The sequence below is a fragment of the Puma concolor genome, chromosome C2 (assembly GCF_028749965.1).
Source record: "Puma concolor isolate L17-30 chromosome C2, mPumCon1.1.hap2, whole genome shotgun sequence".
Taxonomy (NCBI): Eukaryota; Metazoa; Chordata; class Mammalia; order Carnivora; family Felidae; genus Puma; species Puma concolor.
In genome coordinates, this window is record NC_141675.1 from 30,586,118 (window position 1) to 30,643,138 (window position 57,021).

The 57,021-nt window shown below is 43.5% G+C and overlaps 1 long non-coding RNA gene and 1 pseudogene across 2 annotated transcripts; one reads left to right on the plus strand and one right to left on the minus strand.

Annotated features, from left to right (window-relative positions):
* Positions 1–287: 287 nt before the first annotated feature.
* On the plus strand, positions 288–30,886 carry LOC147577171 (uncharacterized). Of its 2 annotated transcripts, none has more exons than XR_015239987.1 (7): positions 288–434; positions 3,567–3,764; positions 13,383–13,552; positions 15,481–15,619; positions 16,594–16,766; positions 26,802–29,089; positions 29,322–30,886. It is a non-coding gene; the product is annotated as an uncharacterized LOC147577171 (long non-coding RNA). The 2 variants fall into 2 exon arrangements; XR_015239988.1 differs by lacking the exon at positions 288–434 and adding an exon at positions 1,230–2,355.
* Positions 30,887–39,285: 8,399 nt separating this feature from the next.
* LOC112849493 (large ribosomal subunit protein eL8 pseudogene) lies at positions 39,286–40,288 on the minus strand (annotated as a pseudogene).
* Positions 40,289–57,021: the final 16,733 nt, after the last annotated feature.

The following is a 57,021-nucleotide window of genomic DNA, read 5'->3' on the forward strand; positions in this document are numbered from 1 at the left end:
GAAACAGAAAAGCAAACATGGGCATTCTGGGTACAGGGTGGAAGGGAAATTTGTCTCTCACCAAATAACCATTTGTTCCTTTTGAATTCTATACCGTGTATTACCTACACACACACACACACACACACACACACACACACACTTGCACACATACATACACAGCCCAGGAATCATGAGTAATATTAACATACTTAAAGAATCCATCTATGAGTTGAAGGACTGGGAAAGGGATTTATAGAGGTACACTTTTTCTGTTTCTAGTTCTGTCCAAGGGAGGAAGCCTGCGGAGCAATATCCCAGCAAGGCTTCTCCATTCCTAGTTCCAATTTCTCCCCACCAGGACTTTGGATGGATGGAGACTCATGAGCTGGAAGCACTGAAAGTTCTAGAGGAGGAGAGCCTGCTCTGCATGGGATCCTGCCCTGCATTGTGTGGTGAGCATGCTTCCTGGGGGTCAGAAACCTCTGGGGTACCAGTGCCCCCTTTTCCTGGCAGCAAGGTCGAGAGACAGACAGCTACTGACATGTCAGCCGGGAGAAACCCCAAATCGAACCCCCTTGAGCTCTGACACCCCACCCCTCTTTGAATGCACACGCCTTCTAGTAATAGTAGTCCCATTCAAGTGTGGGTGCTTTTTGTTTTAAAAACAGAGAGATAGGGGCGCCTGGGTGGCGCAGTCGGTTAAGCGTCCGACTTCAGCCAGGTCACGATCTCGCGGTCCGTGAGTTCGAGCCCCGCGTCAGGCTCTGGGCTGATGGCTCAGAGCCTGGAGCCTGTTTCAGATTCTGTGTCTCCCTCTCTCTCTGCCCCTCCCCGGTTCATGCTCTGTCTCTCTCTGTCCCAAAAATAAATAAACGTTGAAAAAAAAATAAAAAATAAAAACAGAGAGATAAAGTCCACATCTGTCCACAGCCCCTGCAGTCTCTCCGCCTTTGATTTCCCATCTATAAAAAGAGGTGTTGTGTGGCGGGGTGGGGGTGGTGGGGTTGGGTGAGGAGAGGGTGAGCATCTCAGGCTGGGGCTGGGGAGGTACCTAGGAGGGAGGGAGGATTAGAATCTTGGGGGGACAAAAGCCGCCCTCTGAAAAGGCAAACTCACAATGACCACAATGAGCATAGCTTTGTTTTGTTTTGTTTGTTTTCCTTTTGGTCCGTACATATCAAAGCATTTGAAACTTCCAGTGACATTAAAGGAAGATAGATGTGAGATATTAAACAAATGCGGGTGAAGAAAAGACTGCCAGGACAGCAGGCTGGCAGGTGGGACTTGAAAAGGCTGCATTTGCAGTTGCAGAAAAGAGAAACTCTTCTTTCAATCCAGTATCCCAAGAGGCCTGGACAATTGGGGTAAACTCGGAGGATCAGACGTGCAGACAAAACCAGCATCTGCATTTGAAACGGGCTCCCGGGGGCTCTTCAGGGAAGCTAGCGGCGGGATCTGCCCGCTGACGGGTTGGTCCTGTCCAGATAACATTCCAGAAAGCCTACCGCTCTGATTGCCGACCCTGGGTGTTCGGGTCCAGGAACGGCCCCGAAAGAAACCCTGCGCCAAAAGCTGGAGGGCGGCAGAACGGGCGGATGCCCCCGGGGCTTGGCTCTTTTGCTGAAGGTCACCTCCAAACGGGACTGGGAATAAACTCTCCTTGTTTGCCTCTCGCCCGGCCTAAGCCTCGGGTCCTCTTGGGTGTCGTCCAGGACGCCCGGCACGGCTGCTTACAATGGCGCTCAGACGACAGATGGCGGGCGGGGAGGGGAGGGGCGGGGAGGGGAGGGGCGCCGGCAGGTGCGCGGGGGAGACGCGCCGCCGCAGCGCGAGACGCCGTCTGTCGGCTGAATGGATTGCCGCCCGTCGGCTGCAGCGGCGGCCGCCGGGCCCCGCGAACAATAACCGAATTCTCCGACCCCACCCCCACCCCCGCGCCGGGCTGGGCCACGCGCCAGCCGGGCGAGCGGACCATTGTGCTGCGCAGGCCGGGCTCGTCTATCCCGGTGCGCCGGAGCCTCGGGGCTGGGCCAGTGTGCGCCCGCGCACACGCACACGCAGGCTCACACGCTCCCGCGGGGCTCGGGGCCAGTGAGTCCCTGAAAAGGTCACAGGTGTGGCGAGCCCCGTGCCGAGGACGCAGTGGCTTTCTTTGCTGGCACACAAGCCGACTAGAGAAAGCAGGGGCGTTTGCTTCGGACTGACAGTATCAGAAGCCAAGGGGCCACAGTGTCAGCCAGGGCAGCCACATCGACAGCCCTGGATCGGAGTTGCAAGGGCTGCAACCTGGCCGTGGCACTGCCACGTGTTGGTGCCAAGTGGGTGCGCCCGCTGAGTACTTTTTCAAGAGCGCTCATTTTGCCTCGCTAGCCGGTAGGTCTTCGCAACTAGTGTTGTAGGCTAGGTCCCTTCCCCATGCTTTATACTCCTTAAAATGAATCTGAACCCGGCAAGGCAGGAGACAGGACAGCAGCCCTTTCTGCCCATCCCCTTAGGCCTGAAGCTTTCCTGAAGTCCGGCAGTACTTCTGTGAGTTTAGTGGACTGTTCAGTCCTGAGGGCAGTGGAACAATTGGGCGCATCCATTGCAAATGGAGGCAGTACCCCTTTGTTATTGAGGAGCTAATGGCAGCCGGGTGACCTGAGGCTGTGGATGTTTGCATGTTTAAGGTATGCGTGTGTGTGTGTGTGTGTGTGTGTGTGTGTGTGTGTGTGTGGCTTTGAGGGGGGTTTGTGTGCCCTCAGGGCTTCTAAGAAGTGCTTCAGTGACCTTCCCTCCCCCACTTCCCTACACTGTGTGGACAAGTGACAATGAACACTACACAACAAAGGAAACGTGAGGCTCTTGTTTTGAAAAAAATTATTCCCTGTAGTAAATGGAGGGGGTGCCCTGTGAGAGGAAGTCCCTTATAATGGCCACAATTCCTGTCCTGCCTTTCTCTAGTAGCGACAGCGTTCTGTGTCCTTGCTGCTATCACTCAACTGGATTATATGTAAAACATTATAATCCCTGCCTCCTTGCTTTCTTTAATTATTTGCTTCCATTTTGGGATCCGTGTATAATCCGTGTATAATCCGTCTATAATATGATACATATGTATCATGCATACATGGTATACACATTAAAATATATATGTATATGTTTGTGTGTGTGTATATATATATATATATATATATATATATATATATATATACACACACACACACACACACACACGTGTGTGTGTGTGTGTGTGTGTGTGTGTGTGTATACGGATATAGGGCTTGCGGGACCATGGAGAAGTCATTTTATTCAGTAATTCTGCTTTACAGAGTAATAACACACCAGAAGGGAAATTCAACATTTTTCTGGTGCAGTATTTCTCAGGTTTTATCATTCACATACCACCCTTGTGACTTTTGTCATATCATGTACCACCTATAACAGTATTTACTTAATATGTTTCTGTAAGTCCTCTTGCTTTTTCACTTAAATTTATTTTTAAAGGATGTTTTAGAGGTGACTCTGAGGACACGGTAACATGACTGTGGCTCCCTTTTCATCCGCTTCAAAATGAATCTCTCTCTCTTTCCTTCACTAAACAGTTGTAGGGACCGGTGAAAAGAATGAGGAATGGTTGTTCTCCCCATCAGTTCATGAAATACTTGAAACAAGGTTGGAGAAGAGGTGGAGCCTGTGGAATTTGGGCCTGATCTGTGGCCCCTCAAGGGAAGGCTGACACTGGGCCAGATGAAGACACCTGTGCCTCATCCCAGCAGCTAAGAAGTTGTTGAACCAGCGGGGTAAGTTCCCTTGTTCCTGGGGTTGGTGACTGCATGAAACCCAGACCGAGGAGGTATTTTCCAGATGCTTCTGCAGGAGATGGGCAGCATGACCACATCTAAGCTGCCTTGATTAGGATAGGGTCCTTTCCCCCTTTTTTCCACCAACAGAATGCCCATCCCTTAGGGTGCTCCAGCACTTGGACCTGAGCCTCAGTGAACTGGCAGAGAGAGGAAGGACAAACAGAGCATACATCCAGTGACCTAGAACTGCTGAAAGAGGCAGATGGCAACATGAATTTTAAAAAAATAAGCACTACAGATATTTAAATATAGTAAAAAGAGACTGTGGAGCTAAAAATATGATTTCCCAATTAAATGGTTCAGTTGATGAGTTGAAGGAGAAAATGATCACTACTGAGATTCAGATATGCAGCCTGGTAAATCAAGGTCAGCAAATAGCTTAAAGTTCAGAACAAAAAATATAGAGATGGAAATTAGAGGGAAAAATGCTTTGGCAGGGCAGATCTAATGACCTAACATATAAATAACAGGACTTCCAGAAGAAGAAAATGGAATAGATGAAAGAAATAATAAATGTGATTGAAAAATATTGCCCTGAGCTGAAGGAAAACTTCAATCTGTAAGATTGAAAAGATTTCCTGGGGGCTCTCTGCAGGCTCAGTCGGTTGAGCGGCCTAATTTGGCTCAGGTCGTGATCTCATAGCTCGAAGGCTCATGAGTTCAAGCCCCCAATTGGGCTCTGTGCTGACAGCTCAGAGCCTGGAGCCTGCTTCAGATTCTGTGTGTGTGTGTGTGTGTCTCTCTCTCTGCCCTCCCCTGCTCACACTCTGTCTCTGTCTCTCTCTCAAAAAATAATAAAATAAACAACAACAGCAACAAAAAAGATTTCCTGAATTTCAGACTGAACTGACAAGAAAGTACCTAGGTCTATTTCTGAACCCTGAGGATAAAAGAGGAAAATGTTGTAAGGTCCAGGCAATTACCTCAACTGACCTATAAAGAGAAAAGAACCAGATTGGCATTACACTTTTCATCTAGTACTAAAGCTAGAAGCTAATGAAATAGACTTTATAGGACTGTGCCTATTCAAGTTATCTACCTGTTAAGGAAAAAGAAATATATCGAGGCTAATCATAAATGAACCAGGAGAGAATGGAATGCAAAAGTAGAATAGAACATTCAAATTAACAAGGGGGAAAATGGAAACCAGCAAAAATAAGAAAAAGTAAAAGAGTGAGGAAAATACTTACAGTCTGTTCTCTTTATTCTAGGATTCCGTATCTGCAAATTTACCTACTTGCTAAACTTGCTTTGTAACCCCAAAATCAGTATTGCAAAATGCAATATGTACAGGGAATACAAGATATATGGCTACTTTGGAAAACAGTTTGGCAGTTTCTTACGAACTAAACTCTTACCATATGATCCTAATTGAACTCCTAAGTATTTAACCAAATGAGTTGAAAATTTATGTTCAAATAAAAGCTGCACATGGATGTTTATGACAGTCTTATTTATAATTACCAAAACTTGGAAGCAACCACAATGTCCTTCAGTAAATGAATGGATAAAATTAACTGAGGTACATGAAGACAGTGAATATTATTCAGTGCTAAGAAGAAATGAATCATCGAGCCATGAAAAGATATGGAGGGGCCTTAAAGCATATTACTAAGTGAAAGAAGTGATCTGAAAAGGCTATGTACTGTATGATTCCAACTATATGTCATTCTGGGAAAGGCAAAGTATGGAAGCAGTAAAAGATCAGTAGTTTCAATGTTAAAAAAAATTAAAAGAAAAAAAGATCAGTAGTTTCTAGGGGTTGAGAGGAGAGAGGGAGGAATGAATAGGTGGAGCTCAGAGTATTTTTAGGTCAGTGAAACTACTCTGTATGATACCATAATGGTGGATACATCTCATTATACATTTGTCCAAACCCATACAATGTATAACACCAAGAGTGAACACTAATGTCAAGCATGGATTTTGGGTGACAATGATGTGTCAATGTAGGTTTATGACTTGTAGCAAATATAGCACTCTGGTGTGGGATGTTGATAGTGGGGGAGGGAGTGGCCACGTGTGTAGGGACACAAAGGGTATGTAAAAACTTTTTGTATATTTTCCTTTGGTCTTTCTAATATCTGGAAAACTTAATCCTGACAGGTGTACTTAAAGTACCTCCCTACCTCAAGCCCTGCTTCCCCCAACTGTGTTAAAATGGGAAGCTGTTTTTCAAAAAGCAAGAAAATAAAAACAAAAAAGGAAGCCATATTTTCACCATAATAGAAAAATAAGATATACTTAAAATAAGTAGAAGGTAGCCGAAAAAGTGAATATAATAAAATCAAAACGAAGTTATTAAATTCTAGCTGCTATTGCCAGCAGATGGCTCAGAGCTAAGGCCTGCTCAATATGGTATAAAGGAAGATCACAGTCATTAGAGAAGTGTTAAAGGCCCGCCAGCACCAAATGGAGACCTTCTCTTCTACAGGATTAAGGAACTGAAAAGGGACTGCAAAGGACAGTGCTCCTTCAGTGCCTGCTTTGATATCGTTTGAGGCTCTGCTCCTGTGTCACCTAAAATCCCTGGTGTCTGAGCTCCAGTCCTTGGGAAATGCTGATTTAGTCTAAACCTATAGCCAGCCCCTGGAAAGATGGGCACCTCACACAAGGTCAAACAGCTGGGTGGTAGTGTGTCCTACCACACCAGGCTGGCTCCTCCTGAAGAAACAGAATTCTCTCTAGATGTTTTAAAGAAGCAGCAAAATCAGGAGATGACATTCAGTTCTATTCTTTGCTGGTCGTGGAAAATAACTCCTTGCTCTTTTCCTTTCAGTCACTTAGACAAATAATCTCATTTATATGAAAATTAAAGTAGATGTTCAAGGGGTGGCATGGAATATATAAAGCACGGAATATATCTAGGAGGAGAAAAATATTCATCAAGAAACCATTTAAAATGCTTTGTCTTGTTTCTCAGGGCGGGGAAGGAATTTAAGAATAGAACTCACGGAAGCAAGAGTTCCAAATGGAAGAGGGCAGTGGTGGGTAATTATAATGTGATGGGTAATTATGGTTTTCCAGGAAGTGCCTGAATTACAGGGCCGGTGTCATTTCCATGTCGCTTCCTTCTGAGAAAAATAATGCAAGCCAAAAAAAATTAACGTCTGGCCCGTAGGCATTTGAAACCTGTACACACCTTGTCCAAGGCAAGGCAGCTTTGTTTCAGGGGCTCACGACTGTCCCCGTCCTTCTTCCAGCTCGGGTCACCTGGCGTGAGGGGTAGCTCTCAGTGACTTCTCCACCTCCCCTGACCGCTCTCTATAGTGAAGGTGGCACTGTTCACCAGGCTCCTCCCTGGCTTCTCTGTGGCTCCAAGAGAGATGAAATGGCGAGAAAGTCAACACCGATGAGGTCATGGAGAATGGGCAGCCGTGAAATAGCAGATTCTGTTTCCCTTCTCCTCTGTACAAAGGCAACCTTTCATTCCCTTGGAAAAATCCACTGTGGGCCCTCGTGAAGAAGTGGTCTTCCCCAGGACTCCTGTTTACTTAGCTCTCGCCTAGGAGGCCAGGACTGGCTGACACAAATGCCACCCTTTTTAAGGCATACTGACCTCAAATTGGCAGCGTGGAGAAATGAGAGTTTGTGTGTGGGGCCCACAGGGAAGGTCCATGGAATTTTCCTGCACCATTTTGACTGCAACAGGAGCAGCTGTTTCATGCAGTTGTTTTGATGCGGGGACATTTTGACTCAGCCTAAAACCCAACCGTTAAACTTTAGGCTTAAAAAAAAAAAAAAAGGCCAAGTACACGCATTCCTATCGTATTCCTGAGCCTCACCTCCTTGGGTGGGGTAAGAATCAGAAATGGAATAGGGGTGATAAGATTCTTTTTGCAAATTGATGATTTTAAAACGTGTTTTACACTTTGACAAAACCGGTCAGAACATCAAGAAGGTGGCATCAGAGTGGTAACGTTCAAACATCCAGCTGCTCATCTAGCCCCACTCTTGCCCCCCAGTATGGCACCCTTTTTCTCATATTGTCTTCCGTGTTGATTCTTGTCACAGTCCCAACACACACTCTGTAGAGACAGGCACCCCTTCTTCTGAGCCTCTGACAGTAACAGCTGTTCAGTGCATGCTTACTTGACTAATAGAATAAAATGTGCTTATATTCAGCTGGGACTTTCCCACATCTCTGAAAAGCAAAGATGATAAATGAAGAAAGATCTCTAGACCAGTGGTTTGGTTTCTTCAAACTCTTTGACCACAATCTGTAAGAACAAAAAAAACTTTATATTGCAACCTACTGTAGTATAATCGCGCGCGCACACACACACACACACACACACACACACACACACACCTGATACAAAAGTTTTATGAAATAAAACTCCCATTCACTTTGTTGTTTTCTATTCTAGGCTATTTTGTTCTCTATTTCATTTTTTAAAATGCTTGAAAATTTTGCATTCGGTTGATTTGATGAACACCTAATGAATGGTGACCCACAATATGAAAAAAACACTCCTGACACTTGCTGGACTGTTTCTGACACTCCTCACAGGACACCATCCTCCTATGTCACCACTTCTTCCTAACTGGCCTCCCTGAAGGTACATGAGAAGGCATTGCACCACGGGGGGAGAGCTGCCTGCAGGGATGTGGAGAGAGCCTAAGAGAGGGCAGAAGGCCACTTTTGGCTACCCAGAGCCCTTCTGGCCAGCGCTCCGCTCTCCTGTCTGCAGCCCCTTCCTTCTTGTTATAATTCCTATGTGCTCTTGCCTCAGCACTCACCCTTGCCCCCTCTGTGGTCCCGCCTCTCAGTCCCTGATTTTCTTTGAAACACATGAGTGAGGTGTGATTGACATGTAAAAGGCTGTAGATATTTAATACGTACAAGTCAGTGAGTCTGGGGATCAAGTTTATGCCTGTGAAACATTCACCACCGAGGCCATAGCCATGTCCATCACCTTCCAAAGTTTCCTCTTGCCCCTTTGTTTTTTATTATTATTGTTGTTGTTGTTGTTACTATTATATGTGTGGTAAGAACACTTAACATAAAATCTGTCCACCTACAAAATTTTAAGCAATACAGTATTGTTAGCTATAGACACTATACAATAGAGCTCCCCAACTTACTTATCTTGCATACCTGAAACTTTGTACTCTTTGACCATCACCTCCCCATTACCTCTGCCCCCCAACCCCTGGCAAGCACCATTTTATTCTCTGCTTCTATGAGTTTGACTATTTTAGATTCTACCTAGAAGTGAGTTTATGCAGTATTTGTCTTTCTGTGTTTGGCTTATTTCAGTTGGAATAATGACCTCAAGTTCCATTGTATTAATCAGAGTTCTTCAGAGAAACAGAACCAACGTGATACATATATACATTTATTATGGGGTTCCTGGGTGGCTCAGTCTGTTAAGGGTCTGACTTCAACTCAGGTCATGATCTCATGGTTCGTGAGCCTTGCATTGGGCCCTCTGCAGTCAGCATAGAGCTCACTCCGGATCCTCTGTCCCCTTTTCCTCTGCTCCTCCCTCTCTCGTGCTCTCTCTCTCTCTCTCTCTCAAAAATAAATAAACATTAAAAAGAAAAAAACAAAAACAAACCTTGCCATTAAAAAAAGAGGACATTTATTATAGGAACTGACTCATGCTGTTATGGAGGCTGAGATGTCCCACAGTCTGCCATCTGCAAGGCAGAGAACCAGGGAAGCCAGTGGCTGAGAACCAGGAGAGCACTGGTGTAAGCCTGGAGACCCAGGAGCTCCAATATGTGAGGGCAGGAAAAGATGGATGTCTCAGCTCAAGAAGAGAGAGCATATTGGCCCTTCCTTCACCTTTTTGTTCCAACTGGGTCCTCAATGGATTGAATGATGCCTGCCCACATCGGTGAGGGTGGACCTCTTTACCCAGTTGACTGAATGAATCAAATGCTAATCTCTTCTGGAAACACCCTCACAGGCACATCCAGAGATAATGTGTTACCAGCCATCTGGGCATCCCTTAGCCCGGTCAAGTCGACACATAAAAGTAATCGTCACATCCATACATATTGTTGCAAATGACAGGATTTCCTTGTTTTTCTTTATTTTAAGGCTAAATAATATTCCATGGTATATGCCACAATTTCTTTGTGTATATGCCACATTTTCTTTATCCATTCATCTGTCAGTGGATATGAGGGTTGTTTCCATACCTCTACTATGGTGAGTCTCAGCCCCTGACTTAGCGTACCCAAGCACACCATGCCCCACTTGACAAAGGTCCTGATGAACTGATCTTTGGACCAGAAGATTCCTGCCACTGCATGCGGACAATGGGGGAAGATAGAATTTGGTGCCCAAGTCCTCCAGATAAGGTCTAAGCGTCACAAAGGAGACACTGTGTTAGCACCTCAGAACTAGAAGGGGTTTGAGCCATTACCTACACGAAGCCTTCCTTTTACAGACACGGTTGGGGCTCAGAGCCTCCCCCAGATCTTCACGCTCTATCAGAACATGCCCACCTAGCATGGCAGAGCTTCTCCCAGCCCCACGTGGGCTGGCCTGGCCACTAGCATTGAGTCCTGCCTGGGACACTCATACCACTGGTAGTGGTCTGATCTTGGGCAAGGCTCTTGCCTCTGTGACCTCAGCATACTGATCTATAAACATGGGGATAAAAGCCCCGTCAAAAACAGTTGTTACCGTGATCATTTTATTCATTGATTCATTGAACAAACATTTGTTAAATTAGGAACTACTATATGCCAAGCTCTGTTCTAGATCCTAGGAATACAGCAATGAATAAGATAAACAATCTGTCATCATGGAATTTATATTCTACTGGGGGAGACAGTTAATAAGCAAATCAATAGGTGCATATATAAGCTAATATTCAGAAGTGAAAAGGGCTATAAAAAATGAGAGAGAGAGGAGAGATTTATGGAGGGAAAGCAATGTGGGAAGGCCTACAAGTCAAAGGTAAGCGGTGCTGCATTGCACCCAGTCCGGGCCACCTGCCCTGGCTGGGACACAGGGCCCTGTGCTGCTGGGTTCCCTCAGGCAGCTTTTTGGGAAGAGCCAGCTGTGGGTTTCTGAAAGACTTTCCCAGTCAGAAAGGCCTGGGGTATGAGAATAGCATCTTGGGGGTGTGAGGGTCTGAACACCCTCTCTGGCCTGTGGCCTGTGGTTGCCTCCCAGCCCCACTGAGCTGCTCCAGTGGACTTCTTTGTAGGCTGGTGGTTAAGTGGGCAGACACGTCTGGGTGCACAGCCCTTGCTGGTCCAGCCGCAGCCGTGAGCAAGTGCGTGTTGCACTGCCTGCCTCCTCAGACAGAGTGCCACATCCTGGTCTTTCTCACACCCTCTCCCAGTTTTTCCAAAATTCCCTGGGGCAAATGAGACTCACTGTGAAGCTCAGACTATACTATGGAGGGGCTGGTGTGTCTCGTCTGGTGGGGTCCCCTGGCAGGGTCACTGGCAAGGACATCTCCTGGCTTCTAGCCCTGGAAGAGGGGCAGAACTGTCAGAGCAGGTAGAGTTAGTCTGCTTCCCTTCCTTCTTCTGCCTCCCCTCTAGTCTACAGTTGCCTCCTTCCCGAAAGAAGTGACAAATGAGCCATCCTTGGTGAAGGAGAGAAAGGACAGCACACCAAGCTCCCTGTGACTGAGACAGTGGTGGTGATGGCCAGTCAGGGAGGGGCAGTGACCTCAGCCTGAGCGTGTGCAGTGTCAGAGCCTGGGAGCCCAGCTGGCGTGGCCAGCAAGAGACGGCGGGAAGTCTGGCTGGAGTGTAGGCTGAGTCATCTCAACGCGGCAGAGTCCGGGGTAGTCACGCCTGTGAGTGATGAGCACCTTGAGGAAAGACAACGTCACTGAAGTGTCTGGAAGGTGAATCAGGGAGCCACAGAATAGAGGGCTCTGCATTCCTGGGGATGGCTTCCTCTTACTGCCTTGTTCTGATAGGTTTTCTTCCCTGAGTGACCTCAAAGGAATTTTGAGCTTTGCAGTTGATGTTTCTATAGCAAAATGAGCTGGGGTGTCTCAGAGCGTCACAGGGTGAAATCTGTGGGGTTTCAGAGGTTGATAGCCATTCTTGTCTTCCTTCTTTCCCTTTGGGTTCCTCCTTTTTTCCTTCCTTTCTTCTTTCCTTCCTCCCTCTCTCCCTCCCTCCTTCCCTTCCTTCCTCCCTAACTTCCTGCCTTTCTTCTTTCATTCCTTTCTTCCGTCCTCTCCTCCCTCTTTCCTTCCTCCCTTCCTCCCTCCCTCCCTCTCTCCCTCCCTCCCTCCGTCACTCCTTCCCTCCCTGCCTTCCTACCCTCCTTCCAGCATGTCCATATTCATCTTACCAATATTTATTAAACAACAACTGTGTGCCAAGCAGTATAGCCTGGGGACACAGAGGTGAATGAAATACAGATGGTCCCTGCTCTCACACATCCTGTAGTCTAGGGTGATAGAAATCATCACAAATAATTACCTGCAATTTGAACCTAGTCCAGGGGCTCTGAATGCACCTAACAGAGGTCTTGGCAGGACCTGGAGGGCCAGGGAGGGCTTCCTTGAGGACAGTACTGTTAGGATGAGACAGGGAGGATGGGAAGTTCACCAGGGAAGAGCATTCCAAGCAGAGGTGTTGGAGAAAGTGGAGAGCTTGATGACTTTGAGAACAGGGTAGTTATTGTGGCCTGAGTGGGGGAGGGGAGAAGAAATGAAGGGCCAAAGCAGGATTCAGGGCCAGCAGGGCCAGGGAGGCTGTGCTGAGGAGCCAGGGCTCTATCCTCAGAGCCCTTCGTCGTCAGGGGTGGGTGGAGGATGATCCACGTGAGCCCTGTAGGGACATGTGAGATTCTGCTCATGGAGTGTTCTGACCCTGCACCATCAGTCACACCACATACAGTCAGGGAGAGGCTCTGGACCACGTGTCCTGTTCTAGGAGGCTGGCTTTTAGGCATCATCCTGTCCAGATCCGCCGTGGGTGACTGTGGGCAGAGGCTTCTGTTCCCCTCACTGTCTCTAAGGACGAACAGTAGCAGTGGCTACAGGGAAGGCTTTTGCTTTTTTAAATGGACAGTCCAGGCCCAGAGGGAGGCTGCTGACTGTCTCCCTTCAAGCCAGAAAACCCTGGGGTCATAGTTACATAGCAGCCTGTTCATTGTGCCACAGTGCCTTACTCTAGGAACTGGGAAAGTCTCAAGGAAGAATCAAGTAGTTCACAGATACTTTGATATAGTAGAAGGAATACAGGCTTTGGAGCCAGAAAGATTTGGACTTGGATTCTGGATCTGCCACTAGCTGTGTGGCCTTGGACAGACCACTTAGCCCTCTGAGCCTCATGTGCTCATCTGTAGCTAGGGGACAATTGCAATAAGCTACCCTTATCCTGTCCTATCAAGGATTACTGATAGTGTTTGTAAGATGTTCAGCACAGTGGAGGGCAAAAGTAGCCCTTCAGTATTTGGTAGATGTAGGAAAAGTTTAAACCATCTTAGAGAGGTGGTTTTTCACTTGTGCTCTGGAAAAAGAGAAGCCTCATCTGCCATGAATGCCCTCTAATAGTCCTTTGTGAGTCAAACTGTCACTGCTAGGACATCCTGCCTTTTGTCTCTCTGCATGGCAGCTGGAGCCCACCTCCCTCGGTCTGCCCAACGTCGAGCCTGGCAGTATCAGGGCACCACCCCTGGAGAGAAGCACCCAGGCCCCTGGCTACCTACAGGACCTCTCCTCATCTAGTTCCTACTGAAGAGCTCACAGATCACAGAGAATACTCTGGTCCTGCTGAAGCAGCAGGTAAGCTGCCTGGGATAAATCACACACACACAAGCACAGGTGTCCCTCTCCCTGTCACTGTCCCTAGACCACACACCAAGACCTATCATTTCCGGCTCTAACCCTTCCCAGGACCAGGGCAGAAGAGACCAACCCTGAGGTGAGCAAGGGGACAGGACGAGGATACAGGGTTTCTGGGGCTACACACACACACACACGAACATGGATATAACACATAATTATGTAACACACACAGATGCATAGGGTGACCCCAAGACCAGAGACAGCCAGATACTTAAGCACGTGATAACATTGTTTAATTTTCCATTGGGTCTCTTATCTGTGAACAAGGATGATAGTAAAAGGGTAATGTTGTCAGGATTATACATAAGGTATGTGGAACACTGCCTGGCCCAGACTGAGCACTCAGCTTTTGCTTGCTATGATTTATTACAGCTAGAAACCCTCACAGGACACAGACAGATATGGGAATACAAAGATACCCAGGGCCAGCAGGATCAGATCACAAGCACACACATAGCCCATGTCTGCCCCTAGACAGAACATGCAAATGCCTACCTATCCAAGGAAAGCCCACTGGTGGCCAGTCTGGTAGGGCTCACATGGCTTGGTCTTGGCCAAGTAAGGCCTGGTCTATTTCAGCCACAGGGCAGCAAAGGAAATGAAATTGTTCTGCACATTCAAATGAGCAGAGTTTTGAGATGGAGAGTGGATGGAGGCCAGGGAGAGAGGGACCGTGTGAGGAGAGGCAGGAAGCTGGGCCTGAGAGGTCAAAAAGCCCGTTTTAAAGAGGGCGGTGGTGTATTTTAAGCTGTCTGATGGCTTGTCCTGCAGTGTAGACCCCACCCACCTCTGACTTGTCAGTGGAAGATGCTTTGTTAATAGCATCTGACGTGACAGGCATTTGGGGATGATCAAAGAAAGGGGGCCGTGTCCCATATCTGAGGTAATGCACCACTGGCCACAATCAAGGCAAGAGACAAAAGAGGTGCAATTGCATGGGAGCAGGAAATTAGAGTCAGCAGACCGGGAGAGAGGGGAGAGACCCAAGGCCAATGGAAGATATCATCATCAGATGGGTGTCAGAGCCATTACAATGGCTGAGAGTGCAGGACCCTCCAGGTGGCCAGCCTCTGGATTATAAGCTGCCAGAAATATGAGCACTTACGTCCAACTCTCTTTAAAACAATATCCCCACCTGCTAAGGGAGGCTGGAGGGAGGGGTGCGGGAATTGTGTGGGTTTAGTAAGAGAAAGCTCAGTGAGAGGTGGGGGTGGGGCAGAGGAAAAGGTGTGTTGTGGTCAACTTGAAAGCAGTGTGGGTTATATCTCGAGGCATGGCCTCTAGGAACTTTCTCTGCAATTTATCAAGAGATTTCCTGTGATCCCACACTGGTTATATTTAAGAGGAGTCTGTGAGTGGCCCTCAGATGATTAGTACCTATCATCTTTCTTTTGAGGAAGAAGCTACTCTTTAAACTCTGTGATTGACGCACATGGACTCTGGACGTCTGGGGAGTTTAAGGAGGAGATCAATTGCTTTTGAAGAAAAGGTGGCCATCTGGGTAGCACAGGTGCAAGGTAGCCGGAGCTGCAAGGTGGCAGATGGTTTGGTCCTCTGAAGACAAATTAGGGAACCCAGAAGATGACAGACGGGCAGATGTTGGGTGATTGTGAAAGGAGTTTGCCCAGGTAAAACAGATTTTTTTTTATTTGGGCTGAGCATAAGGATTTCACCACTATTTATTAACTGCCTTTCAAACTTTGCCCACAAACACAGTGGGAATCTCTTTGTGGCAGATTAGTTTGAAAAATATCTCCAGCAATAAAAAGAAGAGAAGGGAGAGGCCAGGCAGATCTATCATCCCTTACCTGCAATTCCAAAATGTAAAACAGCTCTGAAAACTTTTAAGTTTTTTTTTTTTTAAGATTTTATTTTTCAGTAATCTCTACACCCAACATGGGGCTCGAACTCACAACCCTGAGATCAAGAGTCACAGGCTCTACCGACTGAACCAGCCAGGAGCACCTGATAACTCATTTGGGGGCACTTGGGTGGCTCAGTAGGGTAAGCGTCCAACTTCAGCTCAGGTCATGATCTGGTGGTTCACAGGTTCAGGCCCCACATCGGGCTCTGTGCTGACACCTCGGAGCCTGGAGCCTGCTTCAGATTCTGTGTCTCGCCCTCTCTCTGCTCCTCCCCCACTCATACTCCCTCTGTCTCTCAAAAATAAAACATTACAAAAAATTTAAAAACTCATTTGGCAGCACAACCTGACCTGAGTTGATCTGAAGCTTTTTGTCATCTTTATCCCATGTAGTGGAACATTTGGTACAGAAATATTGATGCATTTGACTATTGAGTGCTGCCCCCAGACTCCACTGGGGTTTTACATAACACAGATAATATGCACTAGATTATCTATCTAAAGTCCAAAGACTTTTGGATTCTGAAATACATCGGGCCCCCAGGGTTTGTGGGTGGGTCCCACCCACCTCCAGGGACAACTGAGAATGAATGCTCTTGAAAGGCTGCCTGGTGGCAGGTCTCTGGGCAGTCTAGGCTTAAGTAAGAGACCAGAGATGCTCCAAGGGAAAGCTGCAGCTTTTTGTGTGGGTACACCTGGCAGGGAGGGAGCATGATGGTATACCTAGGTGGGGGGAGGGGGCAGGGGTACCCCTGTTGAGGGAGAGTGGGGGTATACCTGGGGAAGAGAGAGAGTGGGGATGCACCTGGGAGGGAGGGAACAGGGTACACCTGGGGAGGAGGGATCAGAGAGTATAAATCCAGGCTGGTTCCACTGGACTTAGGATGTAAAATTAACAAAGAGGGAGAGAAGCCCTTAGGAAAGCCATTCTTTTGAATTAAATGATATGTTGAAATAGAGCTAATAAGGAAAGCTATTTTTGATGGCAATTTTTTTAAAGGACCCATTCAAGTAGGCCCACCTGGAAAGCCACTCCCCCTCTTTTCAAAACACATTTCAGAAACCTGGGGTGTGACTTTGCTGTCACTTGACTCACTTTTCTTGTCTCCATCAGGTGAGTCCCAGTCCCATAGCCCCTGCAGTGTCCTTGCAGGGGGCTGGAGCTGGAGGATCGACATACATAGATTCATAGTCCCCATTCTCACGGAGGCGCTCCTGAGTTTCCCAGACAGCTGCAGGAGCCGCACAGCCTCGGAAGTATTGGTGTCACCCAGGACGCAGCACCAGGTAAGGAAAGGGGTGACTGCAAAGGAGGGGCCTTTGCAGTCAGAGGCCTTCGTTGGCTCAGACCCTCGGAGCAGCCTGATGGGCAAGGCTGCATAAGTAAATGAAGAAACACACACCCACAGAGTTCTCATAATAAAGGAAGAAACATTTGTGGGGAACTTTTTAAAGACAGAGTTTAATTCGAAAAGAAGTATCTTGTGTGGGGCTTAGGTAAAGAATCCTAAGTGACTTGCATCTTTAAAAAATGGTTTTTAAGTTTATTTATTTATTTTGAGAGAGAGAGAGAGAGAGAGCATCTGTACTCGAGAGCATGCACATGGGGAAGGGGCAGAGAGAGAGGGAGAGAGAGAATCCCATGCTGACAGTGCGAAGTCCTCCCCAGGGCTTAATCCCATGCATGAACTGAACCATTAGATTGTGACCTGAGCCAAAACCGAGGGTCTGACGCTTAACTGACTGAGCCAACCAAATGCCCCGACTTGCATCTTTAATAATGGTTTTGTCATGGGCACAGAGGATTTTAGGTAAGTTTTTTGTTGATGTCACCAGCAATAGAAGACCTTAATGAGGCTCCAGATAGTGATTCTGTGGGGGTGGGGCACTGTGAACATTCATTTGCAATACTTCCAATAACAAAGAATGCCAAAAGCAGGCCATGCTAGGGTCTCCCACATAGGGCAGTGCTTGTTAGGTAGGAGAGGCTGAGGATCTGGGTCGGGGGCTGGAGTCCTCTTCACAGATATGAAGAACTTCCCAAAGGAGAAGGAATCAAGGAGCCAGGAGGAATGGGCGGAGTCCCCACCTTCTCTCTGACTCCATTAAAGAAAGAATGGCACCTGATGATGGAATGGGCTTTGCTGGGGATTAGTGAGCTCCTCATCACTGAAGGTGCTTATGCAGAGGCTGGCTACTCCTGGACAGGCATGCTGCAGAGGGGGTTCACGCATCAGATGGGGTATCAAAATAGACAAGTTATTCCCATCAGAAAAGACAGGAGAGAGAGGGTTTCCAAATCCCAGGGTGGAGTGGGTAGCAAATGACTGTTGTCTTTTGGAGCCGCTGATCTACCCTCCTCCCCCAAATCTCAGATGAGTGCAGCTGAAGCCAGTGGGCAAGCATGTCCCTCCAGCTGTTGGGGAGGACAGGTTGAGGACATGATGCTCTCACCTGGGGTACTGGGAGCAACAACAAATATTTGGATGGTTGTAATGGACTAGAGAAATACTGGGCCAGAGCTTCCTGGGAGGATTTCAGCCCCGAAGGGCAAGCTGAGCTCAAGTGTGCAAAAAAGCAGACCTTCCAAGGTGGCTGTTCTTCTCTGTGCAAGCAGAACCCCAAACCCCCTGAAACCACCTCACGTGGTTATGGGGAAGCTTCTGGTTTGTAGGTGATAGAACACAAGACTGTGGGGTGAGCAAGTATTTAAAACCAGGAGATTGGGTGCCTAGGTGGCTCAGTTGGTGAGCAGCCGGCTCTTGATTTCGGCTCAAGTCATGATCTCACTGACAACACAGAGCCTGCTTGGGATCCTCTCTCTCCCTTTCTCTCTGCCCTTCCCTCGCTCATGTGTGCTCTCTCTCTCTATCAAAAATAAATAAACATTTGAAAAAAATAAATAAAATCAGGAGAAATGTGGAACTATCTAATTTATGTCTATCTCTCCTTGCCTGTCTCCATGCTCAGCACTACCCAACAGAACTTTCTGCAATGATGGAAATGTTCTTTGTTGTCCAATAAGATAGCCATGAGCCACAGGTGGCTATTAAACACTTGCAACATGGCTAGTGTGAATGAGGAACTGAATTCTTTCTTTTATTTAATTTTTAGTGATGTAATCTAAATAGCCACATGTAGCTAAAGTCCACTGTATTGTATAGAACGACAGTGGACTATTCTTTGAGAGCTGAAATTGAATTTTTAAAAATATTTGTATCTTCAGCCCCTTTTAGAATGCCCATAAGTAGATATTCAATAAACAGTGAATGACGATGAAGAAGTTCTGGAGTTTCTAGAGAGGGAATGGTTGAAATCCAAAGTCGAAAGGGCTATTTTTAGTAGATTAATGGAGACAGAAAAGCACAGAGAATTGTCTGGATCGTCCGCAGTTCTGTTCTTCTCAATGGCCTTGGGAATTTCTGCCATTTTTACCCCAGTTCAAACCATTTTGATGAATGCATACAAATGTGTAACCACCACCAAAATCGAGCTGTAGAACATTTTCATCACCACAAAAAGCCCCCTTGTACCTGGCGCTGGTCTTGTGGGTATACAGCCTTGCTCTCACATGGGGGTTTGTGCTTGGTGGGGCCCCACGCTCGCCTTATTGCTCTGCTGCTACTGCCTTGAAATTCTTAATTTTTGAATGAGAGGCACCCTGTTTTCATTTTGCAGTGGGCCCTGAAAATTCTGTAGCCTGTCCAGCTAGTACTTCTTTCAACCATCCTGACCCCAGGCAGCCATGGATCTGCTTAGTTGCTGTAGGTTAAATATGTCCTTTTTAGGGTTTCATATAAAATGGACTCGTAAGTATGCGCTTCTTCGAGTCTGTTCTTTTAGTTAGAACAATGCTCTTGAGATTCGGTGTGTGTGTGTGTGTGTGTGTGTGTGTGTGTGTGTGTGTGTGTGTGGTTTGCAGTAGTTTGTACCTTTTTTATTGTTGAGTAGTATTCTAGTGTGTATATACCACATAAGTTTATCACTCATTTGTTGATGGACATTTAGGTTGTTTACAGTATTTGTCTCTTATGAACAGAGGTGTTATAAACTCGTGTGCACAAGTATTTGTGTGGACATAGATTTTCATTTCTCTTGGGTGAATACCTGGGGATGGGACTTCTGAATCATAGGATAAGTGTATGACTAACTTTCAGAAACTCTCAAATTGTTTTCCAGAGTGTTTGTATCAGTGAACATTCCTACCAGCAATGTATGAGTTACAGACACTCTCTGTTTCTTTTAGCACCTTGTATTGTCCATTTCTTAATTTGAGCCACTCTAATTGGTAGGTTGTAGGTCTTATTATGGTTTTACTCTGCATTTCCCTGGTATAATGATGTTGAACATTATTTCATGTGTTTTTAACCATTTATATATCTTCTTTTGTGGTTTCTGTCCAAGCTTTTGCCCATATTTGTTTGTTTTTTTACTGCAGAGTTTTAAAATATATTCTGGATATAGGCATTTTGTCAGATGCACGTGTATGTGTGTGTGTGTGTGTGTGTGTAGTAATCAGATATATTTTCTCCTATTCTGTGGATTGCCTTGTTATTTTAATAGTGTCTTTTATTTTTTTATTATTTTAAAGTATGTATGTACGTATGTATGTATGTGTTTATTTATTTAGAGACAGTGGGAGAATCCCAGGCAGGCTCTGCGCAGAGCCTGATGTGGGACTCAAACCCACGAACCGTGAGGTTATGACCTGAGCTGAAACCATGAGTCAGATGCTTAATCGACTGAGTCCCCCATTGCCCCCTTAATAGTGTCTTTTAAAAATAGAAGTATTTTGGGGGCGCCTGGGTGGCGCAGTCGGTTAAGCGTCCGACTTCAGCCAGGTCACGATCTCGCGGTCCGTGAGTTCGAGCCCCGCGTCAGGCTCTGGGCTGATGGCTCAGAGCCTGGAGCCTGTTTCCGATTCTGTGTCTCCCTCTCTCTCTGCCCCTCCCCCGTTCATGCTCTGTCTCTCTCTGTCCCAAAAATAAATAAACGTTGAAAAAAAAAATTTTTAAATAGAAGTATTTTTAACTTTGATGAAGTCTAATTTAATATCTTTATCTTTCATGGTTTGTGCTTTTGGTATCCTGAGAAATTTTGCTTACCCCAAGATTATAAAAATTTGCTATTAAGTTTTCTTTTAGAAGTTTTATTCTTTACCTTTAGGTCTATGATACTTTTTGTGTCAATTTTTTGTGTATTGTATGAGATAAGAGTAAAGGTTCTTTGCTCTTCCACCTTCTCTCTATTTCTCTCTCTCTTTCCTTACCATACCTGGTTGTTCCAGCACCATTCTTCCAAAATTCCCTTGCACCATTGAATCGCCTTTTCACTTCTGTCAAAAAACAATGGCCACATATGTGTGGATCCATTTCTGGATTCTCTGTTTGGAACACACTGATTTATGTGTTCAATCCTGATGCTAATACCACCTTGTCTTGATAATTATAATATTTAGTAAGTCTTGAAATCAGGTAGGATAAATACCCCATATTTGTTGTTTATAAAAATTGTAACAATTTTAGGCCCTTAGCAGTCCCATATAAATTATAGAGTCTCACACTGACTATAGATCAATCTGGGGAGAATGGATTTCTTAACAGTACTGAGTCTTCCAATTCATATGCTCCCTCTCCATTTATTTGGATCTTCCTCCATTTTTGTCAGTAATGTTTTGTAGTTCTCAGTGCATGAGTCTTGCATATTTTTGTGGTTAAATTTATTTCTAAATATATAACACTTTTTTGATGGTATTGTAAATGGTATTATAACATTTCTAATTGTTCATTGCTGCTATATAGAAATAATAGAAATATTTGATTTTTGCATACCGACTTTGTATTGTGTGATCTAGAACTTATTTCTATTAGCATCTTTGTAGATTCACTGGGATTTTCTACACACACAATCCTGTTATCGGAGTATAAATACAGTTTTCTAAAATTTTTTGTTAATTTTGTATTGTGGCAAACTATACATAACATAAAATTTACCATTTTAATCATTATTGCGCATACAGTTTTGTGGCATTAAGTGCATTCACATTGTTGTACAACCATCACCACCCATCATCTCCAGAACTTTTTTTTTTTTTTTAATTTTTTTTTTTCAACGTTTATTTATTTTTGGGACAGAGAGAGACAGAGCATGAACGGGGGAGGGGCAGAGAGAGAGGGAGACACAGAATGTGAAACAGGCTCCAGGCTCTGAGCCATCAGCCCAGAGCCCGATGCGGGGCTCGAACTCATGGACCGCGAGATCGTGACCTGGCTGAAGTCGGACGCTTAACCGACTGCGCCACCCAGGCGCCCCTCTCCAGAACTTTTTAATCTTGCTCAACTGAAACTCTATACACATTAAGCAATATAGTTTTACTTCTTACTTTCCAATCTGTATGCCTTTTATTTCTTTTGTCACTGGCTAGGAGGTCCTGTACAATGCTGGACAGAAGTGGTGAGAGCTCACAAAAATGTGAGCTTGTCTCTGATCTTAGGTAGAAAGCAGTCCTTCTTTTACTGCAGGTTTTTCATTGATGCCAGTTGAGGCTTTCCTCTCTGTTCCTAGTTGGTTGAGTGCTTTCACCACAAATAGGTGTGGAATTCCATCAGATGTTTTTGTTTGTTTTTTTTTGTCCATTTGTTTTTCATTTCCTGAGATGATCATGTAGTTTTTCTCTTTTATGCCATTAATGTGGTGAATTGTATTGGTTGATTTTCAAATGTCAGCTTTCCATTCTTGAGAGAAACCCTACTTGTTCATAATTCATTATCCATTTTAAATATTGCTGAACTCTCTTTGCTAACATTTTGTTAGATTTTTGCGTCTGTAGTTTTCTTTTCTTATAATAGCTTTGCCTGGTTTGGGTAACAAGGTAACACTGCCCTCATAAAGCAAGTTGGGAAATGTTCCTTTTTCTCTTTTATGAAAGAATTTATGTAGTACTAGTATTATTTCTTTCTGAGATGTTCAAAAGAATTAGTGATGCCATTAAGGCCTGGTGTTTTCTTTATGGGAAGAAGTTTTTTTTTTACAAATTCCATCTCTTTAGTAAGCATATGGCTAGTCAGATGTTTTATTTCTTCTTTTTCAGTTTTGGTAAATTGTATTTTTCAAATAATTTGTCTATTCCATTGACGTTCTCAAATTTACTACCATTGGGTTGTTCATGATATTCCCTTTTATCTTTTAATATCTGTAACATCTGTAGTGATGTGCCCTGTTTCACTCCTGATAGTGGCCATTTGTGTCTTTTGTCTTTTCTTCTTGATCAATCTAGCTAACAATTCATTAATTTTATTCATCTTTTTTTTTTTTTAATTTTTTTTTCAATGTTTATTTATTTTTGGGACAGAGAGAGACAGAGCATGAATGGGGAAGGGGCAGAGAGAGAGGGAGACACAGAATCGGAAACAGGCTCCAGGCTCTGAGCCATCAGCCCAGAGCCTGACGCGGGGCTCGAACTCACAGACCGCGAGATCGTGACCTGGCTGAAGTCAGACGCTTAACCGACTGCGCCACCCAGGCGCCCCTTATTCATCTTTTAAAAAAACTAGAGGTTTTAAAAAATTATGTTCTTATTGTTAGTCCATTTTTATTTAATTTTATTCTTTGTGCTTTAGGTTTAATTTTATCTTCATTTTTTAGCTTTTTAAAGGGAAGCTTCGATAATTGATTTTAAACTTTTCTTATTTTCTAATGTAAGTATATAAAACTCCTAATTGTTCTCTAAGTACTGCTCTAGCTGCATTGCACAAATTTTGATATGTTTTCATCCACTTCAAAATATCCTCATGATTCCTTCTTTGACCCATAGATTACTAAGAAATTTTTTCTTTAATTTCCAAATATTTGGGGATTTTTTTTGGTGTCGATGTCTAATTTAATTTTGAGTGGGCAGAGCACATAGAATTCAATATTTGTATATGTTGATACTTGTTTATGGCCCAGAATATGGTCTATCTTGGTGAATGTGCCCTGTGCATTGGAAAAGAGTATGTGTTCTGTTGTTTTAGGTGGAGTGTTCCATAAATGTTAATGAGATCATGTTGGTTGATTATTGTTCAAATCTCATATATATTAGCTGGCTTTCTGTCTACTTGCTGTATAAATTAATGAGAGGAGTGTTGGGATATCCAGCTATAATTGTGGATGAAGTCTATTTCTCATTCCAGTTCTGTTGTTTCATGTTTCATGCATTTTGAAATTTTGTTGTTAGGTATACAAATGTCTAGGATTGTTATGTCCTCTTTGTGAATTGACTCTTTTGTCATTATGAAATGTTCATATTTATCTTTGGTAATATTTTTATAACTACAGTCTACTTCATCTAGTGTAGAACTGTGTTAGCCTTTTAATTAGTGTTTGCATGGTGTGTGCTTTTCTATAAAAGATCTTTTCACTTTCACCTTTTCTGTGTCTTTATCATTAAAGTGGGTTTCTTAAAAATAGCATATAGTTGAGTCTGTTTTTTTAATTGAATTGATACTTTGTTTTATCTCCACTTTAGTTCTTAGCTATATGTCTGTCTTATTTTTTAATGGTTACAATAGGATTTAGAATGTATATATATACATTTCAATAATATATATCATTTCAGGTACAATATAGAACTTTATGACGACATACCTGAAGCCTCTAATCCTTTGTTCTATTGTTATCATACAGCTTCTGTTATAAATCCCCTAATATATTGTTACTATTTTTTTCTTTCAACAGTTAACTTTTGAATAAATTTCTTAAAGGAAAAAAATCTTACATATGTATTCATTTATTTACTATTTCAGGTACATTTCATTCCCTTATGTAGGCACAAGATTCCGCAGAGACTTTTTCCTTTAGCCTGAAAAAGTTCTATTTATATTTCTAAAAATTTCCCATTTGTATTTTTAAGAAATATTATTTTGTACAATAGGTCTGTTTATAATAAATTATTTCAGCTTTTGTTGTCTGAAAACATCTTTACTACACTTTCAGTTTTGAAGCATATTTTCACTTCTTACAGAATTCTAGATTAATTTGTTTTTCCTTTCAACATTTTAAAGATGTCACTCCATTGTCTTCTTGGTTGCATTTTTTTTTTCTGATGATAAATCTATGATAATTCTCAGTTTGTTTCCTTTATGTTGTATGTCTCTTTTTTTTTCTCTATCTGCCTTTAAGTTTTTCTCCTTATCTTTGGTTTCAGCTATATGCCCTCATGTAGTTTTATTTGTGTACACCCTTCTTGGGATTAGTTGAGTTTCTAATTAGATATGTGGTTTGAAAATGTTATCAAATTCAGAAACTTTTCAGATATTACTTCTGCAAATAATTTTCTGCTCCCCTTATGCATATGTTCAATTACTTGACATGTTTCTGTGGTTCACTCATGGTGTCCATGGTTCCAGGTTGTATTCATTTTTGTTTCTCTATGTGTCAACTTAGAGAATTTCTTTTGTTATATCTTCAAATTCATTTGCCTTTTCTTCTGTGGTGTTTATTCTCCTGGTAATTCCATCCACTAAACTTTTCATTTCAGATATTGTTTATTTTTTTATCCCTAGAGTTTCTGTTTTCTTTTATATATTCTGTTTTTTTCTCTGTATTTCTATTTATATTAACGTATTTATAATACTGTTTTAAGACACCTGTTTGCTTATTTCAAAATCTTTGTCATTTCTGGGTATGTTTCTATTGACTGATTTTTTTTCCTAGTTATGGATCATGTTTGCCTGCATCTTTGTATGTCTAGAAATTTTTTGTTGGGTTCTAGGCATTGTGACAGTTACTTTTTTGAGGGGATGATTTTTGTTTTTCTCTTTAAAGAATATTGTACTTTGTTTTGGCATACACTTAAGGAATTTAAGTTCAATTTTTTGAAGGTTTGCTTTTAAGCTTTGTTAAAGCAGATCTAGAGTGGCTTTCACTTTGGGTATATTTTAGTGCTTCTACTAAGATGTAACACTTCTAGGTTACTGAGTGCTCCAGGTGTCCAATGAGATACTTCCTCTCTGGTTGGAGCTCTGCTATCTCACAGCTGTGTGTAAGCTTTAAAGGTTGTTCTGCAGATTCCTAGTGCTTCTTTGCATAGCCTCTTGGAGTTTTACCCTGAGCATCCACAGAAGTTTTCAACAATAGACTCAATGAGACCTCTGTGTGGATTTCTGGAATTCTTTCTCTGCATAGTTCTTTCCTCTCCAGTACTCTGCCCAATGGATTCCAGCTGCTTCTGCCTCTCTGAACTCTGATCTTGGCTTAACTTGGCAAACTTGTAATGCTATGCTTGTGTTTTTTCTTTTGCACCACTGTCTGGAAAAGTGGCTCCTGGCAGAAAGCCAGGGCAATTGTAAGCCCTGATCATAGTCCTGTTTTGCTTGTTGTCCAGTATTTGGAAACAGCTGTTTCATATATTTTGTCCAATTTTCTCATGTTTTATGGTGGGAAGACAAGTCTGGTACTGGTTACTTTATCATGACTAGAAGGGAAAGATGTTTTTTTTTTTTAAAGATTACATTCTCAGCAGTGATGACTCTAAATATTTTTCATAGAGTCACATACCAAGGGACTTTGGGAACTGGAAAGAATTTCATAGAATCTGAGGTGTAGAGATCTAACAGTGGTAGCAGAAGTGGAAACAAGACCCAGGAAAAGGATCTCAGCAGAAAATCTGACAGTTCAGGCTAGAACAATTATAATTTCTGGTGTGTGGGCTAAGAATAGGATGGGAAAATAACTTAAGCATTTTCTTTTTTTATGTTTATTTATTTTTGAGAGACAGAGACAGAGTGTGAGCAGAGGAGCAGAGTGTGAGAGAGAGGGAGACACAGAATCTGAAGCAGGCTCCAGGCCCCGAGCTGTCAGCATAGAGCCTGACACGGGACTTGAACTCCCAAACCATGAGATCATGACCTGAGCCGAAGTCAGACGCTCAACTGACTGAGCCACCAGGCGCCCCTAAGCATTTTCGATTTAAACATTATTTGCTTCTTTTTGAAGCAGGGAACCCAATATGAGATGGACCAGGGCCTTTTCTTCTAAGAACTGGAACTTAACCTTGGCTACCTGTTAGAATATCAAGAGAGCTTTTACAAATGCTGACACTTAGGCTGTACTGAAAAAATAAGTCAGTCTCTGGAGTGGGCCCAGACATCTGTATTTTTTAAAACTCCTTAGGTAATGGCAGTGTGTTGCCAAGGATGAAAATCACTGCTCCAAGGTTCTGCACAGCCAGCCTGGGGGCTGCAGATCTTTTTTCCTTGGGAAGTTGTATCAAGTGCTCTCACTGTATCACTGTATCAGATGTGTATCTCACCTACTCATCACCACCTTCCTTTATTTTCCCAGGCATCTTCTCACCTTGCCCTTGTTCTACTCAGAATCTCTGGCAACTGTTCAAGGTCTTCTGCTTATACTTCCAGATGACAATCCTCCTTTGGGGTGATGAAAGAGGCCTGGGAAGTCCCTTCCTATTTACCGAGGAAGCATGGTCTTGTCTCCTGGGAATAGAATCCATAGCCTTTCTGTGATGGAAAGTGCCATGGGTCAGAGGTCCCACCGTGCCACCAACTCTCAGAGTGACAGGGGTCAGTTGCTTCTTTTGTATGCACCCAATTTCCCCACCTGTAAAATTAAGGGACCGAGATGCATAGTCCTCTGTCTCTGATAGTCTGGACAAGTGAAGGCAGCCTTGTGTTCCTTTGAGAAGGCTCCAAAACTAAGCTCTAGACTTCTCCTCAAAGATGTGTAATGTCTGCTTGGTGTTGCCTCTAACCTCCCCCCACCTGAGTGTGCCCAACTATGAGGAACAAGTTGGAAATGGAGAACTTTGGTGCTGAGAAGATGTCAGGTAGATTGTTAGATGTATAACAAAGTATGCAGTGGAATTAGACATTAGCAGGGCTTTTTATTTTCCTTTAAAGCTGATAAAAATGACTACTTTGAAAGGGCCATGTTATGGGCAGACTAAATGTATATTTTGAAAGATACCACTCAGTACTTCCACTGGTCATATGGGAAGAGAAAGACCTTCTTTCTCTGGGCTGAGGGTGTTGTGTGTCATGAAAATTCCTGGGGATTGGGTCAGGTGAGGGTGGACAGCCAGATGAAGGATGCCCCAAGAGGACCCTATCTTTGGAAGATACCTGGGAACCAGGAGAAATGAGCATCACAAGGGATTCTGCAGAAAGGCTGAGCCTGGGAGCTCTCTGAGGAGATGTGTGGAGCAGCAGTGGAGGAGAGATTCCTGCTCGTGGAAAAAGGGGCTGATGGGAGAGCCAGGTCTTCAGGCAGAGGACCCCACAGCAGTGCTCTGGCAGGGCTCAGCCCAGCCACCAGTAGAGAGATGCCCTCACAAAGACATTGGGCAGAGCCAGCAGCACTGCTGTGGCCAAAGACGAGTGAGGAGCCTGTCTGGAAGCTTGTCTGAAGCCTGGCTCCAGAGCCCACGAAGGATGGCACTTGGGAACACCCTACAAACATCAGGGAGCAGACCTTCAGAGAGAGACCGGATTCCCTGCATTGAGAGGGCAAGGGCTGGGGTAGAACAGGAAGTGGTCCTTCCTTTACAACTAGAGGGCTGGCAAGACTGGAGTCGTGAGAGCTGCTCCTCATAGCATTTACTCTGCAGCACACAGAGATACTGCGCAGAACAGGGCAAAGAGCCGATTACAAGAGCAAAATGTACAGGATCAGTACTTCTGGTATATTTACGGAACTGCTGCTGTGGTTATCATCATTGCTAATGATCCATCATGGGAATGTTTTCATGACCTGTGGCCCAATTTACATGGATCCTTTTGTTGACTTCTGCTTCATAACTAGGATACCATTGTCCAGGCCTGTCTTTCACATTTGTTGGGCCCAGGCCAACAGTGCAAATGGAGGCCAACATACTTAAATATTATAAATTCAGCTAACAGCAGTGTGAATTATTTAGTATTGCAAAATGCTCCTTAGCCGCCATACATATGCAACTGGTATGAATGCAGCACTAATTAGTGACAGCACCTGGAACACACATGGGATCACAAAGAGAAGCAAAAAGTGGATGCTCAGCACTAGTGGGAAATTATATTCTGTTGTGCAAGAATCTATTGTGTTCATGCTCTCTGAGAGCAAGGATTGGGTAAATCCATTGTGTTTCTTTATCTCAGCACACTGCCCACCTCCCAAGCTGCCTGCCTTTAGCCATCAGCAATCACCTTTGTTTTCAGACTACAGAACAAAGGGTTTGGAATTGTTTGCGGGGGCAGGGGGCTCTCAGTGGTGCTCATCAAGAAGGTAGATGTTTACTTAGGTTTTGTGCTTGTAATGTGTAGGGTGCTCAAAAGCATGGAGTCACTTTGTTGGGTCAGCATTATTTTATTTCATTTTATTTCAGTTTTGACTTTAGATACAGAAATTTTAGTTCAACATACTCCTCGTTTCATGGTACAACGCAAACTTCAGTGTGTCCAAGGGCCTCTTAATACTGAATGTGAAATTCAGAGCTAGTTTTTCAGAGAACTATCAAATTAGCCTAAATGCACTGCTAAGATGATGGTTTGCATCTATTTAGAGAAATTCGACTTAAAATTAATTTAAGACAGATTCAGTTTAACTCTTAGATTTTTTTTTGTCGAAACAGGTTTCAGGTTTGTTTTTTTTTTAATTTTTTTTTTCAACGTTTATTTATTTTTGGGACAGAGAGAGACAGAGCATGAACGGGGTAGGGGCAGAGAGAGAGGGAGACACAGAATCGGAAACAGGCTCCAGGCTCTGAGCCATCAGCCCAGAGCCCGACGCGGGGCTCGAACTCACGGACCGCGAGATCGTGACCTGGCTGAAGTCGGACGCTTAACCGACTGCACCACCCAGGCGCCCCAGGTTTTTTCTTTAATATCAGATAATAAGTGATTGAGGATCAGAAGGATCAATACCACTGGATGTAGATAAGTGTGTATAGAGGCAGGTGTCTAGGTCCCCATGAGGAAAATACAGGGAACCAAGGAAAAGGTGCCAGACTTGTGGGCTGGGCTGCCTGTGTGTGCGGAGCATGTGGCACAGCTCATCCTTCATCTCCATCACTGGCTTGACCATTGTGGCTATCCTGGCAGTCAGCCACTTCTGGTCTCCCTGGCCAGCACGCATGGGCCTTCCAATCCCTGTGTTTCCTGCCCCCAGCTGTCCATTCAGCCATTGTAGCTAGGCACCATTTGAGCCTTGACAGGGTTTCTGGTATCCCCTCAAACCCCAGGGGCCTGCATGCCCTGTGTGCCCACCTCCCCAATCTTATCCCTACTGTCTTTCCTGGAGGCCAAGGCCCTGCTTGTGGAAGTTCTCCCTTGCCTGTCAACTGCAGCAGTGGAAAATGTCCCTACGAGTGAGAGCACTACCACAAGCTGGCCTTGGGTGGCAGCCATGGGAGTGTGCAGCTCACCTTCCCTTCAGGAGGGAGCCAGTCGATAGGAGCTTCCAGCTGTAGCGCCCTCAGGATCTGTGTCTGTGTTTGAACCATGGCCATACTTTCCCAGGCAGCAACAACCAATGACTATGTCCAGTGGAGGCACTAGGACCTGACAATATCTGTCCAGTGCAGGACTCCTCTAATGACCAATCTGTGTTCTAGAGCTCCCAATTAGGCTGGCCAAGATTATCCTGGGGCTGTACAGCTCTGAGGCTCTTCCTATTTAATTTTCCTTCCACTCATCTCCTTTCACAGTGATCAGAAATGCATTGTGGTCTGAAGGCTCTCGCTGCCAACTCCTGTTCATTCCTGCCTGTTCTCCTTCACAGTCATCTCCCCAAGTGAATCTCTTGCACTGCCAACTCTATCTCAACATCTGCTTCCTGGAGGATCTGAACAGACATAACTTGTGAGAAAGTCTGTGTTAGAGAAACCATATGTGGCTTTTCAGCTGTTGGCAGAGAAGGAGAAAAATGCTTTAAGGGAAGGGTGAGCCAACAGTGGCCTTCCCAGAACCACTTGCCTATAAGAACATGGCTTGAACAGAAAATAAAATGGAGAAAACGTGGGGGCCCCTTGATTTCTGTGCTTTCCTGGGTGTAGACTCTTTTTTGTACAAAGTATAGGAAGTTTGGGATCCAGGTCTCATACTCATCTCCTTCCTTTGCCATCATCCTCTTCCTCTCCATCCTCCCCACCACCTGCAAGGGCTTTCAACAGGTGGGGTGCAACAGGGAAGAAACTGGCACTGAGGCCCTCTTTTCATTTGGCCAACCTTCCTACATATAAATTTATATGTGTTGTTAATTTCTTGTGTAAATATCTCTTAATTGTCTGGCTTCCTCTATAGAATGTAAGCCCTATAAGCAAAGGGACCCTGTCTATCCCATTTTCAGCATTGATTCCCTAGAACCAAAAAATAGTGTCTGAAACATAACAGCTACTCAGTAATATTGGTTGATGAATAAATGAGTGAGTGAATGGAGGGTGGACCATATTTTTGTGCTTCCAGCAGCTAAAAAAGCAAACCAAGAAATTAAATGTGTCTCAATAGTTTAGTATGCTAGCCAAAAATTAGATCTCCCATGGCCACCTTTCTAATGCATATGGTCCCTGGGGTGTATCTATTCACGCCTTTACTCCATCACTGAGCAATCTCTCTCTCCCAAATAGTGGCCCCACTGCTGGAGATGCCATTCTTGTATTCAAGATGCTTTAAAAAAATTCCTTGTAAGAAGCCTGTTCCCCAACCCCCTGTACTCAGACTTCCCCAGAATGCTAAAGCCAGTTCTGTCTGTGTTGGCCAACATGTTTAGGGTGCCCTGCAATTGCTCCCAACTCAGGAAAGCATGTTAGATGACATTCCACAGGGTGCTCCTCCCATCTTCTTTCATTTAAATAATTACAAGTCTCTTCTCCTGAAAGAAGTTCCCCATGGGGCAAAGTCCTTTGGAAGGTGATCCAAGCCTGGCTTTGCTGATGTGCACTCAGACTTTAAAAACCATCCTCTATCAATTATCTCAGGCACTGGAGATGCCAATAAGTAATTATTTGTCTAAACGAAGAGGAAAAACAATAGACACACTCAAGAGTTGAGTTTCACTCAAGACTCACTGGGCTTTCAGAGTGGAGGAGGGAAGGCTCTGTGTATGCTTATCTTCACCAAGGACCAAAGGAGACAATGGGTTGAAAGGGCAGTGAGTCTCAATGACTGCTGAGCAGTAGCTCCTTTTTTATTTTTATTATTATTTTTTAATGTTTATTTACTTTTGAGAGAGAGAAAGAGAGACAGAGACAGAGACAGAGACAGAGACAGAGCGTGAGTGGTGGAGGGGCAGAGAGAGAGAGGGAGACAGAATCAGAAGCTGGCTCCAGGCCCTGAGCTGTCAGCACGGAGCCCATCGTGGGGCTTGAACTCACAAACTGCGAGATCATGACCTGAGCTGAAGTCAGACGCTTAACCGACTGAACCACCCAGGTGCCCCACTAGTAGCTCCTTTTTTAAAAAATAAGGTTAGCTCACTCTTTCGAGTTATTAGACGTGCTCACGGAAGAGGCTGGGCTCTGGATAAAGTCCTGTATTCCCTTCTGGTCACCACACTATAGTAAGCCAATTCAAGGGCAAGTTGCCATACCAGGGACAAGTCCTTTCAACAAGAGTCTCTGTCTACCCCAGTCATTCACTTACTCTGTCTTCCAGAAAACATTATATTATATAGAAGAAAATCTCTCCAAGATCAAGGTGACAATAAGTAGGTTTACTCAACTATTTTTTATTTATTCCAGAAACATTCATGACATGTGAACCGCATGCTAGGAATTGTTCTAGAAGCTGAGGATGTGTCAATGAACAAAACAGGCAAGGTCCCTGCTCTCACAGAGCTTATTCTTTTTTTTTTTTTTTTAATTTTTTTTTTTCAACGTTTATTTATTTTTGGGACAGAGAGAGACAGAGCATGAACGGGGGAGGAGCAGAGAGAGAGGGAGACACAGAATCGGAAACAGGCTCCAGGCTCTGAGCCATCAGCCCAGAGCCTGATGCGGGGCTCGAACTCACGGACCGCGAGATCGTGACCTGGCTGAAGTCGGACGCTTAACCGACTGCGCCACCCAGGCGCCCCGAGAGCTTATTCTTTAATGGAAAGGAAAGCTGCAAATAAATAAGAAGACAATTTCCAATAGTAATGAGTTCCAGGAAGACAATGAAAGAGATGATGTGATAGAGAGGATGGGTTCTCTCTGGGTGAGGACATGTGTTTGGGGACAGAGTTGCTAATTTGGACTAGTGGTCAGGAAAGAACTCACAGAGAGTTTAACATTTGAGCTAAGACTTGAACAACCCCAAAAGTCAGCCATATAGAGACCTAGAGGTAGAGCTTTCTGGGTATATAGAAGAATAAGAAAAAGCCAAGGTTCTAAGATGGGATGAGCTAGGTGTGTTTCAGGAATCAAATGAAAGTCCAGATGGCTGAAGTGTAATGTATGGTAGAGGTCAGAGAAGTAGGTTATGTGATGAAAATAACCAACCTGCCATACTAATGAAAACTTTAATGGTCTGTGCCCATCTCAATCTCTGGGCACCTAAGACTAGGTGTGTGTTGGTGCAGGGATCACAGACTGGTAATGGGATGTGGGACCTGAGCTGACTTTAGTCATTTCCACAGTAACACAAACATGCAGGTGTGTCTAGAATCCTTTGTTCCCACTAAACTTCTGGGCTGGCCTCTTCCATGTTTTACTCTCATCTTGGCCAAATCAACAGAAGTGGCTTTGCAAACTCAGCATTCCAAACCAACTACAGAATTCCTATTTAAACAACTCGTGGTTTATGAGAGGGAAGTGGTCAGTTTTCAGTGCTTTCCAGTGATTTCTCTGACTTCCACATTAATTCTGTCACTATGCAGCATCAGGCTACAGACCAAATCCAATTCAAAGAGCACCAGAGCTTCTCACTGGTCAAAACTTTGCAGAGGTTTACAGCACCTTCACTCACTTTCCCTGGTTTCTGTTGACTATTAGAGCCAATTTCTGTTGACTATCTCAGTCATTTGAGAGTCACACTTCCCACCCAGTGAAGGAATCTCAGTGCTAACATCCTTGTCATCCATCCTTGACTGGATTGTTCCTTTAGTGGAGGGTTCACCTCCATCTGAAGGAGTTGGTCCCTTTATTGGATAACTTTAGTAATTAGGAAGCTCATCTACTTATTGAGTGGACATTTAATCTTCTGGAACATTTATGTAGGGGGTATTTGAAGGGAGTTATCTTGTAGTCTGAGTCTTCTTGTCTCAGAATTATATATCCAATTCCTCACCTCTCTCCCTGATGAAGTTTCTAGATTATTTTAAGCCCTCTGATCTATGTGTATGAGTTAGGACTCCTTTGGTAACAAATGACTGCAAATTCACATCAAATTGATTTAAACCAAAAAGATAATTTGTTGGTTCATGTAACTGAAAAGTCCAAGAAAAGCACCAGGACTGTCTTCATTTGGTGTCTGTTTTCTCCCTGTCTAGACCACAGGCTCAGCCTTCTTTTGTGTTGGGTTCATTCTAGAGCTCCGTGGGGTAGTCCTTGGAACTCTAGGCTCACAGCAGTTTACAAGTGATGCCCTGACTGGCTGGTCCTGATTACATTCCCACTGGTAAAGCAATGAATAGGGATCAGCAGCACTAGAAACAAATGTACTGAGCATGAGGAGAGGTGTTCTCCCAGAAGGGAAGTGTGGTATAGCTACCTAGAGGGAAAAAAAAAATGCATAGATGCTTGGGAGCAGAGCAATAGGACTCCACCCGAATCACAGATTTGAAAGTAACCAATATGTCCCACTGCATCTGCTTGGGGTACAATTAAGGTCATATCTCTTTTTGCAGTATTCTAACTATAGACCTCAAGCCTCAAATCTGAACTTATTTTTCTCTCTTCCTGGGGTCTACCCTTCTGGGATAAATGGACAAGTAAGCATCCAAGTTGTTAATTTGTGTTTACTTGTATGTTATCCTGCCTCATGGTGGGAGTAGAACTCAGACCTATCCCAGAAGCCAGAAATCAGGCATCACAGTTGATGCCTCTGAGATCCCTTGAGACTTCTGTTCTGCTGCTGCTGTGGCCCTCACCACAAAAGGTGTCACCCTGCTGGTCACAGGTGAGAATCTGTGGCCAACTGGGACTGAGTCTCCTATTTAGGTACTGCTCTGGCAGAGGCAGGGGGTCCTCAGGTCCTGATGGAGGCCGACTTCCCATGCTTCTCCCTTCCTATGTCCTGAGCTGTAGGCTTAGCCAACAGGGTCCTCAACAAAGTATGGCCTGGCTTCTGAGCATGTACGTAAACAACTCTTTAATGTTTGAGGGCTTTTGAGGATGGAGAAGAATTAGTACTCCTGTACTTTGTTTAATGGTTCATTTGTCAATGTTCCAAATTTCTCAAATGATTAACATTCCATTAATTTTAAATGCACTGTATTTCTCTACATGTTCACACAACACTTACACAATTATAAATCAAAACTCATTGACTCACAAATTAAATTTCCCTAGTCATTTTCCCATTGATGGGAAATTATTTAATCTTCTAAACATTTATCATGTTTAGAAATCCCATTATTATAAATCCCATTCTAAAACAAATCCATTATATCAGACTTTCTTAAATGCTTCAAATACTTTAAGAAATAAAAATACTCCAAATATCACAGTCATTATAAAACTGATTATTGGACTTCTATTAAAACCATTTACAAATGTGCTAGTACCTGGGTTTTTTTATTATTTCTATTCTCATCCTCATTCTTACTTTTATTCTAATATTTCATGGAAGTTCTCTTCCTAAGGTTTATAAGGGAGAAAATAAAAGCCATCTCTGTTTTCTAGTTTTCTCTTTGTGGACTGCTTGAAACAAAGGATGCTTCAAGCAAATTTAGCTTTAAACACAGTGAAGTCTGACTTATTTCACAATGTTAATATAGGTTACACCTAGGGAGTGGCAGTGGGAGACAGAAAGGGAGAAACTTTAATTTTTCTTGTATATACTCGTGTATTATGGGAGTATTTTTTAATCAAGCATTTACTACCTTTCTGATGATGAATACAGTTTTCAGAGCTTTGAATGACAAAAACTAACCCACCTGTGGCCAACACTTCTAGTACTTTTTTATTCCCTTCGTTTTGTTTTTCCGCGGAGGCATCTCTATTTCTTTTTGCAAAATAAAAACCACAACCCATATTTATTTTTTCCCTCATGTCACAAGCACTTTCTCATGTTATCAGATTTTCTTGGGAAACATGGGGCCTGTAACAGCTGCATGATACTCTATCATGGGGACGAGCCACAATTCACTGAGTCATCTTTCTACCATTGGCAGAGAATTGCTTCAAATCTGGGAAGTACGTGAAAGATCATTTCGTTTGAGTTTCTTATTTTCCAGATGAGAAAGCTGCATCCCCTGAAGCTAGCAATTTGTCCAAGCATGGCCAGCTGGTCAGAGGCTCGGCTGGGACCGGGCACTCCCAGGGCCTGGTCTCTGCTCTTGCTGGCGTCACATGCTGCCTCCTGGGCCTCTGCAAGGCACTTTTTGGAACCTAACTGTAGGGCACTGCCTACATTCTTTCTAAATTACATTTTGTAATTTGGGGCCCATTATTCCTGACTGTCAAGATCATTTTTTATCTTCTGTCATATAACCATTAGCTAATGGGGGACACTGTAGCCAACACCAGAAATTGTGGTTTTCCTCTATCATGATGTGCTTCCTAAGTCATCTCTGTGCCAATGAAGGGGAAATACTGTCATAACTTTTGTCAGATAATTCCAATAGTCACCAGAAATTATAGGGAAGGGTGTTAATTAGCATACTTCGGTCCATGTTTCTCAGGGATCCCTTGGGTTCTGACATTCTGGGATCAGCATTCCAGCGGATGCCTGGGCGCTGCCCAAGGGCCAGTCCAGTGCTCACAAGATGGAAGAGGAATAATTATTGGGTGGGGAAAACAAGGAGAGAAGGGAGCTAACATTGGTCACCAACTCTGGACTCAGCTCTGAGTACTGGGGTGCAGAGGACAGAAAAACATTACAGGAGGGGGAGCCTAGAGGATGAGATTGCTAAGGTTTGGGGGAAAGTAGGTGGATTGGGGGTATTTCCCTTTTACTCAAAGTGTCTCATCCTGCGGTTGTGTCATTAAACTCTACATGAAGGAATTCACTATGGTAGAAGAGATCACTCTTGGAGGGCTGTGGCTTATTCTACTTTTTCCTTTACATTTTAAGAGGCACACTCTACCCAATCTGTACAACTGCTTCTTTAACATCAATGTCTTCCATCACTAGAGCCACTTTTTGAGTCATCTTATATAGATTTTTCCAGAATGCCATGTTCACTCTCACCTAAGTTATTTGAGATACAGCCCCTTCAACATCTTTCTTTGGAAATGTTGTGGCTTGGGTTAACATTTTTAGTGTATTGCTTTTGAGAAAATCCTTAATTCATATGAATGTCATTGGAAGGCACCACAGAATGTGATGGTTTCTATTTATGGTTAATGTTAATCCTTTGACCATATGGTAGTTTAAATTTCTGGTACAAATTCCTTTTGCATGGTGTTATAGCTCATTCCTGGGCTGCTATAGTTCTGTAATTTATTAATGTGAAAAATTGACTTTGAAATGTAATAGTCCAGAGCTAATATGGAGAGCAGCAAGGGAATTTAGTGTGCTTAGAGAAGAGCTGTTTCTATGGAAACTAATTCCTTTGAGTGAAGTCCTGGGGTCCCTGAGCTGCAGGGTGTTTCTGTGTCCAGGTGATGCAGCCTGGGTCCCAGGCTCAGCTCTGACATGAATCTCCAGGTTCCATGAGCAAGTCCCAAAATCTTTGGGACTTAACCTTCTCATCTGTGACTTGGAAGAGTCAGATGAGTTCAGTGTTTACTAGACTAGATTTTGGAGTATTAGCGACCAGTAATATATTTATTTAAAGTTCTAATTTTGGAATAATTTCAGATTCACAGAGAAGTTGTGAAAGATAGTACAGAGAGTTCCCATGTAACTTTTAACCAGTTTTCTCTAATGTTAACTCATTACATAGCCACAGCACATTTGTCAAAACTAAGAAATTAACGTAGGTGTAATACTATGCACTAAGCTACAGATTTTATTTGGATTTCCCTAATTTTTTCACCAATATCCTTTTGTCTGTTCCCAGTATCCAATCCAGGCCACTACATGCATTTAAGCATGTCTCCTTAAAATCCTCCAATCTGTGACTATGATCTTGTCAGCTTTAAAGAATGCTGGCCAGATATATTGTAGAATGTCTCAACTAGTAATATTTTTAAAAAGAAAAACAAAATTAGAGGATTAGTCTAGCTTTGGAAAAATTGCACAAGGTGTATGAATGAGGTCTCTGTGTTGTGAGTGACAGAAAATTCACCCTGAATTGTCCTCTCAAACAGGGAATTTATTGGCTCATGTAACTAAAAAGGCCAAGGGCATATGTGGCTTCAGAATGACATTCATCTCCAATTTTACCTGTTTCTTGGCTTGGTTCTTCTCTCTTCTGAATATTCAGGTCATTCTCAGCTATGTACTCACCACATAGTTACAAGATGGCTTCTAGCAGCCCACATGGTATATCCATCCAGTGTGTGTGTGTGTGTGTGTGTGTGTGTGTGTGGTAAGAGGTATTCACCTCTGCTCCATGTTCACAACTAAGAAGATAATCAGTTTTCTGCTTCTGATGTGAGGATGTGTTGCCCAGAGTTGTGGCCACTATATTGTGATCATGAAGGGAGCAGGCTGACAGCTGAGGAGGACACAAGAACCTTAAAGATAGATAAGAACCTGGGTTCTGGGTGATTTTATTTAGTTGTGGAATTAATCAGCCGTGGATCTGGATTGGTTATATGAAATAATAAATTCCCTTGCTGCTTAAACTTCTGTTAGTTGAGTTTCATTTTACTTGCAACTGAAAGCATTCCAAATGATACAATGATATTGCAGGTTTCCTTGTTGGATACAGGATATTACCTGGATACAGATTTGCTTGTTGGGCTTCTCTATTTGACAGCATAATACAAATTGGAGCCCAACGTTTTTTGGCTTGTAGTTTTCATTAGAATTATTGTTGAAAAGCCCAGCTTCACCTGGGCATTTTGACAAAAACAGAAGTGATACTCATCAGTTCACATATTATAGAGCATTTGAGTAATATTTCCAATATTTCTGGTTGCTTCTTCCCATGAAGGCTAGAAGCAAACCATAGGGACAGGGCAGGGAGGGGGCAGGAAGGGGTTTGCAGGGTGCACCTCACTCAGAGCATATCCAGTACAGAGGCTTCTGCTCATCCAGTGGGCACAGTCTGGAGTTGGTCAGAGAGGGACGCCTTGCCTGGAGAACATTTTCTCATGGCAAACATTTGGGCACCTGGGCTGAGATGATCTTGTCTAAGGCCTTTCAACTCAGGCTAGCACTGTGTGATGTAATGGTGTGGAGATCACCATGCCCACAGCGGGGGCCCTTTCTCTCAGTGTAATAATCACTGAAGTACTGAGCACCTGAGTAATGAAAGTTGTTTTTAACTTTTTTTAAATGTTTATTTATATTTGAGAGAGACAGAATATGAGTGGGGGAGGGGCAGAGGGAGATGGAGACAGCATCCAAAGGAGATGCCCGTCTCTGAGCTGTCAGCACAGATCTTGACACAGGGCTCGAACTCACAAGTCATGAGGTCATGACCTGAGCTGAATTTGGACATTCAACGGACTGAACCACCCAGGTGCCCCAATAAAGGTTTTTTAATAAAGATTTTTATAAAAGGATAAAAGGTTTTTTTTAACAAAAGGTTAAAAGTGATTTTTAAAAAGGTTTAAAGAGGTCTTTAAAAATCACTGAAATTAAAAAAAAAAAAGAAGAGTGTAATTATTACTGAAAACACCAGCCCATGGTTTCTCATTGAAGACTAATGTTTTCAAGGGCTAAAGGAATAACAATTTGGAAATTCATTGGCTTCTCCCATCGTTATGCCCTATACACTCACTTTTTTTTTTTTTTTGAAAGAGAACTTGTAATTACTTTAATGTACAGAAAACTCAACAGCATCCACTTACCCTAGTTTGGAAGCCAGTTCTTTGGCCTTTATCTTTTCCAACTTGGCAATGCAAGCCACCAACTTTGGACTCAGGGCATTGCCTCCCCAGTGACAATGGATCTCATCATATCTGTCATTGTCATGGGTCCTGATGGCTTCTACCAGCTTAGCTCCTTTGTCTTCCAAGGTAACTTGTGTGAAGGTGAGAGTGGTGCAGGTCTTCCTGTGGACCAGATGCCCCAGCCTGGCCTTCCTCTTGATGATGCAGGAGGGAACCCCATCTTACGACATAGGGCAGCCAGGAAGACAACCCCAGCTCAGTGGGATCCGCAGCACATGCAATCACTACCAGCTGAGCCTTCTTGTTTTCCACTAAGGTGGTGACAGTATTAACCCCAGCTTGAAGGACAGGTGGCCTCTTAATGGGGACCTCCCCTTTGCTGGCAGCTTTCTTCTCAGCCTGGGCCAATGATCTCTGCTTCTTCTCTTGCTTTGTCTTGCTGTCTGTGGGCCAGCTTCAGCAGTTGAGTAGCTGTTTCGTGATCCAAGGCCTGGGTGGACTGGTTAATCGCGGGAGGCACTTTTACACATTTATAGAGAACAGCCTTTCGCCACTACAGCCCAACATAATGGGGCCATTTGACCTAGTGGGTGAGGTCCCTTTTGGGCTGGATATCCTGTCCGATGCCAAAATTCTTGGGCTTTTTCTCAAATGGGATTGACAGCTTCTTGGCCTCCTGCTTCTTCACCACAGCAGGGGCCAGGGCCACCTTCTTCCCCTTAGCTTTTTTTCTTTTTGGCATCTTTGGTGGCTGGAGGAGAGAGCTATACTCACTTCTTTTAAAGAAGTACATGATGTATATGAATAGTTTTTGCTTGTCCCTCTAGCTTTTTAAAATGAAAACGATTTTAAAATGAAAACGGTTTGGAGGCACCTGGGTGGCTCAGTTGGTTAAGCGTCCGACTCTTGGTTTTGGCTCAGGTTAGGGTCTTGCTGTCCCTGGGATCAAGCCCACATTGGGCTCTACGCTGACAGTACGGAGCCTGCTCCGGATTCTCTATCTCCCTTTCTCTCTGTCCCTCCTGCATGCATTCTCTCTCTCTCTCTCTCTTTCTCTCTCTCTCTCAAAATAAATGAGTAAAAACAGATAAAAAATAAAATTTCTAAAAAATTTTTAAAAATATGGGTGCCTGGGTGGTTCAGTTGGTTAAGCGTCCGACTTTGGCTTAGGTCATGATCTCGCAGTTCCTGGGTTTGAGGCCTGCATCCGGCTCTGTGCTGACAGCTCAGAGTCTGGAGCCCGCTTCAGATTCTCTGTCTCCCTCTCTCTTTGCCCCTCCCCTGCTCACGCTCTATGTCTATCTCTTAAAAAATGAATAAAAGTTAAAAAAAAATTTTTAAATAAAATGAAAACAGTTTTACTCCTTCCCTCCCACACACACTTTCTCACGAGGAGATACATACTTACATGAATACTCTCAGACATCGTGTGGATCCACATATTTTGGGCATGTATATAAAGCCATTTATAGGGATTTAATCCATGAATCATAAACAGAAGATTCTCATTAGGAATGAGCAGTGGCCTCTTTAAGCTTGCATAGTGCTTATAGTATTTGAAGATGGAAAACTCTCAACGTTTTATAGGAGGCTTATAGATTCACAGTGGACTCTGCATTTTAATATTAAAAACTTAGAAATGGTAGTAAGTCCAAGAGGCAGTAATAATCTGATACGATAGCAGTGCTGTATTCAGGGCTTGGCATAGAGTAAGTTGTCAAAAACATTTGCTGAGAAAAAAATGACACTTTCTCTCCCATTTTTAATGACTGAAAAAGAGAAATAGAGGTTTTCAGGGTAAAAAGTGACAAAGCAGAGCTTTCGGGAAAATCAGTGACTTCAGGATAAAATAGCAGGTATTCCCAGATCGTTAAGCACTGAAGCAATTTTTAAGTTACTCTGTAAACTTGAACAGGGCTGTGGACAGCCTCATGCAGATTTGTTATCTTTCAGTGAATGAAATTTCTTTTTTAGTGTCAAACTGGCTCTGTGTCGTGAGCCCATTTTTCTGGGACTGTAGGTGTTTTCAGCAACCCACACAAAGCCCTCAAGGGCCTGGGCACTCACTCCACTGCTGAGGCTTCCACTTTCTCCTCTTTTCTCTTCTTGCTCTCAAATTAGTGTGACTGAAACCCTATCTTCATGTGGGTCAGGGCTTCCTTTTTCCTTAAAATGTCTTTTTTTTTTTTTCACTTTAAAAACAAACAAACAAAACGACTCTTCTATTTCCAGAAATTCTTTGCACTTCTTTATTTCCTGTTGGCTTATTCAGAGGCATTTTTTGCTAATGAAGTTTCAAGATGATTTCTTGAAACTGTTATAAAGTTATGTAACTTTGCTGATTTAAAACTATCTTCTTTGCTAAATTCTTAACTGTTGAGTCTCTTTCTCTTTTCAGAGCAAAGGCTCCTTTTTTTTTTGTTTTTTTCTCGATCTGAATTAGGATTTCTTTATTTTATTTTTTATTTTTTTTAATTTATATCCAAATTAGTTAGTATATAGTGCAACACTGGTTTCAGGAGGAGATTCCTTAGTGCCCCTTACCCATTTAGCCCATCCCCCCTCCCACAACCCCTCCAGTAACCCTCCATTTGTTCTCCATATTTAAGACTCTCTTATGTTTTTGTCCCCCTCCCTGTTTTTATATTATTTTTGTTTCCCTTCCCTTATGTTCATCTGTTTTGTCTCTTAAAGTCCTCATATGAGTGAAGTCATATGATTTTTGTCTTTCTCTCACTGACTAATATCACTTAGCATAATACCCTCCAGTTCCATCCACATGGTTGCAAATGGCGAGATTTCATTCTTTTTGATTGCCAAGTAATACTCCATTGTAGATGTATACCACATCTTCTTTATCCATTCATCCATCGATGGACATTTGGGCTCTTTCCATACTTTGGCTATTGTTGATTGTGCTGCTATAAACATTGGGGTGCATGTGTCCCTTCGAAACAGCACACCTGTATCCCGTGGATAAATGCCTAGTAGTGCAATTGCTGGGTCGTGGGGTAGTTCTATTTTTAGTTTTTTGAGGAACCTCCATACTGTTTTCCAGAGTGGCTGCACCAGCTTGCATTCCCACCAACAATGCAAAAGAGATGAGCAGAGGCTCCTTCTTAACTGATGATGGTCATAACAGCAAAACTGAAGTGGATTTTGCACTGTATGGATCTCGGTTTCTCAGGATGTCAATCCGTTAGGCATATTCCCCACCCTACTCGTCCCTGTACCCCCGAGTCTGATCCCAGATTTAATAATCCTCTGTTCTGCAACAATTGTTATTACCTCCTGTTTTAATCCTGCTGATTCATACCGTTTCGCCAAAACCTACCTGTGGACTCCGAGGGTCTACTATGGGCTTGTTTGGGGGCTCCCGGGACATGCTGTCAAGAAAAGAACCTTGTACTGGATGTGGGGCCCAGTGCCTGATTCTGCCTTGGTTTCCCCATCTGCAAAGCATGGAGCCTGGAGTGGATGTCTATGGTTCCTTTAGTCCCAGGCCCTGATCTGCCCAAGGCATGATGCCAGCCATTGTATTTTCAAACACCTCAGAGAAGAAAATTCTAGAGTCCATGGCTCTTTAATTTTTCAGTCCAGTAATTGTAAAAATTTCTTCCTTCCATCATAGAAATCTTTTCCCATTCAATCAAGGCCTGCTTCTGCAGCTACATGGTTGAGTGGCATTTGCACACCAATAGATGTAGGAGGCTTTCCTACTCTTCTTCATAAATGCGGAATACCACAATTATTCATTTGTTTCCAGAATAAAGATTACAGGTACAATGGCATGGTGCAAGGAAGATGGGCTTGGGCTGGGGCAGAAAGCCCCTCTGTTTCTGGGAGATCTTGGCTCTCAGAATTTCATTTCCCCATCTGTCAGGTGGGGATCTGGCCATCCTGGCTGCAGGGCTGTTTTGAGGATGCATGGAGAGGATGCACCCAAATAAATCCCCACAGAAGGTGGCTATCCTCAAGGTATGGGATTATGCTGGAGTGAAGTCAGGGATCTGGCTGTGCACCGAGACCCCTCAGGAGCGGCTTTCACCCCACGGAATCTTTGGTGGAATGCGGTGGGTTATAAACAAATGGAAAGAATAAAGTGGAAATAGAGCCTCCCAGAGAATCTGGCTCCCTGTGACTCAGTTGGGGGACTGCGCAGGGAGCCATTTATTTGGAACACTGTGGTCCCCTCCTGTGTCTTCCTCAATCCCGGGTTAAAAACAAAAGAAAACAAAAAAACAAAACAAAACAAAAAAACTTTCCCGAACTTTCCCATTCCTCTATGGCTTGGCTGCGAACTCTGAAATTCCATCCCGTATTTGTTGTCACCCGCGGGCCCGTTTCCATGGTTACCCAGATTCCAGGCGCTGGCCCAAGGCCCACCACAACCCATCCCTCAAAGTCTCCTTGGCGGAGGAGAAACATTCCTTCTCACTGCGCACTCCGTCCCTCCGCAGCCCTGTCGCAGCCCCGTTCCTGTGTGATGTGCATGTTCCAGTGTTCTAGGTGGTTCTGTTCAGCATTGGTTTGGGGGTAAGCGCAACATAACAATTTGCTCCGTGTCTCTTTTTCCTCATTTAAGCTGAGGAATCACTTTCTTGTACCAAACATTATACCCTTGGCAAACTCTCCAGATGGTTCTCATTAAAATTCCAGTTCCTTTTTTTGCAATTCCTTTTTTCCCCATTCTCCTCACACTGTTAGGTCAAAAATAAACACCAGGATGAGGACTGAATGGGAGGTCTTGAGTATAGCAGCTCAAATGAATGGAATCTTTTCAGAGCCCCCTGGTGTGGGCAAGAAGGAGCCCCCAGGTCCCCTTCTTACCAATGGCCACTTCCCCTTTCATGGGGCTTCATAAATATGCACTGGTGTGTGTGGGGGTATGTATTTGATATTAAAGGTGCCCTTGGCCATGAGCTCTGCAGGCCTCTAGAGAGCCAGCTAGGTCCCTGCTCCCCAGCAAGTCCTGGCTGTGACTGTGCCTGCAGAGGGACTGGGCAGAGGCCTGCTGTCAATCCCAGTTCATGCACATGGAGGCCTCTGAAGGTTACTCAGGACACTGTCTTCAGGAGTGAGGCACTCTTGCTCTAAGAAGTCAGTGGGAAGGATCGCCAATGCTGTTTTACTTTTTAGCAGCTGTGCAAGGCACAGGCTTTGCCCCCGCCTCTGAAAAAAATCTGCTTGCACAGAAAAAGTGTGTGGGGGTCCAAGGACGTGTATTTGATGTTTTTATTTCCAACTTTATATTATGAAAAAAGTTTCAAATCATGGAAAAGTTGAAAGAAGAGTGCAATGAATACCCATATCACTTCACCTAGATTTAGTGCATTACATTTTGTCATATTTGCTTTCTCCCTTTCTAGATAAATAGATGATAGGTGGATAGCTGACAGATCAGTCAATCTCTATATATCTTTTGCTTAGGCATTTGAAAGTTGGAAGCTTGCCCCTACAGTGTTTTATAACCTCTTAATTTATGTATTAATATAATTACATAATATATGACATTCTAATAGAATACATTCCTACTGTAAATTATTCAGACATTCAAATAGTGTAGATAGGAGGCACAAGTCCTGCCCAAGTCCCTCCTCCACCTGCGTCCCCCACCCCACAGAGTAGCTTGGTTTGTGTCCTTCTGACCTTTGGCTGTGTTTATACAGATATATGCATGTTTAAATAGAAACACATTTTGTTATATGTATTTTTAAACATAAATGAGATCATACTATACGTGCTGTTTTGCCATTTATTTTTCACTTGGAAGTATGTCTGGGATCTTTCCATATTAGTGCTTGGAGCTCAGCCTCATTCTTTAACTGCTGCAAAGCGTTCCAAAGAATGGCTGTGCAATAATTTTCTTAACTGTTCCCTCTTAATGGACAATCCAGCTAGTTGTTATTGTCTTTCCATTACTCACAATGATGCAGTTAATATCTGTGGAAAATGTGTTTTTGAGGACATGTAGCAGTACAGCTCTTCGGCCAATGCCTAGATGGCGGATGCCCTAGCTGGGTTAGATATGATGCTCACTTTATATTTGTGTAGATTCTGCCAAACTGCTCTTCAGAATGGTTGCAACAACATACACAAGCTCCAAAATAGAGCCCATTTCCCCTTACCCTCAGCAACACTGAATTTTATCTTTGTTTTTTGTTTTTTTGTTTTTTTGAGAGAGAGAGAGAGACAGAGTGTGAGAAGGGGAGGGGTAGAAAGAGAGGGAGACATAATCCGAAGCAAGGATTCAGACTCTGAGTTGTCAGCAGAGAGCCTGATGCGGGGCTTGAACCCACGAACTGTGAGATCATGACCTGACTGAAGTTGGATGCCTAACCAACTGAGCCACCCAGGTGCCCCTATCCAACTTTATAATCATTCACATTCTTTTTTTTTTTTTTAATTTTTAACGTTTATTTATTGTTGAAGTGGGGGGCAGAGAGTGAGGGAGACACAGAATCTGAAGCAGGCTCCAGGCTCTGAGCTGTCAGCAGAGCCTGATGTGGGGCTCAAAATCACGATCTGTGAGATCATGACCTGAGCAGAAGTCAGATGCTTAACTGACTGAGCCATCCAGACACCCCTATAATCATTCACATTCTGATCAATGAAAAGTCATTTCACTGTGGGTTTAGTTTGCATTTCTTTGATTTTTAATAAGTCTGACCATTGTGTCAGAGTTCAGCTGCAGATGACAGCAGCCAGTCTGCTTAGTTTATGTAGAAAGATCAATAGAAAGAGAGTACGGGAACTGCTTGATTTAAAATATGGAATCAGATGCTTACAGTTTGTGAGATCAGATGAAAAAGTAGGACTGACCCCCAGAACTCCAGCTCAGAACCAACCTGCCAGAGGAGCCTCTACTTCTGCCATGACCAGGAAACTGGGATTCGGGAGGCTGTGCCCCAACTGCCGATTTGGTAATCTGGAAGCCTGAAGGCCTCAGACATACCTGGTGTCCAGGACCACGCTGCCTCAGCTGCATTGTGGATACCTTACATCCTGTCCACAGTATCTATGGAGCTGGAGACTACATCTAGACAGTGAGATTGCTGCTCTGTTGATGCAGGAAAAAAAAAAAAAAAAAAGCAAACCAAGCAAAAAATAAGCACCTCCCTTAACCCCGAGTGTCATGAGAGTCAGTCAGTCTCTTGAGGGTATCTATGGCCAGGGGAAGCCTGATTACATTTAGAAGCTCAGCTCTAAGGGAGCCTGGGAATTGTAGGCATTAGCTTTTTAGGCTCCAGGATGCAGCAAACTACAAGGTAGTAGGCATGGAGTTGAGTGAATCAACCTGAAATATTGGCCATAATCCTATTTTCATGTTTCATATCTTTTTTTTTTCTGCGAATCGCCTGGTTATACCTAGTGCCTGTTTGTCATTTGGGGTTATCTTTTTCTTATTAATTTAGCTTGGTAATTTAGCTTGGTAGGCTATCTGGAAAAGAATCTTTTGTCTGTTATGTATGTATGTATGTTAAAACCAGCTTCTACTCTTTTACCTTTTTTGTTATGTAGAAATGTTGAGCTTCTCTATTTTGTACTTTATGGTTCTTCGGTTTTTACCTAGGAAGGCCTCCCCTGCCTCAAGGTTCCTAAAGTATTTAACTACATTTCCTCCTAACATCTTTAAATTTTTCTTAGGTTTAATTCTTTAAACCATCTTGAATATGTGGTTTGAGGTAGGGATCTATCTTAGTTTTGTTTTTGTTTACCCAGATTGTCCCAGCATAATTTGTTGAATAAATTTTTTTTTATCATACTTTAAATCTGGAGAAGTTTGTAAAATATAGAATGAGCTCGTAGCTTTCTCTGATGCAGAACAAGGCAGTGTAAAGCTTTGAAAAAATTAACTTGTTATCATTTCACATTTTAGTTCTCTTTAAAAATAGGGGGTTGGCATTTCTAAAGCACAGATATGACAAGATCATTCCTCTGGTCAAAAACCTGATTGTGTCTCCTTTTCCTTGGGACCAAGGTCTAATCTCTGTTAAGAGGCTCTCTGTTCAGCAACCCCTATGGGCCTTTCCAGTATGATTTCCCTGCTTCTTCCCTAGAAGGGAGGTCATATGATTTGATTTGGCCAACAAAAACAGAAAACATGTGTAGATATCTGTGTCAGCACTTTCTCTGTGACACTGTAATAATTTCTTTATGATACTTCTCTTACTTACTGGTATTTCTCAGTGTGATCACCATTGGTATCACAATTCTTTATTGCAATATATTTAACAGCCCTGGCCAACCTACCACTAAATGCAGCAGTGTTCTCTGACACCCACTTCCCCATCATCCCCCATCGTGACTGCCAAGAGAACCTCCCACCTGTTTCCAAACATACCAGCTCTACTCTCAGTGAGAAGGAAGGAAGAGAGGGAAAAAAACACTGGGATTGAAACAGAAATGACAGGATATCATTACCATAAGGCCCTTTGCCAACTTTGCCTCTCATCTCTAGATGTCTAAATCTAGACTTTCAAAAGCTATCTTTTCCATAAAGCTTTCCTAAATCCCCATAGCTCTAGATTATTCCTTTTCCTTTTTTAAAAATGTAATCCCTACCTAATGGGGGAGCTCAAACTCACAACCCCAAGATCAAGAGTCGCATGCTTCACTGACTGAGTCAGCCAGGAGCCCTGATTATTCCTCTTCTGATTCCCCTCTTCCAAGGCATTTTTTCTATATCTATTTATCCGTCCATCCATCCATCCATCCATCCATCCATCCATCCATCCATCTATCCAGTAGGTATTTAGTGAGCACTTATAGTGCACCAGGCACACTGACCACTTTTCTTCTTAGATTATTGCCCTTGGCATGAGTGTTTTATCTGGTCTACTATGTTGTAATCTCAGGTAGACTCCCACATCTGATCCACCTTGGCATCTCCTAGAGTGCTTTGCATAGAGCTGGCGCTCCTGTGGAATGTCAGCAGAATGAAAGTTACTGAATGCTGATGCAGGTTTTAACACACACCCGAGATGTACATTCAAAATCAGTGAGAATATTTTTTAAACAATGCTATTCTGATGTTCACAGTATCTACATTATTAGTTTTTAAAAATTACCCATAATATCACCACTTTTTCAGGAAGTAATGTTAGATATGACAGTTTCCTTCTTGGTCAGTCTGACCTTGTCCTTAGACACAATGACTGCCAATAATTGGCTGCCTTTCCTTCCAGACTTTAAAAAATATGTTTATGCAAATTCACATACAGATATGCCCACATGCACATGTATTATATTTAAATTAGCATTAAGGGGTTGCATGAAACACAAGTTTGAGCCTCAGTTAAAAATTTACAGAGTAAATAAATTATGATATCTAACTTAACTATATATCGTTTTATAACTACACCGCAGTTTTGAGTACACTGTACTTATTTCACTCCCAACCCCTGGGATATAGGCTCAGAAAGGCTGCCACACAGGCTCCTGGTCACACAGTCAGTAAGTGGTGGAGCTAGATCTTGAATCTAGACCTTCTGCCTCCTAAGTCACTGCTGTTCCTACCATGCAAAATTTTTAATTCCCGAGGACTATTTTGGGAATGATTATTTACACAGTAAAATTATTCTTTGCTTGACTTCAGAGTATCAATGTAGAATTCCTTTGAAATGCTTAAATGTTTTATTTTGTTGAAAACCCACAATAGCTAATGTTTTTCAAGTGCTCACCATATGCCAGAAACTGTTCTGAGTGCTTTACTTGTGTTGGCTCATTTGGTACCCCAATAAGCCTATCATGTGACCAGTATTGTCAACCCTATCTCTGATCCAAAAGCAGGTTCAGAAAGGTAAATGACTTGTTTGGGAACAAGTAGCTGGTGCATGCTACGCTGGGTTCTGAACCTATATTTTTCTGCCTCCAAAGTCTGTACTTTTAGCTGTTATATTTTGCAGCAGCCTGTATATGGTTTCCTTACACGTCATTTCAAGTAAGTAACTTATGTAAAATACACAAGGTGCAAGCCTGACATGTGGTCTACTTTAAAGGTATTTGTAGCATGAAAGAAGTCTAACGTGGAGGAAGATGTTTAGATAAGTGCTTAAATAAGAGCAAAAAAGCAAGAAGGAGAGGAAAGACACATGCACAGAGGAGTCTTGCCTGCTTGGTTGACTGAGAGAAAGTGGGAAACTGGGTGAGATGGGAGGCAGGTAGCAGTCCGTGGGCTCTGTGACCCAGACTGGGCTCATTTTTCTTGTGTATAACTGGAGCCACTGCTCCCTGTCCTCCTGGGCTGAGAACTCAGATTTGTGAGCGCCTCATCTACCAGAGGGCAGCCCTGGGTGAGCAGGAGCTGTGAGTGGAGGGGAAGGAGTAACTCTCAGCATCCACACAGCCCTGAGAGCTGAGAGCCAGAGAAGATGGGAGGAGAGCAGGGGGGAACACAAGAGCCAGAAAGATGGGACTGGAGAGAAAGGCCTCCCCAGGACAGCCCGCGTCCCCATCTGTCTGGCCTGAGCTGGGGGAGGCCATATGGGGTCCTAGCTGATGATAGGAGTTAGGGCATCCCCACTGGCAGAGAGGCAGGGATGCTGCCTCCTCTTTTTTCCTCAAGAAGTCCCTCATAGTTAGATGGTGTGCCAGTGAGAGTGAGTACCAGTCCGCGTGCTTGGGGGTAGGGGCAGGGAGACTGCTTGAGACTAAGAGGACAGGGCAGGAAGCATGGGCAGAGATGCCAAGAGAGTGGAAGCAAGATCATGGCGTGGGTGGAGGAAAACCCCCTTTGCCCTTGGGTGGTGGCCCCAGGATAAAGGGGATCTGAGTCATCAGGGAAGGCATGGAGTAACTGGGATGGGTTTATACATCAACCACCCTCACTTCCTTTGGAGTCACTTGGTTGTTTTCAAATTCTCCACCCTTTGCCAGCTCCTGCCTCCCCTCATCATATCCAGTGTGTGTTGTGTGTGTATATGTGTGCAACTGGCTCTAGGTAAGAATAAAATTAGCAAAAAAAACCCCAGGAAAGTGTGCCTATTTTTGACCTATAAAAACAGCTTTTTAAAAAAGTTTATTTATTTTGAGAGAGGGTGGAGGGTCAGAGAGAGAGAGAGACAGAGAGAATCCTAAGCAGGCTCTGTGCTGTCAGCATAGAGCCCAACATGGGACTCAATGTCACAAACTGTGAGATTATGACCCAAGCCAAAACCAAGAGTCAGCTGCTTAACCAACTGAGCCACCTAGGGTGCCCCCAAAACAGATTTTTTTTTGGTATGGTTCAACACAATAAGGTAAACTGAAATAAAAACCCAGGCAGAAGCCCTTCATGAACTTGTGTGTTGACCATTGTTCTCAGCTCTGTAATTGTGCTCTCATATCTTATTTCAGTCAGGGGCTCTATTCTGAGACAGCTAGGGCAATGGAGTGTAAGTTCATATAGTATTTGGCCAAAAGCCAGATAAGATTTAGGCACAGACATGCCCTGGGATTGGGTGATAACCTTGCTTCAAGTTCTCCCAACTGTCTACAAAACCTTTCTTAATGTAATTTTTACTGCTTCTTTATCTACCCTCTTACCCCATGGGTAGGATGGCAACAATGACAGAGGACTCAGTCAAGCTCAGGAAACAATTTCATCAATAGGTCTATAGGTTTTCATGAGGAACAGGAACAGCTTTCAGGATGCCTGGAGGTCTGCCCCAGCTTTTCTCCCATTGCTTCTCCTGGATGAGCCTACTTTTCTGATAGCCCGAAGGCACACAGTTGGTTTCTTGAATTCTCATTTCCAGAAATGTGAGGGCATTTTCTGGGTCCAGTTGGTCACTGTCCAACATGGAACCCCTATAGATGGCTGCCATAGTTTTAAGGACCATCATTGTCATTTATGGGGCCCCTTGTTCAATAATTGTTAAGAATCTCAAGACAGCCTCAACAGGCTGTTCTGAGTGTGAGCCCTGTGTTGCCACATGGGCTGCATGTCCATGAACTGGGTCCTGGTTGGCCCAGGTGCAGAGGCCAAGGCCACAAGATGTGAAGTCTCCTCAAGAGACCATCCAGTTGCCTTTCCATGCCAGCCACTTCCCCGCTTCCACTACTTTCTATAGGAGCTCACTGACAGGGTGTGGCACGACAAGGAACTGGGGAACAGATTTAACTATGCATAAAACATGGCCAAATCGGGACAGGAACTTTGGAAAGCAGTTTTTCTAGAGCCTAATGTATCATTCTAGAATGATGCCTAAATTCTCCAAATAATTTAACACAGAGAGCTGGGAAATAGCTTAATGAAAGTCCCCAGGCCTGACTATAAGTATGGGTTGGGGCCACAGGCTGGCACAATTCCTGATTCTGGCTACCTGTTTCTGTAATCAAAGTTCTGAACTGCCCTCACCTTCCGTGTGCCCTTATTTGGCTTCCCACAAAGCACAAGTGAGGAGCCTACTAAGTGAGCTGCCCAGTCCCAGGGTGGCCGCCCGGAATCCCAGGGATTCACACAAACCCCTGCCCAGCATGCTGGGCAACCAAGACCTGCAGAACCGCTTCCAAGCAAAACACCACATTTATGCAGTGTCTTCAGCCTGTTTTACCAAGACCTGCCTGCGATTCAGACTTTCTCAAAAGAATTGTGCGCCCCCTGCTGGGAAAATAGCACTGACATTAGGCTGTTCACTATGGTCGCCCCAAATCTGAAAACACACCTTTAGGGAATTAACCTTGTATAAACCCAGAAACAACAGTATGACTCATAGTGATAAAGTTGTGAGTTATAGGAGTTATATACGGATGTGGCAATAAGTTGAATTTTTTAATGTTTTATGGCTCCTGGGTCCCTCACAATTTTTTTTTTTTTTTTACCTCAATTATAGAAACAAGGTAAACATTTTGAAGTTCTAAGTGTCCCAATAGGATTTCCTGCCTATTTCAGAGAGGACTGGTCACAGATTTCACAGGAGAGGCCACATGGTCCAGGGAGAGGACATGGGTTTGGAGATCAGCCAGCCTAGGTTGCAATTCATTTACTACTCAAGTGGCTTCAACTTGAGACAAGTTGTTCAATTTTGAGTTGCCATCTCATGATCATGAGTACAATAATATTCACCTTCAAAAGTGGATGTGAGGGCTAGAGATCTTGTGCATGAAGCACTCAGAAGTGCTCAGTTTAACTGTGGCTGTCGTTGATTGTTACTCTATTGTTAAGAAGTGGGTCTAAGTGGGCTTCAAAGTATGGGCAGCTCCTGGACACAGATACTACCTTCCCGGGGGGTGGAGGCTGCATCTGGAGCCCTGTGTCTGGTTCAGAGGATTCACCCCTGGGTCATGATGCCAGTGCTCACACTGGGCACTCTAGTCTCTTTTGAACCCCACAACCATGCTTGGGGTGCTGGTGTCATGAAATACACCTCTCACTGGGCACATCTGGACAGTTCTCCCTCTAAGAGATAACCCTGGTCTAATACCACCTCCACCTTGTTAGCTCAAGGCACTGTCATCTCGCTCTCAAGCCAATGCAAAGCTCTTCTGTCATTCCACCTCTGTTCTCACCTGCTCAAATCCAGAGTAAGTTCTTTTTTTTCTTTTCAAAGTTTTATTTAAATTCTAGTTAGTTAACATGTAGTGCAATATTAGCTTCAGGAGTAGACTTCAGTGATCCATCACTTTCATACAACACCCAGTGCTCGTAACAAGTGTCTTCCTGAGCTCCCATCACTCATCTAGCCCTTCTCCCACCACCTCCCTCCGTCAACTCTCTGTTCTCTGTATTTAAGAGTCTCTTGTTCTTTGTTTCCCTCTCTCTTCTTCCCCCCACCCCATATGTTCATGTTTTGTTTCTTAAAATCCACAGATGAGTGAAATCATATGGTATTTGTCTTTCTTTGATGTATTTCTCTTAGCATAATACACTCTAGCTCCATCCACATGGTTGCAAATGGAAAGATATCATTCTTTTTAGTTACTGGGTGGTATTCCATTGTATATATATACCGCATCTTTATCCATTCATCAGTCGATGGACATTTGGGCTCTTTCCATACTTTGGCTATTGTTGACAATGCTGCTGTAAACATCAGGGGGCACATACCTCTTTGAATCAGTATTTTTGTATCCTTTGGATAAATACTTAGTAGTGTAGTTGCTGGATCTAAGGCTAAGACTTATAAGACTTGTAAGTCTAAGACTTAGCCTTAGTAGTTCTATTTTCAGTTTTTTGAGGAACCTCCACAATTTTTTCCAGAGTGGCTGCACCAATTTGCATTGCCACCAGCAGTGCAAAAATGTTCTCCTTTCTCCGCATCCTTGCCAACATCTGTTGTTTCCTGTGTTGTTAATTTTAGCCACTCTTACAGGTGTGAGGTGGTATCTCATTGTGGTTTTGATTTGTATTTTCCTGATGATGAGTAATGTTGAGTATCTTTTCATGTATCTGTTTGCCATCTGGATGTCTTCTTTGGAAAAGTGTCTGTCTATTCATGTCTTCTGCCCATTTCTTGACTGGATTATTTGGTTTTTGGGTGTTGAGTTTGATAAGTTCTTTATAGATTTTGGATATTAACCCTTTATCAGATATATCATTTGGAAACTATTCTCCCATTCTGTCAGTTGCCTTTTAGTATTATTGTTTCGTTTGCTGTGCAAAAGCTTTTTATCTTGATGAGGTCTCAATAGTTCATTTTTAGATTTGTTTCCCTTGCCTCCGGAGACGTGTAGTAACAAGTTGCTGTGGTCGAGGTCAAAGAGGTTGCTGCCTGTGTTCTCTAAGATTTTGATGGTTTCCTGTTTCACATTTAGGTCTTTCATCCATTTTGAATTTATTATTGTGTATGGCATAAGAAATTGGCCTAGTTTCATTCTTCTGCATGTTGCTGTCCAGTGTTCCCAGCAACATGCAGAAGAGCAAAGAAAGAGACTTTCTTTTTTCCATTGGATATTCTTTCCTGCTTTGTCAAAGACTAGTTGACCATACAGTTGTGGGTCCATTTCTGGGTTTTCTATTCTGTTCCGATGATCTATGTGTCTGTTTTTATGCCAATGCCATACTGTCTTGATCACTAAAGCTTTATAATGTAGTTTGAAATCTGGAATTGTGATGCCTCCAGTTTTGGTTTCCTTTTTCAGGATTGCTTTGACTATTTGGGGTCTTTTCTGGTCCATTACAAATGTTAGGGTTGTTTGTTTTAGCTCTGTGAAAAATGCTGGTGGTATTTTGATGGGGATTGCATTAAATGTGTAGATTGCTTTTGGTAGGATAGACATTTTAACAATGTTTGTTCTTCCAATCCATGAGCCTGGAGTGCTTTTCCATTTTTTTTGTGTCTTCTTCAATTTCTTTCATAATTTTCCTATAGTGTTCAGGGTACAGATCTTTTACTGCTTTGGTTAGGTTTATTCCTAGGTATTTTATTGTTTTTGGTAAAATTGTAAATGGGGTCAATTCCTTGATTTCTTTTTCTGCTGATTTGTTTTTAGTATATAGAAATGCAACAGATTTCTGTGCTGATTTTGTATCCTCAGTTTTGCTGAATTCCTGTATTCTAGCAATTTTTTGGTGGAGTCTTTCAGGTTTTCTCCTGAAATTGGCAAATAGTGAACGTTTGCCAATTAGGATGTCTTTTATTTCTTTGTGTTGTCTGATTGCTAAGGCTAAGACTTCCAGTACTGTGTTAAATAGTAATGGTGAGAGTGGCCTTCCCTGTCTTGTTCCTGCCTGTAGGGGAAAGGCTCTCAGTTTTTCCCTATTGAGAATGATATCAGCTGTGGGTCTTTCGTATATGGCCTTTATGATGTTGAGGTATGTTCCATCTATCCCTACTTTGTTGAGGGTCAAACCTAGAGTAACTTCTATTTGACAAAATAAGATCTGATTGAGGCCGCTCTCCCAGCCCTCCCCCCAGCTTACCTGCCAGCCTTGAGTGTTTTTTTGTTTTGTTTTGTTTTGTTTTTTGTTTTCAATATATGGAATTTATTGTCAAATTGGTTTCCATACAACACCCAGTGCTCATCCCAAAAGGTGCCCTCCTCAATACCCATCACCCACCCTCCCCTCCCTCCCATCCCCCATCAACCCTCAGTTTGTTCTCAGTTTTTAAGAGTCTCTTATGCTTTGGCTGTCTCCCACTCTAACCTCTTTTTTTTTTTTTCTTCCCCTCCCCCATAGGTTTCTGTTAAGTTTCTCAGGATCCACATAAGAGTGAAAACATATGGTATCTGTCTTTCTCTGTATCTGCCAGCCTTGATTGTAATGCCAGTCTTACCTTTGGGCTTTATGCAGTTCACTCTCCCTGCCATAGCTCCTCATCCCTCAAATTCCACCCCCCGTCCTACTCTTTCCCACCCTTCAGGTCTTGTCTCTAAACTCAAGGTGGGTACATTAATTGCACACTTTCTTATTTTCTCCAGAGCAAATTGAGTCTTTTTGGTCTCATTCTGCTGTGCTACAGCAGAAATTATATCTGTGGTCACTAGGGTGTCCTTTCTTCCTTTTAAGGTCTCACAAGCATTTGGGATGTTCATGAATGACCTCAAAAGTGGGTGAGGACCTCTACTCTTAAGCCCATCTGGGTCACTGCTGCTATCCTCATAGCCAATTCTGAGGGGCCCTGGAAGGAGGTGGCTTCAGTGCTTGGGGTTTTGCCTAGGCTGGAAGACACCTCAAAACAATGAACCTCTGAAGTTCATCTCACTGGGTCCAACCAATGACTGGGGCACAGCCTTCCTCCACTACTCTTGAGAGGCTCCTCCTCCCCCTCTCCCCTGCATCCAAAACTAGGGGTAGGGTTGTTTTTGAACACACCTGTCCTCTGTTTGAAACAGCAAGTGCAAACACTTACTTGGAGTAGGAAAAATTCATAAACAAAATTAATATTTGAAGTTACGTGCTATAAAAGCTACTTGTCACAATGTCACACCGTGATTATCTAATCTAAGTCAGGTCCCCCCAGTCCCACTCTCTATACCCTGTAGTAGTTGCTATTGGGGCCCAGATCCCCTTTCCCTGGTCTGTCTGTGCACCCATTCTCTGACTATTTGCTCTGTGTTGGATGCCAAGAGCTCATGGCGGTATGTACTCTGGAGAGCCTCGTCCCCCAGCAACGCCTGGGTTATGCCCTCCCTGGGGGATGGTGGGAGGGGCAAGACCAATGACTGCACACTGCCCATTGAATACAAAGGCCCAGCCCCTTGCCTCAAAGTGGGAAAACTCTTGGTGACATCACATTGCATAGCACCTGTGGAACCTGGCTGAGGCTAGACTGAAGTGTGAGGCTGTATCTTTGCTCAGCTTTTTCCTCTGCTCTATCCTGTTTCCCTCTCGAGTCCCTCCTGATATCACAACCTCAGTAGATCCCCTACACAAGAAACTGTGCCTCAGGCTTTGCTTCTAGGTACCCAGCCTAAGTGACATCCTTTTCTCCCTTCCTAGCATGTCACAATTTAAAAGCATAGATTTGTATAACTCTTGGTTTAATGCTTGTTTCCCCCACTAAAAAAAGGCAGGAGCCACGTGAGGTCCCTTTTACAGAAGAGAGCAATGCACTG